The sequence below is a fragment of the Aegilops tauschii genome, chromosome 3 (assembly GCF_002575655.3).
Source record: "Aegilops tauschii subsp. strangulata cultivar AL8/78 chromosome 3, Aet v6.0, whole genome shotgun sequence".
Taxonomy (NCBI): Eukaryota; Viridiplantae; Streptophyta; class Magnoliopsida; order Poales; family Poaceae; genus Aegilops; species Aegilops tauschii.
This window is the reverse complement of record NC_053037.3, coordinates 220,870,807-220,942,895: the sequence shown is the minus strand read 5'-3', so window position 1 is coordinate 220,942,895 and position 72,089 is coordinate 220,870,807.

The window sequence follows — 72,089 nt, the reverse complement described above, 5'->3', positions numbered from 1 at the left end:
ATGAACTCTGCTAGTTCTCTGCTCTGAATAGTCGATGTCCTTTCAAACCTCAAACCAAAGCTGGATAACTCCAAAGCCCATTCCACAATTCTGCCAGTAGCCTCGGGGTTTCGGAGTATAGGTTGCAAGGGGAAGCGGGTGACAACCGTGATCTCGTGGTCTTGGAAGTAGTGGCGTAGTTTCCTTGAGGGAGCTGTGAAGTACACTGGGAGCTGCACCACCTTCTTCCTTGCCGCGATCTTGGGACTGCCTCTGCTGCCTTGCTCTTCCTTGTCTTGAACTGCGTCTGACCTTGCCGGGACGGGTTCACTTTCCTCTCCAGAGGGGACGGCGGTGGTCGCTGCTGCTTCATCTACCTCCCGTTGTGCCTAGTGCTGCACTAACCACTTGATTGGTTGCTACTAAATATAGCAGCAACAACTCCTACGGTTTAGGAGCGACTAAGGTGGGAACAGAGGAAAGGTAGGTCTTCAAATCTTGTAGCACAGCATTCGCCTCCGTGTCCACTCCATGGGCCCTGCCTTCTTCAAGATTTTGAAGAACGGCAAGGCGCGCTATGCAATCTTGGAAATCAACCTACTCAGCGCGGCAACACATCCAATCAAACGTCTTATGTCTTTAACTGTCTTGGGTGCTTGAATGTGCTCGATAGCCTTGATCTTGTCAGGGTTGGCCTCTATCCCCCGATGGGACACAAAGAAGCCAAGTAGCTTGCCGGAAGGAGCGCCAAACACACACTTCTCCGGGTTCAACTTCAAGTTGATCTTGCACAGATTCGCAAAGGTCTCTTCCAAGTCCTGAATGAGAATCGATCTGTCCTTGGTCTTGACCACTATATCATCCATGTAAGCTTCAATATTTCTGTGTAGCTGGGACTCAAAGCCAATATATACTGCTCTTTCAGAAGTGGATCCGGCGCTCTTTAACCCGAAGGGTATCCGTACGAAGCAGTACGTGCCGCATGGGGTTATGAACGCGGTCTTCTCTTCATCTTCTTTGGACATAAAGATTTGGTGGTATCCAGAGTAGGCATCCCGGAAGGAAAGCAGGTCACACCCGGAGGTGGAATCAACAATCTTGTCGATGCGCGGCAAGAGGAATGGGTCCTTTGGGCATGCTTTGTTCAGATCTCTGAAATCTATGCAAAGCATCCATTTCCATTAGCCTTGCACACCACCAATAGATTTGCTAACCACGTTGGATGCAATACCCTTTGACCAAACCAGTTGCCTCAAGTTTCTTGATCTGCTCGGCAATAAACTGCTGCCGCTCCAAAGCTTGCTTCCAGACCTTCTGCTTGATGGGTCGGGCATGTGGGTAGACAACAAGGTGGTGCTCGACTACCTCCCTGGGAACACCGGGGATGTCAGATGGTTGCAAGGCAAACACATCGACATTCACCCACAGGAAGGCAATGAGCGCACTTTCCTATTTTCCATCAAGGGTGGCACTTATAGTAAATGTACCATCAGCGCCAGCCAACCCTGTTGGGACCTTCTTCACAGCAGGTGCAACAGCCATGGATCTCTTGCTATTGGAACTCTCCGACAAGTCATCAACAGGCGTAGCGCACTCCAAAGAGGTATGCTTCCCGGATTCCTTGCTGACATCCTTGCTACCTGTCTTATTTTTCTTGCTTTCCTTGGCAGGAGCAGTGGCTTCCGCGGCCTCTGCCGCGACTACTTCCTGGCACATCTTGTCTATGCATACGATTGCGTCTTTCTTGTCCGATGGAATGGAAATGATGCCTATTGACCATGGCATCTTTAGAGTGTTGTAGGCTTAGTGGGATGCCGCCATGAATTTGGCGAGGGCTGGGCGACCAAGGATTCCATTGTACAGCAGGGGGTGGTTAAGCACATCAAACACGATCTTCTCAATCCGGTAGTTTAACTCCACCCGAACGTCACCGACAGTGTGATCTTCCCCTTAGGATGACTCCTGCCGGGGTTGATCCCTTGAAGCATACCAGTAACCTTGAGCTCTTCTTCTGCTATGTTGAGTTTGCTGATCACCTTTGGAGAAATCAAATTCAACCCGGCCCTGCCATCAACCAACATCTTTGTGACTTTGATGTTGCGGATTGTTGGTGAGACCAACAACGGCAAGCACCCTACCACGGTGGTGCGGTCAGGGTGATCCTCTTCATCTACCGCTGGCTCCACGACATTGACTTCACGCACCCACTGTTTAAGTTGGCGGTGAGAGGAGTGCAAATATGCACCCCCGTCAATGCATAGGGCATCAGTGGCTTTCGTGAACTCCTGCTTGCTGGTTTCCTCTTCATCTCCTTCATCACTCTCGTCATCACAATCCTTCTTATCACGGCCCCTCGAGGGTTTCCCTTGATACCGAGGAGCCTTGCCGGGGCAACCTGCTCCGCCGCCTCGGCCCTTCCCGCCAATGCCATCTTGGTATCTCTTCTTTTCTCGCTTCTCGTACTGAGCCCTCTGTTTCTTGACGAGTTGCTCAACCTGATGACACTCCTGAAGATCGTGGCCCTTGGTCTAATGGATCTTGTAGTACGGCCCATCATCCTTCCCAGCCTTCTCGGCAGCCGCGGCTTCCCAGCAATAGTGCACGCGGCAGCTTCCTTGCCGGGAACCTTGGTCTTGGCCTTCTTGCCGGTACTAGGTGCGCTCGACCCTTAGACCACTACTAGGAAAAGGCTAATTAGTGGCGCACCTGTTTTGGCCATTAATGGTGCACTATAGGTGTGCCACTATTATCACGCCATTAGTAACAAATAGTAATGGCGCACCTCTGGTGCACCATTAGTATCCCAGATAGTAATGGCGCACCTATAGTGTGCCATTACTATGCCTATCTGGTGCGCCATTACTATCTGACTTCGCACCACATAGAAGTGCGCCATTACTAAAAAAAAAATTCAAATTTTTTTCAGATTTTTTTTCCAATTTTTCTTTGAATTTTTTTCTTAATCTCGGTTCACTATGGCTTAATCTCGGGTCAATATGCTTAATCTCAAGTCAAATCGCACTTCGTGGTCAAACTTCCCGGAAGGTCACCCATCCTCACACTACTCCAGCTCGAGCATGCTTAACTTCGCAGTTCTATCCAACCCCAGCACCAGCTCACTTCACAGGCACTTGTTGATATATCTATCATATCAATCCTATTAAACCTTATTGATGTCTAGAACTTTGTTCATGTTCATGAGTGTGATGAAATTTTGAAAAAATATTTCAAACTTCCATGTCATATTACGTATCATATTTAAAAAAAAATCCAAAAAAAATTTCGAAACCAAATATTTTTTTCTGTTACTAGTGGCGCACCTAGCAAATGGTGCGCCACTAGTAAGTTTGAAACTTTTTCCATTTCCCCCCCTCTAGATCTTAAAAGCCCCGTATCTTTCGTTCTGTTAGGTTTTTGGGGATTCTGAAAATCTTGAGCGGGGTTCAATTCGGATGTAACTTTTCGAGTAGATGATTTTTCATATAAAAAACTTTTTAATCCGAGTTTGTATGCAAAAGTTATGCCCATTTTACTAAATTCCAGAGAGATTTTGCAAATAAAGTCGAAATTCATATTTGTAAATTGTCCCAACAACTGGACCACATATCACATGGGAAACTTATTTTCTTATATTTTTTTGACATTTCCATTTTCTTTAAAAAAATTTAAAACTGAAAAGGCGGTCCAGGGGGGGTGCAAAGAAAGTTAGTAATGGCGCACCAGGGGATAGTGCGCCATTACTAGTTGACATAGTAATGGAGCACCTTCAAAAATTGCGCCATTACTATGTGTATGACTTGGTCAAACCTTGGTCAAAGTTAGTAATGGCGCACTTTGTGTAGGTGCGCCATTACTAAGTTTGACATAGTAATGGCGCACCTATGCAAAGTGCGCCATTACTAAGTTTGACCAAGTCATACACATAGTAATGGCGCACTTTGGTGAAGGTGCGCCATTACTATGTCAACTAGTAATGGCGCACTATCCCCTGGTGCGCCATTACTAACAATTTTTTCCTAAACTAGTAATGGCGCACCACACATCAGGTGCGCCATTAGTAATATGTCAATAATGTCTAAGTCGATGTCGACGCCATCTTCTTCTCTAAGGAGTCGCCTCCCGTCTTCCACCTGAGCACACTTATCCACCAGAGTGTACATCTCATTCACAGTCTTGGGCAACCGAACGTTCATTTTAGAACATATCCGGCGGTTGCGCATCTTGGACTGGAATGCAGTTACAGCTGCGAGGGGTGGATGTCTGGGATGTTCCTGTGCACTCGGCTGAATCTCTGCATGTACTTCCGCAAACTTTCTCCTTCCATCAGTGGGAGGAGCTGCAAGTCACTGGGCCGCCCTGGTTCTTGATGGTCGCCCATGAAGGCGCCAACAAACTCATGGCCCAGGTCAGCCAAGGTCAAAATGAAGTTCTCCGGCAGGTGCATCAGCCAAGACCTCACATTTCGCTTGAGTGCCACAGGGAAGTAGTTGGCGAACACCTTCTCGTCACATCCCCCGGCAGCTTGAACAACGATGGTGTAGATGCTCAAGAACTCTGCTGGGTTGAGTCTCCCATCGTACTTATCTGGTATTTCTGTCTTGAACGTACAAGTAGATGGCCAATGGACTTGCCGCAACTTGCGAGTGAAGGCGGGGCACCCAACCTCGAAAGGTAGGTACCCACCTTCACCGGGCGTGGGCTCGTCGATGTCGGGGCCATTGCGCCTATCAGACTGGCGACGGGTGTCGCGGCGTCGTTCGATGGTGACGCGCGCGTCTTCCCTTCGCCTGTCTTCCAGGACTCCCCGCTGGTCTTGAAGTGCTCGAGGGTCGGATGAAGCCATCGATATGTCATCAGGTTCTGTGTCGCGTGGCTCTGGCTGTGGCCCCTGCGCTGGCTGCCGTGGAGGCGATTGCATCATGGGGGTGGCCCCTTCGGTATGGCCAGCAGCTCAGGCCATCGTCGCCGCCTGTTGAGGCCGTGACGGGCCTGCTCGCTGTGATCCTCCCACCTCGGTGAAGCCAAACAGGCTCTGAATGGTGGCTCTCCATTCATCCATCTGATCGGCCGCCGGCGGGAATCTCAAGAGCAGTTGGGCCCGTGCCATGGCCTCCGAAGCAGTGCTCGGCTTGGATGACGATGTAGACCGTAACCTCGCCAGGCTTCTGACAGTGCCGATAGTGGCAGCGACATGTTCTCGTCATCGTGAGCCAGTCGCCAGGGTGGCGTGGTGACGAGGTGGAGGCGCTTGGGGATCGGCGGCTCCGTTCGGTGCATCGGCTGGGTCAGCTCCTCCCGGTGGTGGCGCATGCCCCACGGCCACGCCCGCAGTGGGGGCGGCCGAAGAGTTGCGGTTCGCCCCATAGAGAGCGCCAGCGCCATGGCTGCGTCCTTTGGTGGGGAGGAGAGGTGCGGACAGAATGATCTCTCCACCCGCACCTTGTGGAGCGTGGCCGCTGGGATGCTGTTGGCGCTGTCCTTCTCCGGTGCCTCCTGCTCCCGTTTCGGCCGCAGGGGAGGTGGTGACGATGCCGCCTGCGCCGGCCATGTCCCTCGCGGCCTCCATGTCCCCGTGCGTCCCTTTAGCCCCCGCAGCATCAGCGGTCGCGTGCGTTGGGGCCTTCGAGGTGGATGGGTGAGCTACAACACCGGGCTTCTTCTTGGGCGCCATGGATGATGAAGCCATCGATGAAGAAAACGATGATGAAGATGATGCGCTGTGTCCGCTTCTCGGGTCACGCAAGCGCTCCCCCTACCTAGCGCGCCAAAGATGTCATGGGAAAATACGGCCATTTATGGGGCCATCAGGCTCTTGCGCTTCGGCAGGGGGGAAGAGCACATTGCACAAAGAGCGGAGGGTGCAGAGCAGCACGGCAGAGATCACACAAACAATTTTTACCCAGGTTCGGGTTGCCGCGAGGCGTAAAACCCTACTCCTCCTTTGGTGGATTGATGAGGGGACCGTAGTGGAGACGCAGCGCTCTAGCCCGGCAAGGTGGCCTCGGGGAGTGAGCGGCTACGCGCGTATGAGTGAACAAGGCTCCAAATCGTTTCTATGGTTGCCACGACACTCCTTTTATAGATGAAGGGGTCACCACAATGGCAAATAAATCATTGTGTACTGATTAGATAGCAAATCGTGCTATCATACCTAACTCTACAGGCAGGACAAGGCGCATTAAATTTGCCGCTTAGTGTCACATCATAGCACAGCCTGGCAAGCCTTGCCGGGCCGTTCGGCCACCTTCTTGCCTGCCTGCATGACACGTCTCTGGACGGGTGTCATTTGGAGGTGATTTCCTTAGGAAGTGGCTGCGACATGCCAAATAACAGCCACTTAGTCACTTAGGGGCTCGACATCGCACCGATCGGTGACTTGCGTTGCTGTGAGGTGGAGTGGTGGAGCCTTGGCGGGGTAGTACGCCGTCATCGTGCCCGGCAAGCCTGTCGGGACAGTCTTGAGAGTTGTCTTCGGGCCAACCTCGACCTCGCTAGGCTCGCTCGGCAAGGGAGGTTTTTCCATAGTGGTATCTTGCTCCTTTGGCTTGACTTGGTCTTCTTGATCCGCTCCTTGATTTCTCAAAGAGCTGATCTCTTCTGCTTGGTCTGGACTTGGACGTCGCAACCTTGCTCTTGAGCTTGTGTATAGTCCGGGCAACACCCATGGGGTTTGTTGCACCGACAAAATTGGAGAGAGTCTCACTGCAACCAACCTAACAAGCAAATACAGATAAACATGGCATATGCTTGAAAACTGGACAAATGCTCACTACAACCAACCTAACAAGCAAATGGAGATAAACAAGGCATCTGCTTGAAAACTGGACAAATGCTCACTGCAATAAACCTAACAACCAAATACAGATAAACAATGCATCTGCTTGATAACTGAACAAATGCTTGATACAACCAACCTAAGAACCAAATATATATAAACAAGGCATCTGCTCGATAACTGAAAAAATGCTCACTACAACCAACATAACAACCAAATACAGATAAACAAGGCATCTACTCACTATAAACAACCAAATATAGCCATTCGTGAAACTGAAGTGGACAATTCATACTTAAACATCACATAGCCCAATTGAACAATACATTTTTGCATAACTGAAATAATTAAACACGAAAAAGTTAAAACACCGCACGACAAATGCTACTAGAACAAAGGCTACGGGTTGGCAAGCTAGAAAAGGTAAGATTTGCTGATAGGATGTTGCCTCACATGTCATGGACGGGATCCCTGCAGTTGGAAGAGCACAGACCCATGGTGCGCTCTCTAATGTCACAGATGGGCTGTTTCACGTTAGGCCTCATCTAAAAACTTAGGGGAGTGCAGTGACGGCATGGGAATCGCTGGGTAACCAGAACTTTATTATCTAAGCTAGGAGGATTGGGCAGACCGGCAGGGCTTGGCGGTGGCGGCAGCGAGCTAGGGTTTGAGGGGGGAGGGGGTTAGGTGGGGGGACTGTGGAGGAGGGGTGGTGTTCGAGGATACGCCGCGGCTACTGAAAATTTTAGTAATGGTGGGTGGAGATGGTGGTGGACGAGGGAGGGCGACAGTTCAAATGCCTCGGCTGCTGCAATTTTACTATAAGGTCGGTGCTGGAGAAGTGTGGGCGACGGTTGAAGTATGATGGCTACTAAAATTTGGGTAAAGGAATTGATTCGGGGTGGGAGTACCCAAGATCGCGCACTGTCTAATATGATAGCGCACTTGCATCCCACACAATGAAGACATTATACCCGTGTCCGTTGAGTGTCATCAAAGTCTTTGTAGCAAAAAAAAACGTTAGAGAGGGTTAGAAGACAGCCACACCAGCATGTGGCCCAAATATATACGAGTGAAAAGGGTGGTCTGTGATGTTCTAAATTCCAATGCACAACTTTGACCGCGCGGGCCCACGGTTGGGCGTGGCGTCGAATATCGATGAGAGGGGCCAGAAGTCAGGAACCACCTAGAAGTGGCCAAATATATGTAGGAATATAGGGTGTGATGTTTAAAACTTTAAATACACAATGCACAAGTTTGGTGGCACCTACCTCACAAACCCGAAAGCACCCTTGGATATATCTATAATGACATAATGTCGTAGCTAGCTAGGGTGCTTGACCCACCTCCCACGTCGTGTCAGCGGGGCAGATGCACGTAATGATACTTTGGTCATACATGCATGTCGCCATGACCTACCATAAGACGGACCAGTGAATCTATCATTTGGTCAAACGACAAATACTGTTGTCGATAAACTGCTTGGGCCAATAGATTGAACCATCATAAAAAATTGCACGAGAGGGACCACAAAACCAACACCTCTTGCATGCGGCCCAAAATGATGTACGTTGTAAGGGGTGATGTGTGTTTTCGATAAAGAATAATGTACAATTTAGATGTGGTACTTGCCTCTCGATACAGACAAAAACCATGAAGGCCAGGTACTTAAGGACGAGATACACATGGTACAGTGTCAGTCGAACCCAGCAATCCGAGCATGTGGGAGGGAATCCTGACAACCATGAGCTCGAGCTTTGGTTGAACGACATGTGATGGTGACCGGCCCTAACACGAACTAGGAGGAATCCATTCACGGCCAAGACATACCCCTCGTTATCGGTCAAAGCGATGATATATATACACTCGGGGAGCCCAGAGATATGCGTGTTGTCACAAAAAGCCGCACAAGGGAGATGTGGTTGATCAGAAGACCCCGTATACACTGCATGTGGCTCAAAAATATGTATGGGTACGGTGGTGTGTGATGTGTTTAAATCCCGAACGCACAACTTCTATGGGCCACCAACTATATTACAAATCGAACACCATACCCGACCCCAAGCATGGTTAAATACGTACGATGTCGATTTCCCAACTTCGAGCAAGTAGGCGGGGGGGGGGGGGTGTCGTCCAACGCATGCGTTCAAACTTTATTTTGTCTAACATGGCACACATAGCAATAGGAAACCATCATGGTCAAACCCTTCTCGTATGTTGGGTCAAAGGGATAGATCATGTGGCCCCCCTCATTATCAGTCAAGGATAATATATATACCTCGGGGAGCCCACAGATATGTGCGCGTCTATAAACCGCACATGGGAGATATTCTTGATCAGAACACCCGGCCCCCTATTCCCTGCATGCGACCCGAAAAAAATGTATGTGTCTAGTGTGTGATTTGTTCAAATCCCGAAAGCACAAGTTCGATGGTGTACCAACTACATCAGTAATATTACAAACTGAAGATCGTACCCCGCGCGGCCAGGTTAAAGACGTACGATGTTGGGAACGCAACTTCGAGGCGGATGGGGTGGGGGGTAGGGGTCGGGTGCCGTCCAACGCATGTGATGAAACTTGATTTGCTCTAACATAGCACACGGAGCAAAGAGTAAACCCTTCTCGTGCATTGAGTCAAAGGGATAATTTGTGCAGGCCTACAGATGTCGATCATTCTTTGATATTTTAGAACAAAAAAATAACCAATAAAAACATAGTCTACTAATTAGCAAAACAAGGATCCCAGGTTTTATATAATCGCCATGACAGGTCACTATACAGTCAATCATTCTTTGGTTTTTTAGAACAAAAAATAACCAATAAAAACATAGTCTACAAATTAGCAAAACAAGGACCCCAAGGTTTATATAATCGCCATGATAGGTAACTATAGAGACATTTATCTCTATAATCACTGTGTCATAGTGTTTAAATGAAGCTTCAGATATGCCACTTCCCACCGGGTCACCCATCCCTAGACTACTCCAGAACGAGCATGCTTAACTTCTGCATTCTACTCGACTAGGCTAGCGGATGGGAAGCCAGCCCTTGCTGATAAGAATTGCCTCCTTTGCATTAAGGCGTTTCACGCTGGTCACCCTATGGGACCTACTCCCTCCTATCAAACACATTTGTGCTTTTAGAAACTGTGTGCGATATTTACATGGCCGGTGTGTCGCCGCCTAGCCTTCAATGAGCACTGACGTTGTCAGCGGAAAAACGATGCGTGAAGAGGCGGGAAACCGATGAGAGGAGTGGCGGGAAACAGTAGCGTGTTTGGATATATAACAACATTAATATAGAAAACTTAGTAGAGAAGGAAGCATGAGCTAGCACGACGCATGCGCATAGTGCTTACCCATATACTGCATGTGCTGTCGAAAGGGATGAGGATTTCCCTTCGATCTGGGAGCATCCAACGGTGCAGACATACGATCCATGGGGTTTGGGTTCTGGCCAATCAGAATGCATGATTCAGATTGCTTGCGCGGCAGGGGGGCATCGGCCATGGTTTGGTAGGAACACGGCTTTCATGAGTGAACCGTATGCTATTTGAAAACATTTCGTAAGAAGAATTAAAATCCCCGTAAATCCAAAACTCACCTGAAAATCGTGAAACTTGACATGGTGTCACAACATGACACATATATGTCAAGGAATTTTTTTGTCCATTTTGGCGCAAGTTTTATTACAAGCCTCTTACAAACCGAACCTTCTCTCAAAGAAGCCTCGTGGTTCCGATAGGGAAACGTGTCCCCCTTGTGGGTGAAATGATAATCACTGCCTCTTTTCGCCTGTTCTTTAATTCTATGGGCAACATGGAACGATAGGATATCCGTGCTGAAATTTAAACTTATTCAGGGTTCGTTTGGCCTTTTTATACACTAATTGAGTTTCCTAGGCATTTAATGTCCATATTTCAAATCTGAACTACAAATACATGCTCCAGTTCACCAAAATGTCTAGAAACATTATACCTGTGTCCTTGGGTGCATGTTTAGGTCCCATGCCAGGAATGGGAATGAATTACAACTGTGCCGGCGCCCTGGCTCGTCCTTAAACAGTTGGAATCTCGGTTTTTAAATCCCCATAAATCCAAAACTCACCAGAAAGTCATGAAAGTTGGCATGGTATCACGTCATGGCACATATATGTCGTGGTAAAAACATTGTCCAATTTGGGCCAAGCTTTATTACAAACCTCTTACAAACCGGAGCCTGTCGCAAGAACCCTCATGGTTTTGTCTCGGCGTCCCTCATTGTTTCCCTATCGAAACCATGAGGGTTATTGCGAAACCATGCCAAGTAAGTCGAAAGCTCACCTAAAAAACATGAAACTTGGCATGGTTTCATGGCATGGCACATACATGCCGTGGTAAAAAATCGTCCAGTTTGAGACAAGGCACACACATTAATAGCCAACGAAGTCCTTTTGAAACAAATAGCTGACATGTTAATATCGCAAACGGTTGTATTATATGAACCGTGTGTTCCCGTAAACATTTAAGTGCGGCCACACGTCCCCCTTTTCTTATGGGATAGTACTACCTCCATCCTCGTTCATTGGTCATCTTTGTATTTTGTGCCAAAATTTAACCATACTCGGTGACGAGCGTGCAGTTGTTTGATTAGACGGGACAAGCGTGAGAAGTCCGCCATGCATGCTCGACGGGACGCGTGCAAGCAGTCCGCCGTGCAGGCTTGACGGGAGGCATGCATCCTGTCCACCTCGCAGGCTCGACGGGACATGTGCGAGTAGCAAGGCCGCCCATGCTCACCGGGAAGCGAGCTCTTTGACCTCCATATACCAGCCGCCCGCCTCGCTCACAACTTCTCCATTAATGGCGGCTGAGCCGGTGTTTAAAACGCGGTTAATTAAAGCACCTGGACGGAGGGTGTTTGCTTGTGATCCCATGGGCTCGCTCAATGTTAGCATCTGCTTTGTTCGTGTTTTCAACTCATATTCCGGCCTAATTTAAAATGCCACATAGGGAAATGGATAATATGACGACAAATAAAATTACAACGATAATACGATGACAAATTTACAATGGCGCTGATTATAATTGTCTTAGATATTCCGGGTAATTTAAAATGCCACATGCGGAAAATCCCAGAAGACACGGGGGCTAGAGAATAAGGAAATTGCAGACAATGATCTGGGTCACTATTGTCTCTACTCCTCGATGGTTCGTCGGGCGACGACATCCTCCAGCTCCTTCTTCAATTCCTCATGACTCTGCCCACTATCACACACGGTCAAGATATCACCATCGTGTCCGATGGATGCACTATCGCGCCTCATACAGGGTGCGTGAAGGTTGACCACGTGGTTGCTCGCTGTTAAGGCAGCCGCGGCGCGCTCTGCTCGTTGTTGAGGCGGCCGCGGCACGCTTTGCTCGCGTCCGTCCATGCGTTTTGCATGCCATTGAGGCGGCCGTGGCGCGCTCCGCTCTGGTGTTCCTGCGCGCACTCTGCACGCTGTTGAGGCAAATTTACAATGGCAACGGTTAATAATTGTCTTACATATTCAGGATAATTTATAATGCCACATGCGGCAATGCCCAAAACACTCACGACCAACATATGCATACAATTATAATAAAATATAGGCTAAAAGGCTGAGTTGGCGGCCTTCCGACGATGGTCTTCTCGGACTCCATGATCAGCATAGCACCATTGCGGCCGTTCATTCCAAGTGTCCCAACCGCCTCCGCCTATGGAGCTACTGTCGCTGGGAGGCTCTTGGGGCTGCTGGGCCTCTTCCAGAATAGCTTGACAGCGTGCAATCGCGCGCATGATATCTCCGTGGAACCGCTCCATTTCCATGTCTCAGTCCATCACCTACATCCTCAAGATATCACGTTGGCGATGTCCTACTTCATCGGGGACGTCAACTCCGCTAAAGATGCGCTAGAGCCTGACCACCACATCATCGGGATCAAGGTTGACACGGCTGCCGCAGGCAATGATGAAGCCGCAGGCTGGCTGTGTCTTGACTGATTCGCAGAGGTCCTCTGCCCATTCCTTGCAGGGCATCAGGCTCTCGATGAGCATTGGTGATGGTGGCTCTTCGGGTGGGTCATCGAGCATGTCGTCGAGCAGCTCTGGATCATTTGCACGGTGAATGGCAAACTGCTCATCACACCTCCTCTGCAATATGTTGATTGTGCGCCCAAAGACTATCACGCCGATATCACCGTCGATGGGCCATGGTGCTTGGACCAGCCGATGAAGCTCTTGCTCGCTGACCTGCTCCGACTCGTTCTGCTCACCGAAGATGTAACGCAGGTAGGGTTCGACGCCGAAGCTTTGGTCATTGCCTGACATGCTTGGAATAACTAATGGTAGATGGGCGAGGACTAGATCTGCACAGAGTGTCACAACGGGGCGTTGTTGCCTGGGTTATATGTAGCAAGCCATTAGCTGGTGGCAGGAAACCAATGAGGGCAGAGGCGTGGATTTTACAATTCACCCATGTGGAGCGCGGGAAGCATTCGCTGGAGCGCGGGAAGACAAAGTGGAGCGCACACACAACCCGGATACCGTATCGGGTGCCACGTGTTATTTATCACACACGTGTTACCACAAGGAAACATATGTGTAACTTACTAATCATCGCACATGAGTACGCACAGATGCCTCGTGTGCGATACTCCTAGCCACCGCAAGCAACTAGTTTGCATTTTTCAAAGTTTTTTGTACAAACAGAATCGCAATTGAACTAATTAAAGTAACCGTCTGTGTTATAATTTCTCATTGCAAATAGTTCATCCGAGTGGGCTGTTTGCTGCGTATCACACACATCTTCTTTACACGAATCATTTGTGTTCTTTTGGCTGATCACAAATAGTTCATCTATGTGAACTGTATGCCGCATATCACACATATCTTGTAAAGTTGAACCATTTATGTTCTCTTCCCTAATTGAAAACAGTTCGTCCGAGTGAACCGTATGTTGTATATCACACACACCTTGATCTGGCTGACCGTTTCTGTTGCATTCAGTAATAGAAAGTAGTTCATCGGAGCGAACTGTATGCCGTATATCGCAGACACATTGATATGGCTACCCGTTTCTGTTGTTCTATCTAATCGCAAACAATTCGTACGGATCAACCGTATGCCCTGCATCGCACACGTAATTAAAATATGAACCGTGTTTGATGTCTCCGCCATCGGAAACGTTTTGCATCTTTTTTGACGATTGTTTTACATCCCCGTTTGTGTTTAATGCATCGCACATAGTTTCGTCAAAGGGTCTCTGATCGTAGTGTCGCATTAGCAGCATCCTGCAATAGTGTTGGTTCTCCACAAAATGATTTTTGTCCCATAATATTAGGTAGACCTTTCTTGAACACTATTAATACTAAGATTGATTGCGCTAAAGAAACTGTCAGTGTTAACTTTGGTGATATATCTCATGAGTTTAATTTCTCTAAGTTTCATAGACAACCTCATGATAAAGAATTGCCTAGTAAAGATGAAACTATTGGTCTTGCTTTTATTGCCATACCTCCTACTGATCCATTAGAATAATATTTGCTATACCATGAAAATGATATGAACTTGAATGAAAGAAATGAAACAGATAAGATGTTCTTTGATCAACAACCTATTCTTAAACACAATTTGCCGATTGAAACTCTTGGAGGTCCTCCTCCACCTAAAGGTGATCCTGTGTTTGAATTAAAACAATATCCTGATACACTAAAATATGCTTATCTTGGTGAAAAGAAGATATATCGTGTTATTGTTAGTGCTAACCTTTCAGAGCACGAAGAAAATGAGATTGTTAAAATCTCTAAGGAAGCACCATGCTGCTATTGGATATACTCTTGATGATCTTAAGGGCATTAGTCCCACTCTATGTCAGCACAAAATTAATATGGATCCTAATGCTAAACCAGTTGTTGATCATCAACGACGATTAAATCCTAAGATGAAGGAAGTGGTAAGAAGTAAAATATTAAAGCTTCTCGAAGCAGGTATAATTTATCATATAGCTCATAGTAGATGGGTAAGTCTTCTTCATTGTGTCCGTAAGAAAGGAGGTGTTACTGTTGTTCCTAATGATAAAAGTGAACTTAACCCACTAAGAATTGTGACTGGTTATAGGATGGTAATTGATTTTAGAAAAATAAATAAAACTATTAGAAAAGATTGTTACCCCTTACATTAATCAAATGTTAGAAAGATTTTGCAAGCATACACACTTTTGCTTTCTTGATGGATATTCCGGTTTCTCTCAAATACCTGTATCACGACCCGACCAAGAGAAAACCACTTTTACTTGTCCTTTTGGAACTTATGCTTATAGACATATGCCTTTCAGTTTATGCAATGCACCTGCTACCTTTCAAAGATGTATGAATGCTATATCCTCTTACTTTTGTTAAAAGACATTTGAGGTTTTCATGGATGATTTTTCCGTTTATGGAACCTTGATGATTTCTTCATCAACCGTGATCGAGTTTTGCAGAGATGTGAAGAAACAAATCTTGTCTTGAATTGGGAGAAGTGCCACCTTATGGTTAATGAAGGTATTGTCCTGGGACATAAAATTTCTGAGCGTGGCATTAAAGTGGATAATGCCAAATTTGATGCAATTGAGAAAAAGCCATGTTGCTAACCGACAACTATAGGGGATCGCAACAGTTTTCGAGGGTAGACTATTCAACCCAAATTTATTGATTCGACACAAGGGGAGCAAAAGAATATTTGCAAGTATTAGCAGATGAGTTTTGAATTCAACCACACATGGAGATTAATTATCTACAGCAAAGTGATCAGTAGCAAAAGTACTATGATAGTTTTGATAGTAGTAGCAACATCAATAGTGATGGTAACAATGATTTTGTAGCCAGTGAAACAATAACAGTAGCAATAGTAACTTAGCAAGATCAATATATAGGAAAATCATAGGCATTGGATCGGTGGATTCGTTGGATCATATCCATCATATAACAGGCAAAACCTGGGGCGATACAAAAACTAGCTCCAGTTCATAAATGTAATGTAGGCATGTATTCCGTAAGTAGTCATACGTGCTTATGGAAACAACTTGCATGACATCTTTTGTCGTACCCTCCCGTGGTAGCGGGGTCCATATGGAAACTAAGGGATATCAAGGCCTCCTTTTAATAGAGAATCAGAACAAAGCATTAACATGTAGTGAATATATGAATTCCTCAAACTACCACTACAAAAAAAAGACACTTCCGTGAGGATACGTGTTTGTCACAGTAAGTCACGTTTTCTGTCATGCATGTACATCCATGTCAAATTTATGACAGAATGAAGATAGTCATACCTGTGCTGTCGTAGAAGTGTTCCTTGACATTACCAAAATTATCATCACGGAAGTGTCCACTTCCATGACGATAAATCGCGCGTCATGGAAGTGCTTTCGTCAAGGGTGACCGACACGTGGCATCCACCATAACGGAATGCCATTAAACTATCGGGTCCGGTTTTGTATCCGATAACCCGCTAACATCCCGGACCAATGAGGATTTTCCACGTGTAAAATTCTCATTGGCCGGAGGAAACACGTGTTGGCTCACCGTTCGGACAGATGTCATCCATTCATTGGACAGGAGGTGCCTATGATACGTCGACACGTGGCATGGCCCAACAGAGGCCCATTCTAGTGAAAAGGCCGGCCCGTTTGACTTGGTCAAAAGGTAACGGGCCGGCCCGCGGAAAGCTTGTTAATGGCATGTTCGTACATAGCCCATTTACGGCCGGCTAACTCACGGCCCGTTATGGCCTATCCAAATTAAGCCCAGTAGCATCATCTGGGCCTTCCAATATGATTCCAGCCAGTTGTAACTTCCGGCCCATGTATGGCCCATGATGTCTTTCGGTCCAAACGAGACCATTTTTAACTCTTGGCCCATTAACGGCCCGTGGTTAATCTGGCCGGCAATGAATAGTGAACCCCTTTATACCCATTAACGGCCCATTATTCCATTGGGCCGTTTCCAACCCGTGTTATCTTTCGGCCTTCTCAGGGCCCATTTATTCTTGGGCTCATTTCCAGCATTCGGTTACTTACGGCCCGTCATTGGCCTTTTCTGCCTGTGGGCCAAATTCAGCCCGCGGTTACAATCAGCCCGCCTGCGGCCCGTTACTCCGTTGGGCCGTTTTCATAACGTCATCAAATACGGCCGATTAACGACGGCCTGTTATTGTCGGCCCATCAACGGACGATTCCAAATCTAGCCCGTTTACGGCCCATAATGCTGTCTGTTATTGGCCATGTTTGGCCTATCGATCATACGGCACGTAGAAGGCCCGTTGATGCTATGGCCCGTAGAAGGCCCACTGATGCTACGGCACGTAGAAGGCCAATTCTTTCTACAGCCCTAAGAAGGCCCATTGTTTCTACGGCCGGTAGGAGGCCCATGGTAACTAAAGTAAATATGTTGCCCATGGTTATTGTGGTCTAGTTTTAAAAAATAGGTTATTGCGGCCACTAGCAAACCGCGGAAAAAGAACAGCACTGACTACAAGCAAACAAATAAACAAGACAACAAGGAAATAAATAAGCAAGCAACTTACGCTAGGCTATCATGGCTATTACACATATTACATCCACTGGGCATCAAAGTTCGCCACCAGTGCAAATATAGGGATGCAGCATATCATATACACTGGTTGTCAAAGTTGGCGACCAGTGCAAATAAACACTGCAGCAAAACAAGTCCAGAACTGAAAAGATCTCAAGAAACAATATGCTGGGTACCCATAATGCTGGCAAGCTGTTTAGCAAGCTTATTAACTTTCTCTTGTTTGGCGCTTAAATCCTCCAGCGCTTGCTGCTGCACCAGAAAGTATGCATCTGAATTCTGCAGGGACTTCCTCAGTCCTTCAGCTTCCTGTCCCAGCACATCTGATCGATGTCTTTCAACTTGAAGTTGAGACTCAAGAAGATGAACTGATTCAGGCAGCGAGTTCAAAGAGCTTGTGCGAGCAGTAGTGGCCAGTAACTCGAACACTACATCAAGACAGGACTTTTGGGTTCTCTCACTGTGGTCAAGGTAGTTTTTATCAGCTTTCTTAGAGACCAACAGGGATGTCTCAGTATCTTGAACCTTATCTGCATTACTTCCTTTACCACTGCATAACGGGGTACTGTTCTCCAATATTTTGTCCGCATTCTAAAAGAGAAACAAGCACACACATCACAGGTTTACCATGTTGTATATGAAACTTATTTTGGTAAATCAGTTCAATAGTAAAGTGCACAGGATAACAGCATGAAACAAACATATATCTATGTACCATGGCCACTTTATGGTCTATATCATTCTAGTTTTTGTTGCCAAATCAAGATAGAGACACAGTTCAAATAATATTTGTTCAAGATAAAGCATAATAGACCGAATATAAGTGTGGGAAGCTATAGAGCAATAACAACACTTGTAATGTGCATGACATGAGAACATAACTGTTTATTCAATTGAAACTAAAATCAACATATAGCAAGTTACAACAGCAAACTAGTTAAAGAAATAGTCTTAAAACATACCTGTTGCGCCATTGGAGTTTCAGTTCCATCCTTCAAATTTGAAAATAGTTGGTCTGAGTAAATACAGTGATGCAAGAGCAAAGGAGTACGAACCATAGCTACAGAACCTGACCTGAGAACAATTCTTCTTCTCCTCGTGCTTTGGGCACTACAGTTCCCTTACTAACTGCTCGTGTTTGGGTGCTCTGTGGTGGAGACGGTGCTGTGTCAACTGGAACTGAGTTACTATCTGCCGGGGTTGGGGTTAGAAGGGGTGTAGCTGGTTCTCTGTCCAACTGAGTAGGGGTACAGTCTGCGAGAGTCTGGGTTATGTGTGGTGGGGCTGGTTCTTGAGCACGTACAACCGTGGTTCTATCTGCATCAACTGGTAGCACTATCTTTTCGGAAGACCGTGTTGTTACTCCCTTAGATACTGCCATCACCCTCTCCAATTCAAATGGCTGATAAACAAGAAAAGTAATTGAATGTACAAACATTGTATGATAGACAGGTGCAATGGATAGTGGGGAATAAAAGAGGGCATGAAATAATTCACATTTATGTTGTCTAACCAAACAAGGATAGCATGACACAATTTCACATATATGATGGCTAACTAAACAGGATAGCATGACACAATTTCACATTATGATGGCTAACTAAAAAAGATGGGAAGACATAGTTCAAAATATGATTACTATGTAAACAGGATGACAGGATATAACTATATAATGTGTTTATTAAATAGGTTGGCATGCCATAATTCACATACATGCCGCCTATGGAAACATGATAGCATGATATAATTCTCGGATAGAATGACATAATTCAAAATATGATGACTATAAACACTAAATAGGATGAGATGATATAACTATATGATGTCTTTATTAAATGGGTTGCCATGCCATAATTCAGATAGATGCTGTGTATGTAAACATGATGGCATGATATAATTCAAATATATGATTTATATAGTAAGCAAGTAAGTAGATGGAAATCCATATATGATGTAAAAACTAAGCAATGCAGGACAACATGCATGACATGGGTAATATAACCCTGCCAAGTTTGAGCATAGACCTCAGGGGGGAAATAGGACTGGTCATCAGTCTCTAAATCCTCCTCTGAGGAGTTCTCTATATCCAGCAAGATGTCTGCTTCAGCAGGTAGCATTGTCTGCTCTGAATACCTTGTTTTCACTCCAGATACTTCCATCACCGCTTCAAATGGCTGATGCACAGGAAGAGTAGTTGAATATACAATTGTTGTCCAAAAATGGAACACGTAATACAAAAAAATGATAGCATGGTATAATTCACATACATGATGATTGGCTCAACAGCATGGCATTGCATAATTCACATATATAATGCCTTTGCAAAAAGATAGCATTGCATAATTCACATATATAATGTCTTGCAACAAGATGGCAATGCATAATTCACATATATGGTAATTAGACACTAAACAGGTGGCTTTCACACAAAGAATGTCTAAACTAATAAAAGACATAGCAATGCAAGACACCATACGCACGATATGAGCAACATAACCCTACCAAGTTAGAGCATACACCTCGGGGGGGAATAGGACTGGTCATCTGTCTCTGAATCCTCCTGTGAGGAGCTATCCGTAACCAGCGAGATATGCGCTTCGTCAGATAGCATAATCTACTCTGAAGACCTTGTTTTTGCTCCAGAATTTTCAATCACTGTGTCAAATGGCTGATGCACACAAAGAGTAGTTGAATGTACTAACATTGTTTACAAATGTAATACATAACGAAAAAAGGATGGCCTGATATAATTCACATATAAGATGACTGGCTAAGCAGGATGGCATTGCAAAATTCACATATATGATGCCTGGGTAAACAAGATGGCGTTGCATAATTCACATAAACGATGAATAAACTTAACATAGAGCATTCACACAAAGCATGTCTAAACTGAGCAGTTAACATATTTGATGTATAAAGTAAGCAATGCAAGGCACCATACGCATGATATAAACAACATCAGCATGCCAAGTTAGAGCGAAGACCTCAGGGGGTAAATAGGAGTGGTCTTCTCCTTCTGAATCCCCCTCAGAACGGATATCTTCCTCTCGATTACAATCCGAAATGGGTGGAGGGGGGCTGCCTTTGCGCCTACCACGGAGTGACGTCTGCATGGATTTTTATTGCGATACAAGGCTCGTCTCTTTTGCTCTACATGTTCAGTTCCATTGTGTACAATAACTGACATGCATAGGAATAAAACATAGTGAGATTATGTAAGGAGTGCATGCAGAAATCCAGAGTGGTGGTAGCAACCTGTGGATAGACCCAAAACCAATGATAGCAGGCAGATAATGGCTTCAGTTAAAAAATACAAATAATGGCTTCTTTACTGTTTGTTTCCCACCCAACATGAAACTCATAGTAGACACCAGAGATTAACTAGATAGTAGATAGATACTATTGATAGCGGCCCCGATATGTACCCCACAACCATTTAAAAACTCAAGTTTGACCATTAGTTTGGAGCTGAGTCTAATCGGTGAACAGGACGATAAAGTAGCATGTAATATTAAGCGATGCATAACGTAAGCAGACACGAAAGAGTGTGACCTCTCTTGTGGACCCGTGTAGTCCTCGAGGTCATCTGCTCGGTTGATGATGGTAATGCAGTTGTCATGGCTGCTGGCGGCGGGGAAGAAGATATGAGGCGGCGAAAGACAGTCTGGAGGCCGGATCCCTGCTGTGCTAGACCCTTCTGTCGTTGGAGTAGCTGAGCTTGGGTGGACGACGGCGCAGCAGGAGCGGGACAAACCACCCAAGGTTTTCTTTGACAACTATCTGTAAGAGAGGTAATTCTGTAAGGGCTCATTTGAATTGGAGGATTCTAACAACGCAGGGATAGGAAATACACAGTAATAGGATAGGAATGCACGTGCAAAACAGAGAATTTAAAAACACATGATTTCTGCCAATCTGGGTGTTTGGTTCACAAGAATTGGAAGATCACATGATGCAAAGAAGCATGGTGAGCTTAAGTCAAACCACAAGAAAAATGTACGGTTATAATGCTATTATGCTACTATCTCTTAGTCTTGTCCTTCATGAATAGGAATTTGAAAAGGAGGACAAGTGGAAATTAAAATCCGTACGGTTTTTCTTTCAAGGAGACACTAAAGGAACAAATCCTACAGTTTTGCTTTGCTCCATTCCTTTGAACCAAATGTATGAATAGTAGTACCATAGGAAACTTTCCAATTCCTATGTTTTTCCTTCACTTTTCCTTTCAAGCACTGGCGATTCTAGTAGGCAGGATTGAGCAAGGAAAAGCTACACTCAAAAAATGTATTTTTGCTACTTGCCTACTTCTACTACTTTGGACCCAGGCCACTTCCGTACTAGCTCAACTCCCAGGCCCATCGACAAATGCACAGCTCAAACACGCAGAGATAAATAATGATGGCGTTCAAGAGAGGCCATCATGGATAGCTAAGTTGCCTGGTACCTCACTGCTTGTCATATAGTAGGAGAAACTAATCGTATTTCACGTTACTTCATGTGCTCAGTGGACAATATATATAACATGTCGAGTAAAAAAGAGATGCAACAAGTGTACAACCTCTTTGGCGAAGCCATGTCCATCTCAGCGTCATTGGCTTGGTCGGTGAGGACGATCCGGCTGACTTGGCTGTCGGAGGAGGGGAAGAAGATCTTAGGCATCTTGAGATGGTGCCCGGGGTACTACTCCACTGTGATGGAGGGTTTCGTCGTTGGAGCAGCTCTGGTGAGTTGTACGACGCCGAGGCTGAAGCAGGATAGGAGAGACAACGTTAACCTGAGTGGAATTCTAATAGCATATCCAATAGATGACGTAAAATACATAACCACAAAGTGCTAGATGTAAAATACATCAGCCGCTCATCTCTGAACTTAACTGTCGAAACTGAATTTAACTGTCGAAACTGAACTTAACTGTCGAAACTGAATGTTGCTGCCGAAACTGAATTTTACTATCGAAACTGAATTTTACTGTCGAAACTGAACGCACTAGCTAGTAGCAGAAAAGCAGTAGCAGTAGCAGCAGCGCGTGCGAGAGCCGGTCGACTGAATCTTTCATCTCTGGTCAGTCAATTTTCCAGCCGTTGGATACGAAATCAAGGGCCTGATGTTCAACTTCAACCTCCACCCCCCTGAGCCGCCGGCCACCACCGACCAAACCGCCGCCCTCTGCCGCCCCGCCCGCCCCGAAACCACTCCCCACCGCCGGTCCGCCGCTGCCCTGGCCATCCCTCTAGGCCCCCCCGTGCCGAGCTTTTTCTCCAGCGTTCCCCACACCACCGCCCCACCACCGCCGGCGACCACCGCCCCCAGCCTGAACCCTAAGATCGATAGTGAGGTACCTCTCCGGCGAGCCCACCTCCCCGCTGCGGCTGGTTCTTCCTTAACTCCGGCGAGCCCCCCACCCCCTGAAAATCGACTGACCCGAAAGTTAATTCAGTCGAATGAAGTGTAGCTAAATCGGAGCAGCATCGCAAGCAAGAGCGAGAGCAGCAGCGCGAGCAAGAGCAAGAGCAATAGCAAGAGCAGACCAATCAGGGGACCGAGAGCAAGAGCAGAGCAGCAGCGCGAGCGAGAGCTAAAGCAGCAGCAGCTCCTACTGATGTGGACGTCACCGCCGAGGGAGCGACGCCGTGGAGGAAGTGGCCGGTGACGCCGCCGTTGATGGAGCGCCGTGTCGGCTCGGGACCGAGCGCCGGCAGCACCATGAGATCGAATCAAGAAGAAAATGCGGTGATTAGGGTACAACCTCTTTGGTGGCGCCGATTAGGCCTCAGCTTCATCTGAGGAAACGGTGATGATGATGCTCTTCCGGTGATGCAGGTGAAGACAGCAGTGTGGGAATGGAGGTGGCCCGAAAGACGAGGGGAACGTCGGGGCAGCTCCTTGGAGGTTGAGGACGGGGTGGCTGAACCGGTGGGAGGACGAGATCGACGACGGATCCTCATCCAGTACGGTGGATGAGGGATGTGGAGGTGTTGCTGTGGACGACGTCGTCGGGGAAGAGGCTCCGGCTGGGTGGCGGACGGAGGAGGGTGTGGGGCTTCACGGGTTTTCGCGCCCTCGGTGTACGAATGGGTCGGCGAAAGGGATGGGAGTGAGGAACCATGGCTTAGGGACGCGCTTATCCGAAATGTGGGGTAAGTTACGAAATTACCGCCACCGTTTTGAGCTAGGCGGTTCTTTTGGTTCAGGGGTATCACGAGAATTTCACGTGTCGGGATTTCACAGGAGGTGGGAGTTTTCACGCGCGTTGTAATTTTGGAATAGCAAGGCACAGGTTGAGATGGAGGGAGTTGTCGGTGCACAACGAGACAAAGATATATCTTAAATATTTCAGGGTAACAAGGCGCTGGTTGAAAATTCCGGACAAGCCCAATGTCTACTATACCAAATCAATTTGCACTTCCGTCGACGAAAAAACAAAAAGAAATCAATTTGCAGCACACAAGAGAGTCTAGTCCCGTGTACTGTACCAAATCAATTCACACTACAAATGTCATTCGAAACTTTGAATTCATGTTATGTTCAATTAAAATATTTCGCTACGTGTATAACGCATGCAACCTGCTACTCAAATGAACATTTTAGTGCATTCCAAACGTATATAATACCGCTTCAATATGAACTAAATTTGAATTCGTTTCTCTATTTGAATAAGATCTACAATGATGATTGTTGTGAAGTCAAACCATTTGAATTTGTTTCTCTATTTTAAAAAGATCTACAATCATCATTATTGTCAAGTTAAACCATCGTTTGTGTATTATCTTCACAGCACACCACATGATTACTCTCGAGTTAGATATGAACTATGTGTACTATATGAACTCGAACTCAATTTTTTGAATCCACTTTATGTTGATTCCAAATCACAAAACATTTCAAGCTCTAGCTAGATCTTCATAATCTAAACCATGTCTCATATGTACAATGTGTTTATCACATAATGGTGCCCCGCCCCCTACACCTACAAGTATTTAGATGTGAGTTGCAAACACCACACATTACCACAAATTCAAATAAAATGTGAGATTGTTCGATATATAGTATTGTTTAGATTGTTCGATATTTAGTTGTAAGCTGCAAACGCCACACATTATCACAAATTCAAATAAAATGTGAGATTGTTCGATATATAGTATGGTTTAGATTGTTCGACATTTAGCCGTGAGTTGCAAACGCCATGCATTATCACATTATCGTATAACACGTGCAAAACCACAGCACACGTATCACCGCTGTATTCATGCGTGCATATGTTTATAACACTATGATCTCCTATTCAAATATATGAATCCACTTTCATATCAAATTATGATCTTTGTTAGTCTCTTACACCCACACAATCCTCTAACCTTTGTAGCTAGCACTAACTTTCTCTCGTGCATGCACACACCCTCCTTGCCCTCCCCCTCCCTCAGCATTCTATCCATCATGCACATTCATTTTTTTCTTTAGGTCGTTCTCCCACAGTCTCCACAACTCCTTCCCGACACACACCGATCGATAAACCTCTCCAGTGTCTACCTACAACATACGTACACACGCACCTTCCATCTCCTCCTTTCTATGTCCATGCCTCGTGTCTCTCATGCGGCCCCACACACGTGTAAACTCTCGCCCCTCTTTTCATCGATCTCACAACCGCACACTCCTCCCCCTATCTAGCTAGTAGCTCGGCCTCTCGCACGACCTCCTAGCTCCATTCTCTCTGTCTATCCATCTCGCTGGGCCTTATTTGCCTCTAACAAATGGATGTACACCGACCGATATCCCTCTATACATATAGCTAGCTAGGTCCTTAAGTATAACTCATTTTTTCCCACGCGTCGATCGATCTACCTCATTAGTTATGTCTCTCCCTTCCTCCGACAAACAACAATTGATCTACCGATCTAGTTAGGTTTGCTTAGCAAACACATGGTTCCCCTTCATCATCCATGCATGCGTCCCAAAAGATCTATCACGCACAGGCACACACAGAAACACATCCGCACTCTTATTGATAATACTGCAGTTCTACCCTCAGTTTGTCTAGTAGGCCTCTCCCACCATCTTCGAGAAGCAACTCCATCACCCATCCAGCACTCTACCCCTCTCCCTCCCTCTCTCTCCTCTCTCTCTCTCTCACTCTCTCTCTGTCCCAACCTATTTCCCGTCCTTCAGTTATGTATGGATGTCGACCCATCTCCCTCAAGACATAGCTGGGTCTTTCCTTCTCAACACATATACAAGTCGTTCTACCTCTTTAGTTAGGCCTCTGCCTTCCCCTCCCCCCACCCCCCACACACATTGATACATCGAGCGCTCTAGTCATGTCTCCCTGCCACACACAAACTTGCCCTGTGCCCTCTGACGTTTTGGTAGGTCAGTCGCCCTATATATTTGACTTGCACACACACAATTTCGATGGCTCTCTTCATCCATCTCGCACCCACCCACTTGATCCTCTCTTCGACTCTATCGGTATCTATGACCCCTCCCTCTCTTATCGTGGATCGCCCCCTCTGGCCTCTCTATATGATATGGATATGCCTCTATTTCACACACATTGCTTGCAAAATTTTGTTTGAGATGTCATCGACACATATTCCCACAAATACATTCATGAAATCACGACCCCCCCAAACAAAAAACACTCACGAACGCACACGCCATCTGTCTAGGTTTGTATCTCTCTTACACACACCCACGTAGTTTGGGGACGTGCATGACGAGAAGAGGTGCACGCACGGCGCATGTACTCCCGTCTCTTTCCCAACCACACTCGCGCGGCTACACGGTAGAGCTCATTTCTGTACAAAAAGGCGGCCCACGTGGTAATTTGACACGTGTACTGGTTGTCCACTTGATGGAGGATCGTCTACCACAGGTGAACAAACAAATTGCAACTTGACGCGTTATGTTAAAAAAGAGGCAAACCATGTGGGGCCTACCTTAGAGGCAAGGCTCTATACACTGGAGTACTTTTGATGTGTCCCGTCAACTCGCAGAGCAGGGAGAAGCTTGCTTAGTACGCCGTCTCCCCCGCCCACGGGCGCGGTGGCTCGCAGGATGAGGAGAAAATTTTACTACTCCCTCCGTTTACTCCTCGTCCCTACCTTGGTTAGAGAAATTATCATATTATTTGGAATATATGTCCTTTAGTAGATTTCAATATGAACTACTAGTACATACTCCAAACACTGATGTATATAGACGTATTTTAGAGTGTAGATTCACTCATTTTTGCTCCGTATGTAGTCCATATTGAAACGGACGTAATAGTACGCACTCTCCCTCGCCCCTCGACCCTCGCCCACGTGGTGGACGTGCAGCAATTCATTCGGTCTCATATAGCCAGAACGATATATACTGCAGTACCCTTATTGCTCGACTTCCCGAAGAGGCGAAGAGCCAATCGCAAGGTTAATATTTTGGAGATGCCAAGCGCAAGGTTTATAGGAGAATGTGTAGTTGGTGCCGTGTCATTTATAAATAAAGTTTTTTCTTCAGTGGAACGTACGCAATATAAATAGGTTCATATGGAGAGAAAAGGAAACCGCTCCACTATATACATAGGCAGGACGAGCCTACACGGTTGCTTGCTGGGGTTGCTCTCTTCAGTCTTCACACTCTCTCGCACAAAACGACTGTGGCCACATCTCTAACATCCCGGCGGATCATGTCCGCCGGGGGAAGTGGTGGATGCTTAGTGTAGATGCGGTCGCCGTCGCCGACGGCGAAAACCCACTGTCGGCACGTCCCGATCAGGGGTCCCCCCCGTTCTTTCTCACAAAGCCGGTGAGGTTACCTTCGTCCATTGCTCACTACCGCGACATGGGCAGTTGCCTCCTCCCGCCGCCCTCCTCTATATTGAGCTACGTCCCGACATCCCTCAGGTACAACTCCCTTTACAGCCGGCTTGCACCACTGCTCCAGCTGCCCACATCACTCCATGTGGATATTTCTCTACTTCTTTGCCCCGCACATACCTCTACTGGCTTCTACGTACTGTATTTGTGATGAGTTTATGTCTCATCAACTAGTCCCAGTAATCTAATTCTAATCACACTTCTTCAATTTCTTTGCCACAGGGATGCTGATCTCGATTTTGGTGAAACTGCACAAAATGATCCGATGGTCAAAGTGTTGCAAACTTCATTTCTTCAGAAGCTCCAACATTGCCAGCAAATTAAAGCCTGGTTAGGGTTTACGGTTCAAGGGCGAGGGACCGCATGGATCGTTTTTTTATTTAGCTGTCTCTATTCCAAAATAAGTGTCAACTTTAGTAGTAGTACAGCTTTGTACTAAATTTTGCATAAATTTGAGACACTTATTTTGGAACGGAGGGAGTACATATTGGCTATGATCTGTCAATCATTGAGATGCAATAGCATGCAAGTTAGTCTCCTTTGTATTTGATGAAATGTTGCAACGGGCAACCTTGGACGCAAGATACATGAAACAGAAGCTGGAAGCTTCATAGCATTGTACAAATTTATCTCGCTGATAAATTACAGTACATACTATACTAGTACTATGTAAAGAGTTAGGTGTCGCACAGTGTCCAGAAAATATGGTGATAGTGTGAGGTGGGCCATGTAATCACTGAGCCTACGTGTTTTCACTGCTCTCGCACTCCTCCGCTGAGAATGAAGAAAATTGTAATCTAGTAGTACCTCCTTTCGCCAAAAGCGTAGGACATCCAGCAGTCCTACCACCTCAGTAATAATGACCAATGAGCCGTCAAATCACATAGACCCAGCAGTATGTTGGACGGACGAAGCAACCATCACTCTTGAATCCGCTTCTCCCTTCAACGCAGGCGCGAGTGCGAGGTCGCGTCCGCTCTACCCGGGCATGAGTGCGACACCGATTCTTTGGAGCAGCGCTGACTGTTTCGGGCAGGAACCGCGCGCGGGCTATGTAGGGGCTTTGGGTGGGCCAGGCTGGTTAGGAGCGGGCGTGGCAGTTGTCCTGCCTATCCCGACGGACGCCCGGAAACGAGAGGATGCACCGACTCTTGCGGCTAAATCGTACACTACACACCATCTCTCTGTAGGAGTATGTCGATGTGTCGCTCTCTCGAACACACACATGCTGTTAAACAAACACACACACACACACACACACGCCGAGGTAAAATGAGTCTATATCTCAATTAATGAAGACTTGCATGTTACCATCCATATGTTACTACCTACTATGAAAGTAGTAACATAGACTAGTAACATATGCATGTTACTAGTCCAAGTTAATCACCACTATGACCAGCCTATCAATGTGACCAAACGCTCCTTACTCTGCCTTGTTATCTCCCCTGGAAACAGAATGCATGGAGCGCAACTACTCATTGATGCATGCGAGTTAATACTACGTGGCCCTGCATGGTAGCTAAAATGACATCTCTTAGTTGTTGTGATTAATTTTTGCGTTTAGAGACAGAAATCAGGGCTTTGATTGGAGGAAGGACCGGTCAAGTTTCTCCTTCTCCACCAATCTGCTTGCACCTCGTTTTGAAAAAAAAAATCTGCTTGCACCTTGGTCCCGCTGCACCTTCTAACGTGACTTATTACACCTAGACGGAGGGAGTGGTACGAGATACGGTGGCACACTGACTTAGGTCAAATACAAGTGCCCAAAATTGTGTGCATGTTATAATACGGATTCACTTAAAATAGTACGTGAGCGAACAGAGGGATCAATTGGACAGTATTCACGAGCAGTAGCGAGATGTATGAGGTAAGATACACCGCTGGCGCTTTTAATTTTTCTTATAAATTTGTTTGTTTCACCCTCTGACTGGTGGGACCCAATGTACTTCGTGGAGAAAAGTAAGGTGACTAAGGCTGCATTATTTCTGTACTACCAACACTGCTTTAAATCCCAAAAGACCTTACCACCAAAGCCACATGACACGATTATGATTTAAATCCCAATGACTCCCACGCACAAAAAAACACGGCATGCTTGTCACACGAATATACGAATGTATTAAAGGTTATTTTCCTCTCGTTAAACATAATGTGGGGGTGGTGTAGCTGGTTAGCCTATTCGCTCATCAAACTTGAGGTCTCGGGTTCGATAACTACACTTGAGCATAAGTTTGTTTTTGTTCGACTTCTTTTTGCCACCCAATGACAGTTAGGCCCCGCATGACAGAGAGAGAAAGTGATCTGGGGCAATGCCAGGAGGATTCTTTGACTGGTCAAAATGGATGGATACGGAGCTATACGATCTCGTAGTGACCGTATAATCACCTCATCACGTATACGCTGCAGCCTCGGTGCTTGTTTTCTAGGGTTTGCACTCTTCACACTCTCTCTCCAATATATATATATATACAAGCTGGAGCCTCATCGCTTGTAGTTGCTCTCTTCACACTCTCTCACCCTCTCCAGATCTAAACATGACTTTGTTGGCCTCTCTCTCTGCCCTCACTGCTGGTCAAAGAGCCGGCAGGATCCATCCATTGGGAAGGGAAGAAGGCTTAACGATATCCCTGTTGGCGAAGAAGGGAATCCACTAACGGTGCAGCTATTCTCTTTCACCCAGCGGCGGTGCGGGAGGGCCTTCCACCCCTTCTTCCTCGCCGCCATACATAGCATGGGCTGAATGGCCTCCGGTCGGCCACCGAACCCCACCCCAAGAACCTTAAGGTACAATTTACTTATTCCACATGCATTACTCTAGCTGCATGTGGGCTTTTTCCGCTTCTGCACTCGAATCTAGGTGTTGGATCAAACAGGAAAAGTAGTGGGGAAAGTTGTATAGCATGAATATAGGACGTGGTTCAAATAGGAAAGGAAGGGGGAAGTACTAGTACAGACTGGCTATCTAGCACCTACATTGGTCGAAAAGGGGAAACAATGACAAACGCAGTACACACATTTGTAACAAACTAATCTTTTGTTTTGGGGGACAAGGCTATAGAGTTTGAGCGGGACTAGATTTGCTGCGCTCACATAGGGAAAGGTGTCTAAAGATAACAAAACTGGGACCAACACAAATATGCTCCTTGGTTGTTTTTGTTCTTTGTTGCAACACACTGTGCATCACCCCTTCATACATCGGTAGAGGCACATGGTGCTGGTGTGTCCACTGTCCCGTGCAACTCTTTAGCTGTTGTTAATCTAAGGCCCTGTTTGGTTAAAAACTCCCTAGTCCCTACCTGCTTGGTTCCAAGGACTAAACATGGACTAGAGGTTACTAAATGACATGCTAAAAGACCATGTTACCCCTAGTAATGAAATAATAGAGACAAGTTGCGATGCGGGGTAGGGGCAACTGTTGGAAAAAGTCCCAAAAAGACTCTCCCTCGGGGTCTTCTTTCTTTAGTCCCTAAAAGTCCCTCCTATTTGGTTTTGATGGGACTGACATGGACTTTTTTTAGTCCCTACACCAAAATGTCCCTGTAAACAAACACCCTCTAATAATGTCGCTGGAAAATTTATGCAATGCCACACTTAAAAGAAAATTACATGTTTAACGAATTTTATTGTTAATATAATCTCTCTGTTAATATTAATCAATGCCACTGTTTGAGAAATGCTATTGTCTTGCTTTCTTTCCCATTTAGATAAGTTAGATGCTTATTTTTGTTGGCTTCTGTGTCATCCACCGTTATTGACCACTAGTTGTTTCATTTGCACCTCTGTGTAAACATGGTTATCTACTTCACCTCGTTGCTATTGTGACCTTTTCTTGCACTGCACAAAACACTTTTGTTTTAAGAGTGTTTTGTGCATTTCAACCAAAATGTCACACCGACAACGTTGCTTGATTGCTTGATCTTAGTGGAACTGCACAAGAGGAGATCTTACTTGCTATCCATGTTGGCAAATTTGGTTCAGATCTTCTTCTTGTGACTTGTTTGAATTCCGCGTCATGAGAGGTCAGTACTAGCCTTCTTTCACATGATTGTGAAGTGTTCTTTCATATGTTGTGCTACTTGTACGCTAATGTTGCTTGATTTTAGGGAACTGCACAAATGGAGACAAGACTTCCAATCTGTATGTGCATCGTAATATCCCATTGAGATAAGATAAGGATATTTCACAACTGTTGGCCTGTATTTTGCCACTTTCACGTCGTTGTTTAGTGCTATACTTGTGCTCCCTAATTGACATGCCAAATCTTACATTGAAGGCGAAGCTTGTCTGTTATTGAACCAAGTGATGTAGGGGAAGAACAAGCGGAAGAAAAACAAAAATTAACTCCCGGTGCTGTAATGAAGCACTGGAACTGCGATGACACAAGTAATGATATAGTTTTGCATCTTAATTTATTGCTATGGCTGGAACGAGTAATTGTTTTGCCACTGATTTGATGCCACTCTTAATGTAATATGTAATTATCTCTACTTGTGCAAACAGGGATCTTCTTTGAAGATACCATATATTTTAGTGGAACTGCACAAGAAGATGTTGGAAACATTAAACTAATCGAGGAGTATATAGTAAGCATGGCAACCAAAGTAGATAACGATAGATGGTTCCGGAGAAGTGCTTGATCTGTATGCTCTACACAATGAGCCTCCTGACAAAGGTTGGTACTCGCCCACGGATTTCATCCATATGATTGAGCTTTCTCATCTCTATTGGTGTTGTGCTACTGTTTAGATACTATCATGAGAAAGTGGTATTGTCCTTGAGAAGTGCTTCATCTGTGTTGTTTTAAATATTTACTTTCCTTTTTTTCGAGCAAACAGGGATGCTAGCATTTAGTTGTCATCTTGTCTTTGCACAATAGGATCATCCTCCTCCGAAGAAGAATATGGAGTACGCGAAGTGCCTAGTTCTGATTATGCCAGGATAAAGAAGCCAAGCCTCTCTTCTTAAGAAGGGAGGAATTGAAGGATGGTTACATTATTGCCCATAAGAACAAACTAACTTCAGCTTAGAAGGATCTGCATCTTGGTTGTTGTGATGGCCAGTACAATGTTGTTTTACGATTCCTTCCGGTGAGTTCCATTTTTTAAATGTGTGCTCTGCATGGATCATGTAGGTTGACTATTTAAACTTTCAATTCATAGTACAGTTTGCTTTATACTAATCACTTTATTGTATTTATGCAAACAGGGGTGCTCAGCTTGATTTCAATGGGAACTGCACAAAATGTTCACCAATACATCGAAAATTCTCGAATCATTCATTTCCACCACAAGAAAGGAGGTGCCGATATGTTCAAGGCGTTGCAACATATAAAGGCGAAATCATACAAGCTACGCACGAATTTGGTGGAACTGCACAAAAAGAACAACTGGTTTATTTAGCACGAGGTGCCATGTCAATGTCCGAACTGATGGAAAACCCTCCCATTCTACAATCGTAGCATTTGATATTTTGGAATGGGAAAACCTTGTTAAAGTTTTCTCATTGATGTACGCAAAACAACAAACATTTGACATTTTGGAATGGGACAACCTTGTCAAATTTTGCTCATTGATGTTAGCAAGAAGACATGTGTTTGATGTTTTCGAATGGGATGCCCTTTGCTGTTAGCAGCATCTATCGATTTTTCTTTGTTCTTTATAGTTGTGAAGTAAATATTGTCTCTGACATGTGAATCGCTGAGATGCATAATCATCGATTGTTTTGAATGTTCTCTATGAATTGCCAGGCCTGTGTGTTGATTGCAATGTACAAGAACGCTAAATTTTGTACTCCCTCCGTTCCTTTTTACTTCGCATATTAGATTTCTTTCAAGTCAGTTCATTTTACATTGTCAATGTTGATACTTTTTCTGTAAGATTGGTCAAAGTAGAGATACTTTGACTTCAGACAAAACTTATATGCAGACTAAAAAGTACCGGAGGGAGTACATGTGAAACTGCTGCAAACGAGGTGATCACCTTGGGAATAATGCTAGTACGTATTGTTTTGCATGTTCATCCAGTGCCAGTGATACAAGAATTCAAACAACTCGAACTAAATTCATTCATACACTGCTGGATTTCATATAAACATGCCGAATTTCATTACATTTCATACATTCTTCAACTAAAAAGGGGTGCGCTGGAGGTATAATTAATTAACCGTAGCACCCGTGACCGGCTGAGCTGAACAGAAGCTTCTTCTCCAGCGAACTGAGCTTCAGTGACATAACAGCAGGTGCAGTTGCGTCACTTACATGTGGGCCTGATGCCTCTTGGGCCCACATGCCAGTGACCCAACTGCACCTGCAGTTAAGTAACTGAAGCAGCGTCCTTCTCCAATATAGCTCTCCGACTCCACGTCGCCGCCAAGAAGCTAATCAGCCGTCAATGGTCAACCCGCCTAGCTTGGCTTCAACCGGAGGATAGCAGCGGTGGCCTTACTTGGACCCGAGCGGTGGCGACCTACCGTGTTCTACTTTTCCTCGTTTTCTATGTGGCGCGGCCTCGTTGGCAGCGAGGCAGGGCCTCGACGGAGCCGGCGATGTCCTCTGTCTCGTTGCCGGCGGGGCAGCGCCTCGGTGGAGCGGGGGAAATCCTCCCCCTCATTGCCGGCATGGTGGGGCCTTGGCTAAGCCGGCGATGTCCTCTGCCTCGTTGTTGGCGGTGCGGGGCCTCGGCGGAGCTGGCGGTGTCCTCTCTCCTCTACCTCGTTGTTGGCGTCGCGGGGCCTTGGCTGAGCCAGCGGTGTCCTCTGCCTCGTTGTTGGCGCCACGGGGCCTCGGCGGAGCAGGGCCTCGTCGATGCCAGCGGAGCGGGGACTCGTCGGAGCTGGCATCCTCCTCTGCCTCGTCCTTGGTCTCGCCAAGCAGTGCCTCGCCCGCTTCATCGCCCTCTTTGTAGGTGGCCGCAGCCTCGGCCACCCGCATGCGGTACCGCCAGCGCTCGAGGCGGCCCTCGCGGGCGAAGCGGTACAAGTCAAGCAGCGCCTCCTGCTCCACGGTGATCAGCTCCTCTGCCTACAGGTGCTCCTGGAGGAGATGGTGGTTTTAGGCGGCATTGGCCCGCGTCTCCCGGAACTGCTCCTGACGCTTTTGCCTCACCATGTCCATGTATTGGGCACGGGCCTCGCCGATGGTCATGGTGCAATGCACCGGCGAGGATGGCGCGCAGGAGGGGGTTGGCGCCGGATCGTCTACTACCATGTTCTCCATTGGGACGTCGCCATCCTCCGGCTGCCTGCCGGCCAGGCAGTCGGCAGCAATGGCTGCCATCTCCTTCTGCTCCGTCGTCCGCCCGTCCCGGAGAGCGCTGGAGCGCGAGGAAGCCATGGTGGGAGTAGTGGTGTGGACAGGAGAAAGGGAACGGAGGCGGATGACTGCGGCTATGGCCGGCGCAACAGTTTATATAGCAATGGTGGGCGGCGGAGGGATGGACGTGTGGCGCCGGAGTAGCCACCTCGGTAACCGCGTATCATTAATGTAGGCGGCAGACGGACGGACGACACTTGTGTCGTTTGAAGGCGGAGTAATCGCCTGCACCAGGAAGCGGGGCGGGCGTCGCTGACTGTTTCGGGCAGAAAGCACGCGCGGGCGAGGGAGGCGGTCTGGGTGGGCCAGGGCAGTTAGACTCGTGCTTGGCAGCTGGTTTGTCCAGCAGCCGGTACATGCTGGCTCGCCAGCGAGCTCGCCGAGCTGAGCTACGACAACCAGACGATGCACGTAGCTTCCGACCAGGAGCCGGGGCCACTGTACAAGCCGGTTCATGCCATGTTCACCATAGAGCAGGTGTGGCCCACTTCGACGCCCTAATGGCAGAAGAGCTACCAGCGCAGGAGGACCTGTGCTGCAACCTCCGTCTCCTCAACAAGAACCGGTGAACAAGCGAACGACAATGCCGTCGTGGACATGTGGCCCTATGATCCTGGCTTCCCGAATGAGCAGCGGACGCTCTATCAGACCATCCGTAGGGCCCACGAGGCCCTCTCCGTCGTCCTTCGAGTTGTTGCGCTCGCCGTGGCGCCGCCGTCTCGTGTTGTCCACATGGTCAACGGCATGAGGAATGAGGAGATGACTTTACTTGGAGAGGATGACAGTGGGGACCCACCAGGGCCATAGCCGCACGTACGCAAGTGCCTCCTTATTATATACAACTGTAATATTTTTTGCTTCCTCCTGGTTTCCTGACATCACGGTCCCACACCATTGTCAACCTATGTAGTCAATAAACGAGAGAATTGCACAAGGAGCGGCCTACAGCTGGGACCAAGCAACTCGAGCAGTATTTGTCTTTTTGGTGACAACTGCAGAGTTTTTCTTGAGCGATGTTTTCGTTGTTGTTCACAGGAGAGCAGGGTATTAACTGGGTGGGTTGTGGCCCGTCTATCCCAGGCCAGATATCCAGCCCAGATATTAATTTTTTTCAAGCTGAAAATGGCTTAGCCCAGCTATACTTATTTTGAGGAATACCCTTGCAAGGTCAACTTGTTATTCTCTGCCCCGCTGGGCTGCAAATCTTTCCTAGGAGGGATGCATTAGGCTTAACAAGAAAATGGGCTTTAATAAATAATAAATGGGATGTAATTATAAAAACTGGGCAGTAACTATAAAAAAATGCACCAAACACGTAATTATTTTATAAAGTAATATTTCTGGATTTTGAAAATTTTAATTTCATTAATTGTTGCGCGCGCAATGTTTCCTTCGATTTTTACGTAATACAAATTTATATTGAAATTTTATTTAATCTGACTAGAAATTTCGGGATAAAATTATTTTGGATCCCATCAAAATGTGGGAAATTTTATTGAATTCTGTTTGGAATGGTTGGTTGAAATTATTAATCGTTGTCCTAGCTAGAAAATGGGCTGTACTTTTAACAAACTGTAAATGGGCTGTAGTAAATTCCATTAGAATTCAAAAATGGGCTGTACATTCTTACAAATCACAAATGGGCTATAAGTTCTCTGCCACACACTTGTGGGCCTACTAAGTCGATACGTATGCAAGGCTTTGTCAACTTATAGTCAACACACGGTTCTAGCAGCAGTGTCCGTTGGATGGACTCTTCTTCAATGTCGGATATTCTAGCTTCAGCCGCCCAAAAAATGATTTCTCCCCCTGACATCTGGGGCGCACAGTTTCAGAGGCTGACCTGTGGGCCTACTAAGTTGACGCGTACCAAGGGCTTTGTCAACTTAGTCAATATAAACGATTCTAGCTGCAGTGACCGTACGATGTACATCCCACGGCCGTTGTGATTCTTCAACCTCTGGTCTTCTTGCTCCAGCCGCCCAAAGCACTGCCGGTCGTGCCGCCTGCTCCTGCCTCCCGTGGCCGGCTGTGCTGCCGCGGAGGCCTCACCACCCCCTACCACTCCCATCGCTGGCCAGGCCCTGCAGCGAACCAGTGAACCCTTGTACTCCTCTCCGCGTGGGCATCCTCACACCGCAGCCGAACCAGTGAACACTTGTACTCCTCTCCGCGTGGGCATCCACTGCTGTGTCTTCCCCGGATCCGCGTTGTCCCCTTCTTAGGCCTCGCCGTCGTCCACCGCCTTGGTGCTCTCGGCGCGGCGTGGTCAATGTGGTCAACAACTGACCTAAATCGGAAGAGTACTATACGTGGAGAGGCTGCAGCTTGGTCCACGGCTCCAGCAAGGAAGTGCCTTCTTTTTACGCGGAAAATAATTATTCCTCCACCTGACAGCAGGGACCCACCGGACGGGCCACCGTATTTCGCGAAAAACTATTTCCCCCTGACTGCTGGGACCCACCAGCTACATCTTCGCAAGCAAGGAAGTGCATCCATATTACTGGTAAAAAAAATGATTCGCCCCCTGACTGCTAGGACCCAGCAGCTACATCTTTGCACGTAAGGAAGTGCGTCCGTATTACGGCCCAAAAAAATTATTCGCCCCCTGACTGCTGGGACCCACCACCTACATCTTCGCACGCAAGGAAGTGCCTGACAGTCGGGACCCACCCAGTCGAAGCGTACGTAGCGTTGTCATTCTGGTCGCGAACATGTACGTACATACTGGTCGATCGGTCTGTCTGCAGGCTGCAGCGATGAACCATGGCCGTGTAAGGAAGGGCACGTGTCTTAGTAGAGGCGCGCACGTGTGGTAGTAGAGGCGCACGTGTGGTAGTAGAGGCGCGCACGTAGCATGTACACGTACGTACAACGGCCAGGGTGCAAGAAAGAAAATACGGCCACATACGTACATATCGGCGGGGTCTCGAACGCCTACTCGCGCATACGTACGGCCAGGGCTCGTGTACATGGCTGGGTCAGAACGGAGAAACCGCGTCATCGTCATGTTCATGGGGAGGCAACGGAATGCGTCGTGTTCATCGGGACACAACGGAATGTGTGTTGTTCATCGGGAGCCAACCGACTTGGATGGAACAGGCGATGGAAACAAGGCCTGGCGTACCACAGAACGGAGGAAACGGCCTTGTGTTCGACCGACCATGGTGGAAACGGGATCATGTTCATTGGGAGGGATCTGGCATACCACAAATCGGAGGAAACAGACCTCCTACGGTCGAAACGGGGTCCTGTTGATCGGGAGGGGTGTGGCGTACCACAAAACAGAGGAAACGTACTTGTGTTGGAGCGCTAGGTCGAAACGGGGGTCCTGTTCATCGGGAGGGGTGCGGCGTACTGCAAAACGGGACTCCACGGGATACTGTTCATTTCCACCGTCGACCTCCTCCAGCCTCCACGGGCTCCTGTTCATCCACCGTCGACCACCTCCAGCCTCCACCTGCGACTGTTCATCCACGGGCTCCTGTTCATCTAGCCTCCACCGCCCGCTCCTCCACCGGCTACTGTTCAACCAACCCTCTCCATGGGGGTCCTGTTCAACCACCCCTCCATAGGCTACTATTCATCCAGCCCTCCACCGGCTACTGTTCAACTAGCCGTCCACCGGCTACTTTTCAACCAGCCCTCCATGGGGTCCTATTCATCTAGCCCTCCACAGGGTCCTGTTCATCCACTGGCTCAATCGATCAGGGTACTGTTCATTCAGCGGCAAAGGCCTCTACTACCATGGGTTCCTGTTCATTCAACCCCCACCGGGAACTGTTCATCCAAACCCCACTGTTCATTCAGAGGCAGCATCGAACTGCTTCAGTTAGCAGCAGTAGCGAAGGAATCACTCGGGTTTAGTTAACAACAAGGGATCGATCGATCGCTCGGGTTCAGTGTAATGCGTAGCCTGCAATGCAATCGCTCGGGTTCAGTTAGAGCCCAACGCCTCGCTCGGGTTCAGTTAGATCCCAATGCCTCGCACACACGCGCGTACGTACGAGAAAAACACGCATCGCTCGGCCCCCGACCAGCCACCGTTACTAGGAACTCCCCGATATTTTCCTCGCCCTCGCTTCTACCGCGGTTTTTTCCATCATGGACGGCCCAAAGAATGTGATGCAGCTGCGTCTCCGCCCTGCCCAGGATGAAAAGCCCATTTTCTCTCATGATTTTTTGTCATAGAAGTAGGACCCTACCACATCTATGATGATACTGGGTTTAGTCACAATTATCGTCATAGAAGTGTCATAAGTATGACAGAAAAAAATTTCGTTCAGTCCTAAATGTCACGGATGTGTCTTTTTTTTTGTAGTGTACGGTCATCACCGAAAAGTATCCCGAACACTGTCACTCTGGGGTTTACGGATCATAACATGTAATAGGTGAATATAACTTGCAAGATCCGATCTAGAACATAGATACAATGGTGATAACATAAACGGTTCAGTTCTGAAATCATGGCACAAGAGCAGAATGAGCGAGCTGAGGGCGAGCGTTTCTTTTTTTATATATCTGTATTTGATAAGACCTACTCCCCATAATATAAGAGTGTTTTTTAACACTAGTGTAGTGTTAAAAACGTTTTTATATTATGGGACGGAGCTATATCTGTATTTGGTAAGAGCATCTACAGTCGGACCCATATCCATGCCAAACGCTTGGCAGACTGCCCGATCACTACATGGACGCAAAATTGTCATCTAGCAAATCAATCACAAACACCCAGGCTGACCAACGACCCCATAGCAAGCCCGCACAGCAGACACTGGCGAGGCAGAGTCGCACTCTCTAGCACCATACAAGTGACCGGCAACCCCTGCTGTCGCAACTATGTCGTGGTGAACGTATTGGGCTCCGACCACGACAGATGCATCGTCGACCTCACATCCACCGATGACGTGCATGCCATAAGCTCCAGCGAGGAAGAGTAGGGCATGGGAAACAGCGGCGACTCGAGTCTCGTGAGCCTGTCCGGGTCCCATGTCCTACTCTAACTCGCTGGGGAGTCGCTGCACTACCATCAAATCAAAATCACATGTGTTGTTCGATTACGTCTTGCCATAAAAGTCATGTCGTCGGCCATTTATGATGCCGCGGTCATCCCTTAGGTCACCCACGCACGTGTATTACCTGCACCACCGTGCCTGTCCTTGGCCCAGTGCAGATTAGTAGACCACCTAGCAATGACTAAAAGCACTAAAAGCACTGAAGCGAGCCGAAGGCGCGCCGCCGTCATCGCCCCTCCGCCGTCATCGCCTGAACAGAACACAAACCCTAACAAAACTTGAAACAATACGTAAAACGGGAGATCTCCCGCTGGCAAGGGCGGAAATCCACCGCACACCCATGGCCCTAAGGCCACAGGAGACGTGGTAGATCAGCGGTGCCGCCGATGGGAGGAAGAAACCCTGGCCGCCTTTTCTTGGAGGAGAGAGAAGGGAGGAGAGACACACTCCAGATCACATACTTAAGACCCCTCTTTACAACTTTAGACATACTTATTTACAATTCTCCCCAAGAAACCATTGAAAATACCACATTATCCCTTTGTGGCGATGGAAACAGACCTGATGGTTGCTCATGTTTGGCCCTCTGGTTGCTGTCAGCGGCATGATACTTGCCTGGTGTTGCCCTCCTTCTCAGGCCTTAGCTTGGTTAGTTGGTTTCGGCTTTGCGGCTGTTGATGGCAACAGCGCTTGCTATAGCCTTAGAGTCGTTCCTCGCAGCATTATGTATCTTTTTCGCGTTGCTTTCTTTCTCTGTTATATAATTCCTATGCATTTTTGGCCGGTCGATGGCTTTATTAATTCAAAGCCAGGCTAGGTTCGAGCCTATTCTCGAGCTCGGCCAATGCCTTTTCTCTAGAAAAAATACCACATCATAATGTTCATGTAATATTTACTTTTAAAATAATCATTTGCTACTTATTTCGAATTAAATGAATTACATAATGTTAAGTGGAAATTAATTTCTGAAAATAAACCATCTCCTCACAAAAACACTATTTTCCCTCCACCCACGTACTCTTTTCCCTCCACTTTTTTCATTTTTCCCCGCATCCACCCTGTGTCCCCACCTGTCAAAGACCCAACCAAAAATTATCCTTCTGTTTCACCCGCGAAGTGGCATCGCTAAAAGCCACCGCCCACCCCAGCATTTTTTCGCTAGATTCAATCGACTCTCCTATCCCACAACTGCGGCGATCAGGGCCGGCAGCTTGGGGGTGGCCGCCCCGCCAGCCGAGCATGGATCCACCACATCAACCATCCCCACGAGCACTCCGTTCTATTGCCCCACCCCCTGATTGCAGCGACCGGCGACGGCGGATTGGAGGAGGCCACCCGCCCGGCTGAGCTCGGATCTGCTGCATCAGCCGTCACCAGCGGATTTGAGGAGGCTGCCCACCCTGCTCTCTTTCTCCACCGATTGGAGCGACCGGCGGCTCACTGTAATTTTCTCATCCCGCCCTCCTCATACCCCAAGCTCTAGATGTAACAGATCATCAGGGAAGGGATTTGGGGGATAAAAGCACACACGGGCGTGAGATTTCTTTACATGTCTGAACACATCGCATGTGGTAAATCCAGTAACTCTGTAAGATTTACTTGGTCTTTATTCAGTTTTTGTGAGATTTCCTATAATACAATGACTCTGCACTTGTTGATAAAGACTGAATCTGCAGTTGTTCTTGTTCGAAACTGAATAAAGACCGACTCTGCACTTGTTTGAAACTGAATAAATACGAAGTCTCCACTTGTTCTTGTTTAACTGAATTCTGGACGCTCCATATTTCCAAGTATGTTATTTATTTTGATCTGTTCTACATCCCTCAAAAGCATCATACAGTAATGTATTTGCCATCTCAAATTAGACTAGCACCAATTCTAAGTTTATGTATAAAGGAACACATGAACTACTTGTTAGTAGAGCTGCGTGTTTAGAACTATTTTACACAATCTAGCTTTGTTGTCTACTAGCAATGATAACCAGGTTTCAAGAGATAATTTAATGTAATCATGTACGTTACAAGTACTCCTCCAAACAAGTTTCAGCAAATTTCAGTCATCTAGGGATGATAATGTAGGCTGGTAGGTCTTTTGGCAATTCATTAAGTTCACTCTCTGTCATATTTTCCAGCTTCAGTTATTAAAACATGCCACCAGTTCTGGAGAGTGATACGCATAGCACGGAATATCTTGCGGAACAGAAATTCAAGGGTGAGGCGTATTTGAAGGAAAGGGATGCAAGGATTGGGGAACCCAAGGCTGCAGAGCGGGAGCATCTTAAAGACATACAAAGCTTACCTCGTAGCCTTGTACACCCTAGTGCCTCTAATGCGCAACCGACAGAAAATGCACGAGGTGCTAATGATTGCAGCGACTCAGAGTATGAACCAGATGCTGAAGAGGAGGCCCATGGAGAGGAAGAGGATTTGATAGATGAAGAGGAGGTCGATGTTGCTAAGTCCAAAGTAATGGTAATATATCATGCAGACTTACATCTTAAATAATATGTACAATGTGGATTCACTAGCTTTAATTTCGCCTTGGTTGTATCATGTGTATGTCGCTGTGCACTATAAGTATCACAAATAGTTGATTCAAAAGATTTATTCACATTTTCTGTCAATATAGATGATGATATCTTTGTTCACTACATTCTTATTTGAAACTATGCTGACATTGCACAAGTTAGTGTGATTACCTGCCTTGTTTGACTCACTTGTTTGACCCAGGCACCTGAAGGTTCTACCATGCCAAAAACAAAAAAGCGTGTCAGATCCAAAAATAGTGCAGCTACTACCTCAAGAATAACAAGATCTAGAGCTACCACAACAACTGAGTCAGTTGAAGCTACAAACCATCAAGAACAGTCTGCACCAAATCCAACAAACACATCACCTCACCTAACTTCTAACGATAGCAACTCGGTTGACGCTGATTCAGGGGTACAAGGTTCTCAAGACATGATAGGCACATCTGAACAATCAGATAACATGATAACATTACGAGGCCAAGGTATATGCGACATCGTGGCTTCACCCCCTTCTATTTTCCAATTGAAACTGTAACCTTCTAATTTATCTGCCAGCTTGTAATGTAGATGCATTAGCATGCTCCACTGGTCCAACTGATCCACGGCCATCAAGGAGAGGTCGTAGACATAGACCAACCATGGGGCATGGGCTTCAGGAGTATGCAAGCAGAAATGGAGGGAGGAAAATGTGTATTGATTTTACAGCGGGGAAAGTGAGACCTACAGACCCAGTCCAAGCAGCAAATCTTTCTTCTGAGTGTGGTATCCAGATCAGGAGCAGAATGCATGTTGCTACGCACTGGAAGGACTATGCCAAAAGCCCACTCAAACATGTTATTCCCCATGCTATTAAAGATATCGCGGTGGGATAGTTTCCTTCAATTTTCATACACGTGTTCACATGTTTCATAGTCAATTTAGTGATATATCCTATATATGATTGTTATTTCAGCTTAACATTGAGATGGAAAAGGATGACAAGGTTGGGAATGATGTATGCACAAAAGTAATCCAGAAGGGTGTTCCACAACAACGCTATAGGCTAAAGAAGAAATACTTCAATGGTTATACTGCTCAGGAAGCATTATCAAATAAGCCAGCAAACATTACTCATGAGAATTGGACCAGCCTTGTCAATAAATGGTCCGATGAAGGAAACTAGGTTGGTAACAAGATATGCGACCAACAATAGTTTTTGCACTCACATCTACTGTACCATATGTAAATATTTATATTAATTTTCTTTAGGTAGCAATTATGTCAAATGAATAAGGAAAATCGAGAACCTGTGAAGCATCACCAGAAGACTGGATCTATGTATTATGTTGCCTATTTCAGCAAACTTGTAAGAATTCCAAATATCTTACTTGTAGTCCTATGTCTATTGCATCTGGCCAATACATATGTAGTATTAATGTTACAATTTCATATATCTTGTAGAAAAAAGACAATTACAATAATCAGGAACCAAGTCCCATTGAGTTTTTCAAAGACACCCATACAAACAGTAAGACTGGTAGCATGAGTGAGCCGGCACTTCTAGTTGTTTCTGACTTGAAATAGATTCTCATATTGATCAAGTGTAATCTAGCATATGAACTTTGCCTTAGCATCAATGTTTTTCTTTATACTATAGAATGTGATGGAAAAGAAAAGGAAAACACAATTAGAAGGTGAGCAACCAGTATCCGATACAACGATTGTGGCTGAAGTTCTAAAGGATGAAAGCACCCATAGCACCTTCCTTTCCAGCATGGGGTACGCATCAAGATCTGGGAGGTCTGGGAGCTCTACTTCATCAGGCCAGATCCGAGTTTTAGAAGAAAGAGTTGAACAGAAGGATAGAGAGGCAAGAGATGCAAATGACAGGTAATTATCTTATTTCCCTTCCTGTTCTTGTTGTCTCTTTTTGCTTGCTTCTATGTGCAGATTGCACTCACTGCAGTGAACGAAAGTTCAACTAAGGAGTGCTTCTTTTCACCTGGGTTGTTGACTTGATATCCTTTTGGTGATGCTTCCGATAAACAAGCTGTTGGTTTTCCGTATTTTAAAACATTATAAGTTATTCTTGGGTTTACCGTTTCATTGGCCCATGGGCATGCTTGCCTTGACATAGAATAGTGTACTTCTCTATTTCAAATTGGTACCCTTGTACCTTGTTATCTTGTCTATTTTAATCTCATTACGATGCAATGTTGTTGTGTTTTGTCATTTATAGGCATCGGGAGGAGTTAGCCGCAAGACTTGAAGCACAAGAGAACGCATTTGAAGAAATACAAAAGAAGCAGCAAGAAGAATTGGAAGCTCTAAAGAAGAGCCAGCAAGAGAAGAATGAAGCCTGGGCAAAGAAGCAAAAGGTGACGGATAATCTGCTTGATTTTCTCTTGAGGGCTCAAGCAACTCAGCAAGCCACTCAGCAGTCCTAGTCCAAACCAGATGGTTCATGAATGACATCCTTACATTGGAATCATCAGGAGAACATATGTGGTCTTTAGTAAATATTAGTTTTCATGTTGTCTATTGTCTGTGTCAAACTTGAGTCAGTTTTTTGACTGTCATTTTTGTTTACATAATGATTTGGCTGAGACAATTTCATATATAATATGATTTGACTTTCATATCAATTTATGATGTGATTTTTCTCTTTAATTTTTTTATATAATCTGATGTGATGTGAATTAAATACTTATATTCATCGCAATTTAGATTCAATAGAAAGTACATATATTTTGATGACGTCATTTTCATCCATAATAAAAGTAGTGGCACTAGTAGTGGGATAGCCGCTCGGGTGTACATGTGGCATAAAGTTAGTGATGTCGCCTCGTCATCAAAGATGGTACAATATGGCATATTTTCTCCAAACATGTGACATTAATTGACCGTCATGGAAATAGCAAGTTGATGACATTCTGTACAACGTCACCGAAGGTCCCAATTTCGATGACGTTTTTGCGTGTGCGCCGTCACTAGGAGTATTCTATGATGGGGAATTGTAGCGACCAGACCTCAAACAGTCTGTGCTGCAGTGCACTAGTGTCATCCCTGGATCAGTAATGCTGACACGCACATTACAAATGGAGGATTTATAACAGAGTAGCTATCACACACTTATTACAACGAATATTTCAAGAGAGAATAAGTATGATAAATATGGCTTAAGGCCATCTAATACGATAACAGCGGAAGGCTTGGAATATAAGTGAGTCCATCAACTCCAACGGCGTCACTGAGTATAAGACCACGACCTAAGGCACCTTACTCGTTGTCTGAAAAGTCTGCAACATGAAACGTTGCAGCCCGAAAATGGGTCAGCACATGGAATATGCTGGCAATGTAACACATAGAGAATGATGAACATAATAATGCTATACTACATGCATATATGGCTGGTGGACAGCTCTATGGTTACAGTTTTGCGAAAAGTCAATTTTTCCCTACTGCAAAGGAATAAATTTTATTTAACTATCATGGTGGTTGTGAAACATTGAGAAGGTACCTCCAACTCAATCCCAATTAAGTATCATCATTAACCCAACAATATTAATTAAAGTAACATGGTGATGAGATTCACATGATAATCCAAGTACTAGATACTCAAGTTGTCCATAACCGGGGACACGGCTAACCATGATTAGTTTATACACTCTATAGAGGTTTGTGCACTTTTCCCCACAAGACTCGATCGCCTCCACTTGATTCTCGCACTACATGATGTTTGAGAAACGGATGACCGAGACACAGTCTTTCAGAAGCGTAAACTCTCTACTCTGGGTAGACTGTACCACCTACATCCCCTACATCTGCTAGTCTACCTCTTCAAGAGCTCACACAACTTAATCAACTATGCTAGAGCCCATAATAGCTTGTGGATGCACACGGAAGTTTCTAGCATGAATAATCTCATGATCCCTTTGAGCCTGGGTGGCGGTCCATAGGATGATCACACGGGTACTCCGGGGTATCCAAAAATACAGGTAGCACTGGGTTCTCCAGGTGCCTCAATCCACCCAGATGTGAGTTTTAGTTGCCACCTTAAGTAAGCCATTAATTAACAATCTCACATCTGTCGTGAATATCTCTCAAACCCAATCCACGTCTACAAGCATAGCATAGCGATATAAGCAAACGTAGAAGTAACTCCCAAGGGTTTGATAATAAAACAGGTAATAGGTACTAACTCAACTACTTCTCGATACCCACAATTTAATTAGATCCTAACCATGCAATGTTCGAGGATTGATCTAATGCAATAAAAACTGGGTATGGAAGTGTATGATCACAGTGTTACTTGCCTTGCTGATGATCCGCGAAACCTAGAGATTCGAAGTAACAAGCGGCGCACTCCGGGTACTCTATCGCAAACAAACAAGCAAACAATAAGTACTCATCTAATGCGCAAGTAAAACTCAAATAAAAGATCCAACCAGAAAGTTCAACTTAAGAACTCCGGTTTGCAAAAATATTCAACTCGAACGAAGCAACGAAAGTCAAACGGCGAAAGAAACAAGCTTCGTTTACTAATCTGGATCTAGGTCAAATTTTACAGTAGCAAAAACTTGTTTGAGTATGTTGAACGGAAAGAGAATTTCGAGATGAAACTCTAGGCGCTTGAATCGCCTGATTGCGATAAACGAGCGAAAAGTTAAACGAAAACGAAGTTCTGATCGGAAATCACGATCTGGAATAATCGCGGAAAAATCCGACGACAAAGAAAAACTGACGAACAGTTAAATGAACGGACGTTCGTTAAGAGCGACAATCCAACGAACACGTTCGTTAAAACGAACGGGTCGGTGAACGTTTACTAAGTAATAAAGCCGAAAAAAATAAACCGATCTGAAAAAAAACGAAAACTAGGGTTTAGGAAAAAAATAAACCGAATCAGTTTAAAAAAAAACCGGACTCGGCGGCGGCGGCTTCGGCTACCTCGGCGGGCAGCTCCGGCGGGGCTCGGGCGGCGGCGCAAGCGGCGGCGGCGGCGGGTGTGGGTTGGGGGCGGCGGCGGGGTGGGGAGAGGAGGCGGGGTGGGGGGTATATAAGGAGGGGGAGGGGGTGGCGTGGAGGAGGGGGCAAGGCGGCGGCGGCGAGGCGTGCTCGAGGCGGACTCGGGCGACGGCGGCCGTGCGCGCGAGGGAGACGACGGGAGGACGGGCCGGCCTGGCTCGGCTGGGCCTCGGCCCAGTCGGGCGCGGGTTTTTTTTTAATTCGCCGAATCTAAAAAAATCGCAGAAAAATAAATAAAAATCCAAAAATGATAAAACGAGATGAACATTTTTCTGGCTCAAAAATGCAGTTTTGAAAACGTGCAATTTTTTTAATGCAATTAAAATTGCCAATAAAATCCGAATAAAATCCAATATTTGATTTTAATATTTTTCCTCCAATATTTCAATCATTTTGGAGAAGTCATATTTTCTCCTCTCATTTATTTTAATATGAAATACTTCTGGAGAGGAAAATAATTAAAACCAAAGATCCTCGTTTTATTATTTTATAAAAATCAAATATGAAAAACCAGGAAAATCCCCAAATCTCTCCGAGGGTCCTTGAGTTGCTTAGGATTTATCGAGGATTTGCCAAAATGCAATAAAATTTGCTATGCAATGATGATCTAATGTATAACATTCCAAATTGAAAATTTGGGATGTTACAAACCTACCCCCTTAAGATGAATCTCGCCCTCGAGATTCGGGTTGGCTAGAAAATAGGTGAGAGTGGTTCTTTCGTAGATCTTCCTCTCGCTCCCAGGTGGCTTCATCTTCCGTATGGTGGCTCCACTGGACTTTGCAAAACTTGATAACCTTACTGCGGGTGACTCGGCTGGCATACTCAAGAATCTTAACTGGTTTCTCCTCATAGGTCAAATCACTTTCAAGCTGAATCGCTTCCAGTGGCACTGTATCCCTCAGCGGTATCTCAGCCATCTCTGCGTGGCACTTCTTCAACTGGGAAACGTGAAATACATCATGAACTCCTGACAATCCTTCAGGCAATTCCAGCTTGTAGGCAACTTCTCCCATACGTTCCAAAACTCTGTATGGTCCTACAAATCGAGGCGCTAACTTTCCCTTAACTCCAAAGCGCTTCACTCCTCGAAGTGGTGATACTCGAAGATAAACTCTGTCTCCGACTTCGTGAACTGTCTCCTTAAGTTTTGAATCCGCATAACACTTCTGCCTGGACTGGGCTACCTTGAGCCTATCACGAACCAACCTCACTTTCTGTTCAGACTCCTTAATCAAATCTGGTCCAAACAACTGACGGTCTCCAACTTCGTCCCATAACAATAGTGTTCTACACCTCCTTCCGTACAAGGCTTCGAAAGGGGCCATCTTCAAACTGGTTTGATAACTGTTGTTGTAAGAAAACTCTGCATATGGCAAATTGTCGTCCCAACTCGATCCATAATCTAGTGCACAAGCTCTCAACATGTCTTCCAAAATCTGATTGACTCTCTCGGTCTGTCCATCTGTCTGTTGGTGAAAGGCTGTACTGAATTCAAGCCTGGTTCCCAAAGTTTCATGTAACTGATTCCAAAACTTCGTGGTAAACTGGGTTCCTCTGTCTGATACAATGGTCCTCGGAACTCCATGCAAACATACGATTCTGGTCATGTATATCTTTGCCAACTTAGCACTGGTGTAAGTGGTCTTCACTGGGATGAAATGAGCTACTTTCGTCAAACGGTCGACTACAACCCATATTGAGTCATAGCCTGAACGAGTCCTTGGCAATCCCGTGATAAAATCCATGCCTAGTTTATCCCACTTCCATTCGGGTATCGGCAATGGTTGTAGCAATCCCGCTGGCTTCTGATGTTCTGCCTTCACTCTCTGACATACATCACAAATTGCTACATACTCCGCAATATCCTTCTTCATTCCGGTCCACCAGAAAGTATCCTTCAAATCCAAATACATCTTGGTATTTCCTGGGTGAATCGAGTACGGCGAATCATGGGCCTCTTGCAAGATCAACTTCCTGATCTCCGGGTCATTGGGCACATAAACGCGGTCCTCAAACCATAAGGTATCGTGCTGATCCTCACGAAATCCCTTGGCTTTTCCTTTGCTCAACCTTTCCTTTATCTCGTCAACCTCCTTGTCTGTCTTCTGAGCTTCTCTGATCTTTTCCATCAAGGTAGACTGAATCTCCAATGTTGCTAAATAGCCTCTTGGAACTATCTCCAAACATAGCTCGCGAAGATCCTCGGCTAACTCCTGGGGTAACTCTCCTGTCATGAGCGTGTTGACATGGCTATTGCGGCTCAACGCATCTGCTACTACGTTAGCCTTCCCTGGGTGATAATGCAATCTCATATCATAGTACTTAATAAGCTCCAACCATCTCCTCTGCCTGAGATTCAACTCCTTCTGCGTGAAAATGTACTTCAAACTCTTGTGATCCGTGTACACCTCACAATGGTTTCCGATGAGAAAATGTCTCCAGGTCTTCAATGCATGCACTACGGCTGCTAACTCCAAATCATGCGTGGCATAATTCTTCTCATGGGGTTTAAGTTGTCGTGAGGCATAAGAAACAACTCTTCCTTCCTGCATAAGCACTGCTCCAAGTCCTCGACGAGAAGCGTCGCAATAAACTTCATAATCCTTGCGTTGATCTGGCAGAACCAACACTGGTGATGTAACCAATCGTTTCTTCAACTCTTGGAAACTAGCTTCACAATCCTCAGTCCAATTGAATTTGGTGTCCTTCTTCAATAGCTCAGTCATGGGCTTAGCAATCTTCGAGAAATTCTCGATGAATCTCTGGTAGTATCCTGCGAGTCCAAGAAAACTCCGGATCTCTCCAACTGACGTGGGTGATTCCCAACTTGTTACTGTGTCAACTTTGGCAGGGTCTACTGCTATTCCTTCTCCGGATATAACATGTCCGATGAATCCAACTTCCTTCAGCCAAAATTCACATCTGCTGAACTTGGCGTATAACTGGTGTTCTCTAAGCTTCTCAAGTACCGAACGCAAATGCTCCTTATGCTCTTCTTCATTCTTGGACTAGACTAAAATATCGTCAATGAACACCACGACGAACTTATCCAAAAACTCCATAAACACTTTGTTCATCAGGTTCATGAAATAGGCAGGTGCGTTAGTCAGACCAAATGACATAACGGTATACTCATATAGCCCATATCTGGTGCTAAAAGCCGTCTTAGGTATATCCTGCTCTCGAATCTTTAACTGATGGTATCCTGATCATAGATCGATCTTGGAAAATACCTTAGCTCCTTGTAAGCGGTCAAACAAATCATTGATCATCGGCAGTGGGTACTTGTTTTTGATGGTCACTTCATTCAATCCACGGTAATCAACAACCATCCTCAACGATCCATCTTTCTTCTCCACTAGAAGTACTGGTGATCCCCAAGGTGACGAACTTGGGCAAATATAGCCTTTATCCAGTAACTCCTTAATCTGCTTCTTAATCTCTTCCAAATCTTTTGCGGGCATCCTGTATGGTCTCTTAGATATTGGCCCTATGCCTAGCAAAAGTTCAATCAAGAACTCAATGTCTCTATCCGGTGGCATGTCTGGCAACTCTTCTGGAAATACATCCGGGTAATCCTTCACCACTGGTACTTCCTCCTGTACAACTCCTGATAAGGAATTCACTTGAGTCCTCTTCGGCACATGCCGGGATACATACTTAATCCTTCTTCCTTCTGGGGTGGTAAGCAAAATCGACTTACTGGCGCACTCAATGTTCCGTTCATACTTTGATAACCAATCCATGCCTAATATCACATCCAATCCTTGCGATTCCAATATTATTAGGTCTGAGGGAAACATGTAGTTACCAATCATTAATGGTAACCGTTCACACCATAAACTAGCCCTATACTCTGCTCCTGGCGAGGTTACTAACATGGGTGACCTAAGGGCTTGGGTTGGCAGTTTATACTTATCCACAAATCCCCTTGATATGTATGAATGCGATGCACCAGTATCAAAAAGAATGAGTGCAGTAAATGACTTAACCATAAACTTACCTATTACTTCATCAAGGTGTGCTTCAACCTCTTCCACGCTCACGTGGTTCACATGTCCTTTGTTGAAAGGGTTCGGCTTCTTCGCAGAGCTTCCATTGCCATTTCCATTCTGGGCTTCAGGACAATCAGTTGCATAATGTCCAGTCTTATGGCACTTGAAACAAGTAATGTGACTTAGATCCCTCTTGGCTGGGGTAGATGGGTTATTACGGTTCTGCCCGTTGCTTCCTCCGTTCCCATTGCCATTCTTGGAGCCATTATGGTTGTGCGAACTACCTCCTCCATGGGTATGCTGAAACTGTCCTCCCGGTTTTGGGGTAAAACGTGGCTTTTGCTGAGCTCCAGAGTTATACTTCCCTTGTCCATACTTCCTCTTACGGTTTTCAATCTGCTGCTGCTTCCCTTCAATCATGAGTGCTCTATCTACCAACTCCTGGTAGTTGTTGAAGGTTGCTACCATCAATTGCATGCTCAACTCATCATTCAATCCTTCGAGAAACTTCTCCTACTTGGCTGCATCTGTAGCAACGTCATCTGGTGCATAACGTGCTAATTTACTGAAATCCTCCACATACTGGCCTACGGTGCGTCCTCCTTGGCGTAGGTTGCGAAACTCACGCTTCTTCATGGCCATAGCTCTTGCTGAAACATGGGCTGTACGGAAAGCTTGCTGAAACTGGTCCCATGTGACAGTGTCAATAGGGTGTGTGGCTGTGTAATTCTCCCACCATGATGTTGTGGGTCCATCAAGCTGATATGCGGCAAAACGCACTCTTTTCGCATCTGTGCATCCTGCAGTGGCCAACTCTCTTCCAACTTTGCGGAGCCAATCATCTGCAACTATCGGCTAGGTGCTGCTGGAAAACACCGGCGGATTTAGCCTCAAGAAACGGGCTAGGTGATCAACAGGTGGTGGTGGTGGGTTGTTGTTGTTGTTGTTGCCTTGGTTCTGTACTAGCACTTGCATCAGGGCATTCTGTTGCTGAATCAACTGAGTGATCTCCGGTGGGAAAACAAATCCGGTGTCGCATCTTGGAGGCATCTGATAGGTTAGAAAAGATGAGAGTTTAAAATAGAATGAGGTATAGAGGGAAAACACTACCCATATGCTCATGAGACAAACACAATCAATATCACTCAATAAATTCAAACAAGGCATACAATTGGTCTAACTAGCGTTACAAAAGTGCTTGAACTATACTATATAAATGGGGGAAAACTACTACTGATATGGTGGTCTACTAGAAATTCTGATCAGTGGAAGACTCCATGATATCTGCTCCAGCTTCATCAACAAAGTCGTCTTCACTGGGGTCAGAGTCGGTGTCGTCGATGATGATGTAGTTATCCGTGCAAGCGCATTCATCATCTTCTGCCTTTGGCACTGGATTTCCCATGAATACTCCAATCTTCTTCTCCAGGTCGTCATTCTTCCCTACTAGTGCGACAATTTCCTCCAAATAATCCTCGCGTATAGCCTTGAGTTCTTCCTCCAGCTCCTTGATCTTCGTCAATGCCTTCTTCAGATCTATCTTGTCTGAGCACAACTGGTTCTCCTGGCGACGAATGTGTTGGTTTTGCTCCTGGATGAAAGCTGCAATGGATCCATCCTTCTTGGTGCTGATCATCTCCCACTGCTCGTCTCGGCGTCCACAAATCTGATAAATAGTATCCTTAAGCTCCCTGTGGTAGACTTCTCCAATGCGTCCCATAGCGATGTGGGCTGCCATGCTCTTCCCTAAACTCCAGGTTGGTGCTTCAAAAGCCAACTTTATAGGTTCAGTGACTGGCGTAAACGTCCTTCCTGGAACTTGAACTTGAATCTTCCAGCTCTCCTCTTCAGGTAATGTGGCGTTGTAGGTTCCGGTGATGCTTGGTATTCCTATGTTCAAGTACTTAGTGACTTCCTTCAAGTGTCGTCCAAAAGGCGTATCTTCATCTGGTTGCATGAACTTGCTCCTTGCATCCGCCATTCCTAAAAGAGTAGAAAGTGGAGAGGGGTCAGAAATGAGAAGAGAGAAGTGTTCTAGGGTTTAAGCTTAGTGGTCGTGTCCTACAGTCAGCGTGTGCTTTGATACCACCTTTGTAGCGACCAGACCTCAAACAGTCTGTGCTGCTGTGCACCAGTGTCATCCCTGGATCAGTAATGCTGACACGCACAGTACAAATGGAGGATTTATAACAGAGTAGCAATCACACACCTATTACAACGAATATCTCAAGAGAGAATAAGTATGATAAATATGGCTTAAGGCCATCTAATACGATAACAGCGGAAGGCTTGGAAGATAAGTGAGTCCATCAACTCCAACTGCATCACTGAGTATAAGACCACGACCTAAGGCACCTTACTCGTCGTCTGAAAAGTCTGCAACATGAAATGTTGCAGCCCAAAAACGGGTCAGCACATGGAATATGCTGGCAATGTAACACATAGAGATTGATGAACATAATAATGCTATACTACATGCATATATGGCTGGTGGAAAGCTCTATGGTTACAGTTTTGCGAAAAGCCAATTTTTCCCTACTGCAAAGGAATAAATTTTATTTAACTATCATGGTGGTTGTGAAACATTGAGAAGGTACCTCCAACTCAATCCCAATTAAGTACCATCATTAACCCAACAATATTAATTAAAGTAACATGGTGATGAGATTCACATGATAATCCAAGTACTAGATACTCAAGTTGTCCATAACCGGGGACACGGCTAACCATGATTAGTTTATACACTCTGCAGAGGTTTGTGCACTTTTCCCCACAAGACTCGATCGCCTCCGCTTGATTCTCGCACTACATGATGTTTGAGAAACAGATGACCGAGACACAGTCTTTCAGAAGCGTAAACTCTCTACTCTGGGTAGACCGTACCACCTACATCCCCTACATCTGCTAGTCTACCTCATCAAGAGCTCACACAACTTAATCAACTATGCTAGAGCCCATAATAGCTTGTGGCTGCACACGGAAGTTTCTAGCATGAATAATCTCATGATCCCTTTGAGCCTGGGTGGCGGTCCATAGGATGATCACACGGGTACTCCGGGATATCCAAAAATACAGGCAGCGCTGGGTTCTCCAGGTGCCTCAATCCACCCAGATGTGAGTTTTAGTTGCCACAATTAATTAACAATCTCACATCTGTCGTGAATATCTCTCAAACCCAATCCACGTCTACAAGCATAGCATAGCGATATAAGCAAACGTAGAAGTAATTCCTAAGGGTTTGATAATAAAACAGGTAATAGGTACTACCTCAACTACTTCCCTATACCCACAATTTAATTAGATCCTAACCATGCAATGTTCGAGGATTGATCTAATGCAATAAAAACTAGGTATGGAAGAGTATGATCAAAGTTTTACTTGCCTTGCTGATGATCCGCGAAACCTAGAGATTCGAAGTAACAAGCGGCGCACTCCGGGTACTCTATCGCAAACAAACAAGCAAAAAATAAGTACTCATCTAATGCACAAGTAAAACTCAAATAAAAGATCCAACCAGAACGTTCAACTTAAGAACTCCGGTTTGGAAAAAGATTCAACTCGAACGAAGCAACGAAAGTCAAACGACGAAAGAAACAAGCTTCGTTTACTAATATGGATCTAGGTCAAATTTTACAGTAGCAAAAACTTGTTTGAATAGGTTAAACGGAAAGAGAATTTCGAGACGAAACTCTAGGCGCTTGAATCGCCTGATTCCGATAAACGAGCGAAAAGTTAAACGAAAACGAAGTTCTGATCGGAAATCACGATCTGGAATAATCGCGGAAAAATCCGACGAAAAAGAAAAACTGACGAACAGTTAAACGAACGGACGTTCGTTAACAGCGACAATCCGACGAACACGTTCGTTAAAACGAACGGGTCGGTGAACGTTCATTAAGTAATAAAACCAAAAAAAATAAACCTATCTGAAAAAAATGAAAACTAGGGTTTAGGAAAAAAATAAACCGAATCGGTTTTTTTTTAAAACGGACTCGGCGGCGGCGGCTTCGGCTACCTCGGCGGGTAGCTCCGGCGGGGCTCTGGCGGGGCGGCCGGGCTCAGGCGAGGCTCGGGCGGCGGCAGGGCAACGGCGGCGCACGGCTGCAGGGCGGCGGCGCGGGCGATGCAGGCAGCGGCGGCGGGTGCGGGTTGGGGGCGGCGGCGGGGTGGGGAGAGGAGGCGGGGTGGGGGGTATATAAGGAGGGGGAGGGGGTGGCGTGGAGGAGGGGGCAAGGCGGCGGCGGCGAGGCGTGCTCGAGGCGGACTCGGGCGACGGCGGCCGTGCGCGCGAGGGAGACGACGGGAGGACGGGCCGGCCTGGCTCGGCTGGGCCTCGGCCCAGTCGGGCACGGTTTTTTTTTTAAAAAAATTCGCCGAATCTAAAAAAATGACAGAAAAATAAATAAAAATCCAAAAATGATAAAACGAATTTTCCCCGTCTAATTAAAATAATTAGAACGAGATGAACATTTTTCTGGCTCAAAAATGCATTTTTGAAAACATGCAATTTTTATAATGCAATTAAATTTGCAAATAAAATACGAATAAAATCCAATATTTGATTTTAATATTTTTCCTCCAATATTTCAATAATTTTTGAGAAGTCATATTTTCTCCTCTCATTTATTTTAATATGAAATATTTTTGGAGAGGAAAATAATTAAAACCAAAGATCCTCGTTTTATTATTTGATAAAAATGAAATATGAAAAACCGGGAAAATCCCCAACTCTCTCCGAGGGTCCTTGAGTTGCTTAGGATTTATCGAGGATTTGCCAAAATGCAATAAAATATGCTATGCAATGATGATCTAATGTATAACATTCCAAATTGAAAATTTGGGATGTTACAGGAATCCGTGACGATGCTTGTGACGCCCATAAAATGTCACCGAGGGGTAATTTTTGACGTTATTAGCTATTCGATGACATTTTTAGCTCGTCATAGTAGGCCCGGTCTCTTGTAGTGAGATTTCATCTGGTATTTTTCTCTTATTGGTGATAATGTCTTTCATATACTTCGCGTAAGGGGCCATCTTTAATAAATCAGTCAAGCAAGTGCGCAAAAAGACTGGCCTAAGCATTTCAACAAAGAGTTCAAATTCTTCATCATCTTTCTTCTTATTTGATTTAGGTGGAAAGGGCATGGGTTTTTGAACCCATGGTTCTCTTTATTTACCATGTTTTCTAGCCACAAAGTCTGTTTTATCATATCTTTTATTTTTAGGTTCTGGGTTATCAAGATCAACAGCCGGTTATATCTCAACATCATTTCTTTATCATTGTTTGGTTTAGTGTCTTCATGAACATCATCATTATCCTTTTCATTATGACTAGGTGAATGTTCATTACCAGATTCAGTATCAGCATCTGAGATAGAAACATCACTATTATCTTCAGGAGGTTTTTCTACTTCAGGTTCACTAGAGGTATGCAAAATCCTATCATTTTTATTTTTCTTTTTCTTTTTAGAAGGACTAGGTGCATTAGTGTTAATTCTCTGAGAGTCTTGTTCAATTCTTTTAGGGTATCCCTCAGGATAAAGTGATTCCTGAGTCATTTTACCTCCTCTAGTCATTACTCTTAACAATATGATCATTGATATTATTGTTCATTTCAGCAAGCAATTCTCTTTGAGATTTAGGAACTTGTTCTAACTGAGTATGAAACATAGAGGCATGTTTTCCTACACCTCTAACATCATTAGAGATTCTAAATAACAAGTCACTCAAACGAGCAATCATATCAAAGTTGTATTTTAATTGTTTCATGATATTTTCATTTAAGTGATCTTGGCTTCTAATGTAGATATCAAACTCATAAAGGCATTGACTAGGACGCATATTATAAGGGTTGTCCTTTTCATTAAATTTCATTAAAGAGTTTACCTCTACCACCTTGGGTAGTGGTGTATCAAGTCCATGTATCTCTTCAACAGGAGGTAAATTTTTAACATCCTCTGCTTTAATACCTTTTTTCCTTTATACATTTCTTTGCCTCTTGCATATCTTCAGGACTGAGATATAAGATACCTCTCTTCTTCAGAGTGAGTTTAGGAGGTGGTTCAAGAAGAGTCCAATCAACATATTTTTTCAAGAGTCTTATACCATATCTTAGCATCACCCTTTCATGAGAACAGAAATAATTTTAAGAGAAGTAGTAAATCATATCCTGGGTACTACGCACACAACCAGGAGCAAGAGTATTATACCATATCTTAGCATCACCCTATAATGAGAACAGAAATAATTTGTGGATATAATAAAATTGAATCTTCTCATCATGAGCAAATAGGTGGCTATATCATTTAATTTGGTAAGGTGTGCCACAACAGTTTTAGTTTCATAACCATCGAAAGGATCAGATTCAACCAAAGTAATTAACTCTTGGTCGACAGAGAATTCATAATCCTTATCATCAACGAAGATAGGTGAAGTAGAAAACTTAGGATCACATTTCATTCTAGCATTCAAAGATTTTTCCTTTAGTTTGCATAATAATTTCTTTAGATCATCTCTATCATTGCAAGCAAGAAAGTCTCTAGTTGTCTCCTCATCCATAACATAACCTTCGGGTATCTTAGGCATTTCATATCTAGGAGGGCTAGGTACAATAGGTGTTTCATGATTTTCAGTTTCAAGTACTTCATCAGTTTCAGAAATTTCATCGGTTTCAGTAATTTCAGTCTCTTTAGCTCTAGCAATTTGTTCATCAAGAAAATTACCTAGTGGCATACAATCATCAAGCAAGGTACTAGCATCATCATGAGTAGCATTCTTATAAGTAGCATCATCAATAACTTGCAAAATATCATGATTAATAGCATGTGGTGGTGTTGCAAGTCTACTCAAAACAGAAGGTGAATCAAGTGCAGAGTGTGATGGCAGTTCCTTACCTCCCCTCGTCCTAGAGGGAACGATCTTGGTTTTTGTATCCTTTAGATTCTTCATAATGATAAATAGATAATAATCCCAAGTGACTCAACAAATATAGCTATGCTCCCCGGTAACGGCGCCAGAAAAAGGTCTTGGTAACCCACAAGTATAGGGGATCGCAACAGTTTTCGAGGCTAGAGTATTCGACACAAATTTATTGATTCGACACAACGGGAGCCAAATAATATTTGCAAGTATTAGTAGCTGAGTTGTCAACTCAACCACACCTGGAGATTATTATCTGCAACAAAGTGATCAGTAGCAAAAGTAGTATGATAGTTTTGATAGTAGTAGCAACAGCAATAGTGACGGTAACAGTGGTAGCAATGATTTGGTAGCAAGTGAAACAGTAACAGCTGCAAGAGTAACTTAGCAAGTTCAATATATAGGAAAATCGCAGGCATTGGATCATTGGATTCGTTGGATGATATTCATCATATAACAATCATAACCTAGGGCGATACAAAAACTTGCTCCAGTTCATAAATGTAATGTAGGCATGTATTCCGTAAATAGTCATACATGCTTATGGAAAGAACTTGCATGACATCTTTTGTCGTACCCTCCCGTGGCAGCAGGGTCCATATGGAAACCAAGGGATATTAAGGCCTCCTTTTCATAGAGAATCGGAACAAAGCATTAACACATAGTGAATACATGAATTCCTCAAACTACGCTCATCACCGAAAAGTATCCCGAATACTGTCACTTCGGGGTTTACGGATCATAACACGTAATAGGTGAATATAACTTGCAAGATCGGATCTAGAACATAGATATAATGGTGATAACATGAACGGTTCAGTTCTGAAAACATGGCACCCGGGCCCAATGTGACAAGCATTAAGCATGGCAAAGTCGTATGAACATCAATCTCAGAACATAATGGATACTAGGGATCAAGCCCTAACAAAACTAACTCAATTACATGATGAATCTCATCCTACTCCTCACCGACCAGCAAGCCTACGATTTAATTACTCACTCCAGGTGGGGAGCATGCTGGAATTGGCGATGAGGAAGGGTTGGTGATGATGAAGATCGAAGATCCCCTCTTCGGGCCCCAAACGGACTCCAGATACGGCAGCCCGATGAAGAACATGAGGTGGTGGCGGCTTTGTATCGCGAAACGAGATAATTCTTCCTCCCTGATTTTTTCTGGAAAAATTGGTATTTATGGAGTTGGACTCAGAGTCTGCAGGGTCACCAGGTGGGCACAAACCACCTGGGCGCACCTGAGAGGGGGGGGCGCCCTGGTGGGTTGTGCTCGCCCAGGGCCCCCCCTCCGGCAGTTCTTTGCTCCAGTATTTTTCTTTTATTGCATAAAAATTATCGACAAAGTTTCGCTCTAATCCGAGAAATTTTATTTCTGCACAAAAACAACACCATAGTAGTTCTGCTGAAAACAGCGTCAGTCCGGGTTAGTTTGATTCAAATAATGCAAATTAGAGTCCAAAACAAGAGAAAATCATTAGCAAAAGTAGATAGGACGGAGACGTATCACATGTCCTCAAGATATTAAAGGTATAAGAAGTTTCCTTGGTCATGCTGGCTTCTGTAGAAGGTTTATTAAAGACTTCTCTAAAATTCTATTCCTCTTACTAATCTCTTTCTCAAAGATATTCCTTTTGTTTTTGCTAATGGTTGTGTAGAGCCTTTGAAACACTTAAGAAAGCCTTAACTTTTGCACCTATTGTTCAACCACCTGATTGGAACCTCCCTTTTGAAATTATGTGTGATGCTAGTTATTATGTTGTTGGTGTTGTTCTAGGACAAAGAGTTGATAAGAAATTAAATGTTATATACGATGCTAGCAAAACTATAGACAGTGCCCAAAGAAACTATGCTATTACTGAAAAGGGATTTTTAGCAGTTGTGCTTGCTTCTGATAAATTTAGATCTTACATTGTTGATTCTAAAGTAATTGTTCACACCGATCATGGTAAACCCAGACTCATTAGGTGGGTTCTTTTGCTACAAGAATTTTACTTGCATATTACTGATAGGAAGGGAGCTGAGAATCCCGTAGCTGATAACTTGTCTAAGTTAGAAAATATTCTTGATGACCCACTACCTATTGATGATAGCTTTCCCAATGAACAACTAGCTATCATAAATGCTTCTCGTAATACTCCTTGGTATGTAGACTATGCTAATTATATTGTTGCTAAATTGATACCACCTACTTTTACATACCAACAAAAGAAAAAATTATTCTTTAATTTAAAACATTACTTTTGGGATGACCCAGATCTTTATAAAGGAGTAGATGGTATTATTTGACGTTGTATACCTGAGCATGAATAGGAACAAATCCTATGGAAGTGTCACTTCGAGGCTTACAAAGGACACCATGTGGGAGACAGAACTGCACACAAGGTATTACAATCTGGTTTTTATTGGCCTACGCTATTCAAGGATGCTCGTAAGTTTGTCTTATCTTTTGATGAATGTCAAAGAATTGGAAATATTGGTAGATGTAAGGAAATGCCTATGAATTAATCACTTTTTATTGAACCATTCGATGTTTGGGGATTTGATTATATGGGACCTTTTCCTTCCTCTAATGTGTATACACATAGTTTGGTTGTTGTTGATTATGTCACTAAGTGGGTAGAAGCTATCCCCACTAGTAGTCCCTAGATATCTAATGACGGTTCACATTTTATTCATGGTGCTTTCCGTAAATTGCTTGCTAGATATGTTGTCAACCATAGAATTGCATCCCTTTATCACCCTTAATCTAGTGGTTGATGTCTACTACGCAAATTTATTCTTGTAGACTCGTGTTGGGCCTCCAAGCGCAGAGTTTTGTAGGACACTAGCAATTTTCCCTCAAGTGGATGACCTATGGTTTATCAATCCGTGGGAGGTGTAGGATGAAGATGGTCTCTCTCAAATAACCCTGCAACCAAATACAAGAAATCTCTTGTGTCCCCAACACTCCCAATACAATGGCAAATTGTATAGGTGCACTAGTTCAGCGAAGAGATCGTGATAACAGTGTAATATTGATGGTAGAAATATATATTTATAATCAGAATAAATAAAAATAGCAAGGTAGCAAATACTAAATAGGAACAAAAATGGTATTGCAATGCTCGAAAATGAGGCCTAGGGTCCGTACTTTCGCTAGTGCAATCTCTCAACAGTGCTAATATAATTGGATCATATAACCATCCCTCGACGTGCGATGAAGAATCACTCCAAACTTCCTATCTAGCGGAGAACATAAGAAGAAATCTTTTGTAGGGTACAAAACCACCTCGAAACTATTCATTCCGATCGATCTATCCAAGAGTTCGTACTAAAATAAGACCAAATAATTTCAGATTCATAATACTCAATCCAACACAACAAACCTCAAAGAGTGCCCCAAGATTTCTACCGAAGAAACAAAGAAAACAATATGCATCAACCCCTATGCGTAGATTACCCCAATGTCACCTCAGGAATCCGTGAGTTGAGTACCAAAACACATATCAAGTGAATCAATATGATACCCCATTGTCACCACGAGTATTCATATGCAAGACATATATCAAGTGCTCCCAAATGCATAAAAGTATTCAATCCGATAAAATGAAATCTCAAATGGAAAACTCAATTCATCACAACAAGATAGAGAGGGGAAAACACCATATGATCCGGATATATTAACAAAGCCCATGAGACATTAAGATCGTGACATCTTAAGAACCCGAGAGAGAGAGAGATTAAACACATAGCTACTGGTACAAACCCTCAGCCCCGAGGGTGGACTACTCCCTCCTCATCGTGGTGGCTGCCAGGATGATGAAGATGGACAACGGTGATGATTCTCCCCTCCGGCAGAGTGCTGGAACGGGGTCTAGATTAGTTTTTGATGGCTACAGAGGTCTGCAGCGTCGGAACTTCTGATCTAGGTTAACCCCTTGGGTTTTTGGAATATCTGAGAATTTATAGGGTAAAGAGGGGGTGCGGGAGGCCACCGAGGTGGGCACAACACACCTGGGCGTGCTTGGGCCCCCAGGCGCGCCCTGGTGGGTTGTGCCCCCCTCAGGGCACCCCCTCAGGTGCTTCTCTGGCCCATCGAGAGTCTTCTGGTCCATAAAAATTCCACAAAAAGTTTCGCGGTGTTTGGACTCCATTTGATAGTGATTTCCTATGATGTAAAAAACAAGCAACAAACAATAACTGGCACTAGGCACTGGGTCAATAGGTTAGTCCAAAAAATGATATAAATTTTCTATAAAATGATTGTAAAACATCCAAGAATGATAATATATAAGCATGAATACTTCATGAATTATAGATATGTTACAGACGTATTAGTGGTCAAGTTGAGTTGAGTAATATAGAAATAAAGTTAATTTTGCAAAAGATGGTCACGAAAGAATTGGTCCAAGAAACTTGATGATGCATTATGGGCCTATAGAATTGCTTACAATAATCCTATGGGTATGTCTCCATATAAAATGGTTTATGGAAAAGCATGTCATTTGCCTCTTGAGTTAGAACATAAAGCATATTGGGCAATTAAAGAACTCAATTATGATTTCAAACTTGCCGGTGAAAATAGGTTATTTGATATTAGCTCATTAGACGAATGGAGAACCCAAGCCTATGAAAATGCCAAATTATTTAAAGAAAAAGTTAAAAGATGGCATGAGAAAAGTATCCAAAAAAGTTAAATGATGTCACCTATTACAGGTAGGATCAAGGACCCATCATATGGAGCCACATGGGGTCCCACACCATTATGGGTAGTTTCCTGGACCATACCGGCATTCAGATGCATATATCAGGAAGTCCACCCGGACAACTCGACGGCACTCGGACAACCACCCGTCACTCGGCTGGACAACCACCACTCGGAATAAAGAGGTGAACGGATGGCGTGGGAGCTACAGCGGTCGAGGAATCCTAAGTCGCCCTTAAGGCGGAGTCAAGACTACTGTTACCTGTAACTGCGGTACTAGAGGCTCTTTACACCTGTAACTGACGCAATCAATGGCAATAAGTGTCGTGGCGATGTGGAGGGCATGTGGATGTGGCGCACTCTATATAAGCAACACTCAACCTCTGAAGCCAGGGTCGAGCTACCTTTGTAACTTTATCCATCAAAAGAAAACCAAGCCTCAGGGCATGAGATGTAGGCCTGTTACCTCCGCCGAGAGGGGCCTGAACTCGCTAAACACCGAGTGTTACACCTCCGCCGTAGCTATGCTCTGCCCCTTATTCGTATCCCTAGTACTCATTGTCAGGATCGTAACCGCGATAGTTCGCGCCCACCGTGGGGCTAGGTGTCTAGAAAAGTTTGATGGCGTAGGTGGATTTTTTTTTCATTATCATGTTAGTCGGTGGCAAAATCCATTTCGGGACGCTCTCCTTCATCGCCGATGACTCGGCGTGGCTTCGCGAGCCCCCACTGAACATGGAGGCACTGCCCGTCCGCGACGCGGTGCATTTCTGTGCATCCTCTTATGGAGTCCTTCTCTGGCATCCCTTGGCTCCGTACCAAGTTGCCGCTCACCCTCCCATCACGCGCCGGCGCAAGCGCTCCGGACGGTCACGGCTGCAGCGCTGGATTAAGCACGTTGTGGCCATCCAGGCCGTGTGGAGCATGTGGCGGCTCTCAAATTCGACGAGCTCACCCTTGACCTCTCCGACTGGTCACTAGATGATTCCTCCAAAGAGTCCGAGTGCAAAAGTGTTGAGTCGGCCACCGAAGTTCTCATGGTGCGTGCCCCCGGGCTAGATGGATGCCCAGGACGACCGTGCGGGTGCGTCACACGGTAAGACTAGTGGCGGTGGCATGGGCCACAAGCCGTACGTGCCCCAGGCTCTCACCCGAGAGCAGCGTGAGGAGCTTCACCGTAAGAACGAGCAGCTCTTGAACACCCCCATCACCGGAACGACCCCGAAAGCATTGGCCATGGAGTCGACCCGCCTAGTCACTCTGGCCGAGCGCGACCGCCTCGGACGGCTTTAGAGGGAGCTGGACGATCGTGCGTGCCGCCAACCCAACTCCAGTCGGCACAAATGTCGGCCTTACTCGAGTGACCAGCCTCGTAAGTATCAATTTCTCAGTACCCCGCTACAAAATCAGCGGCTACCACTCCGATCACGGATTCCATCCAGCCCTCTGGCTCCGCAGCCGGGGAGGGGATTTGGCAAATCCATGAGCTCCTAAAGACGGTGCTGTCTTCGAATGCGGCAGTGTCCTAGTCCAGGGATCGCACTCATAGCGCATCAGTGCACGCAGAGACCATTCAGTCAGCTCGCAGCCCACTCGGCTCCGGCAGGCGCCAAGTCACATCCTCCTTGAGGGATCACTACGAAGATCGAAGGCACGGTCGGCTTGTGTCCTAGCGGTTCCACGATGATTACTATCGTACCCTGATGCCTCCACTACGAGATGGTGCGTACGGGTGCTAGTACTATGAGGACAGACGGACACACGATGGTGATCATAGGCCGAGTCCATCTCCTCACATGAGGGACTCTCGAGACCCGCAGTTCAACACAAGATCCATTCTCACTTGGAACCGGGTCGATAGGGGTCGGGCCTTGCGTGAGGGCCAAGATGCTGATGTACCGAGTGCTTCCGTACCCTCGGGTCCCGAATGTTTCAGCCGGTACATACGGGTAGCAGATATTCCTAGAAACTTCAGGTTGGCCATGGGGATCAGCAAGTTCACTGGCGAGTCCAAGCCAGAAATCATGTTAGAAGATTACCGGGTGGCAGTCTAGATCGGCCGCGGCAGCGACAGCATGGCCATGAAACATCTACCACTGATGCTCGAGGGCTCCGCTCGAGCATGGCTCACCCAGCTCCTGCCAGGTAGCATATTGTGCTGGAATGATTTGGCGAGAGTGTTCGTCAAGACCTTTGAGGGCACTTACAAGCATCTGGGTGGGTTGGCCGAGTTGTAGCACTGCATGCAGAGATAAAATGAGACTCTCCGAGAGTGCATTCATTGGTGTACCACCCTACACAACATGATGGAGAATGTCACTGAGCACCAGGCGATCTGCGCCTTCAAGGCCGAAGTAAGATACCGAGAGCTAAACATGAACTTTGGCCAAACTAAGATCCCAACTCTCAGTCCGGCTATGAAGATAGCCAATCGGTACGCCAATGGTGAAGAGGAAGGCCGGCTGAGAAGTGGCAAAAGCTGACCGGGCGACGCTCATCAGTCGGATAACAAAAAAGGCAAGAAGCACAAGTGGAAAGCTGAGGCACGAGGGAGCGCTAAGGATGTGGCCCTGGTCAGCCAAGGAAAAGACAAAGGCTCCCAAAAGTAGAAGAAATACTGGAAGGGAAAGAAGCAAGTCGCCCCAAAGAATGACATCCTCGATCAACTTTGCCAAATCCATACGAAGAAAGACGAGGAGGGCAACCTGATTTTTCCCGAGCATACCACTCGGGAATGCCAACTCCTGAAGCAAGAGATCTAACAGGATTCCTCTGGAGACAAAGACGAGAGAAGGACGACGACAGAGGTAAGGGTGCTTCCGGGTACCCCCAACATGGAAAAAGTCTTGATGATCTTCCCTAACGTCGAAAGCAAGAGTCGCCTCAAGGTTATAAATCGAGAGGTCAACATGGCGGTTCCGACGGCCACCAACTACCTCGACTGGGCCAAGACGCATGTGACCATCGATCAGTCGGATTAGCCAACCCACATACCAACCCCCGGCCGGCAGGCTTCGGTGGTTGACCTGGCCATTGGAGGAGTTCGACCGCGCAAAGTCCTAATGGACGGTGGCATCGGGATCAACATTATTTGCGCTGACACTCTAGAGGCAATGGGCATTCTGATGTCCCTACTTTGCAAGAGCAACATGAAGTTCAACAGGGTTATCCCTGAGAAGAACGCCAAGTCACTCGGGCAAATTGTGCTGTAAATATTCCCTAGAGGCAATAATAAATTGGTTATTATCATATTTCCCATTCATGATAAATGTTTATTATTCATGCTAGAATTGTATTGACCGGAAACATAAATACATGTGTGAATACATAAACATATACCATGTCCCTAGTGAGCCTCTACTAGACTAGCTCATTCATCAAAGATGGTTAAGGTTTCCTAACCGTAGACATGAGTTGTCATTTGATAATGGGATCACATCATTAGGAGAATGATGTGATGGACAAGACCCAACTGTACGCTTAGCATCAGATCGTTGAGTTATTTGCTACATCTTTCATCATGTCAAGTATCTGTTACTTAGACCATGAGATCGTGCAACTCCCTGACACCGGAGGAATACTTAGTGTGTATCCAAACATCACTTCATAACTAGGTGATCATAAAGGTACTCTATAGGTATCTTTGAAGGTGTCTGTTGGGTTCCATAGATCGAGACTAGGATTTGTCGCTTCATGTGACGAAGAGATATCTTTAGGCCCTCTAGGTAATACAACATCATAACGAGCTTGCAAGCAATGTGCCTAATGAGTTAGTCAAGGGATCTGTCGGTGTACAAAGGTAGGGGCACTCCTTTGTACCCCTTTACTTGTGCACGGGCAGTCGGAGCCGCGCGCCATGGCCACACTTAACAGGGCAAAGGAGGGAAGCCGGAGAGAAGCCAAAGGCACAAGACGGTCAAGGCAACACCAAGACCAGAAACACCAAAGAGCAAGAGGGCGAGGTGGACCCCCCCGGCGAGGCCCTTGCCGGGGCGGCCTCCGCAGCCCCGGCAAGTGCCTTGCCAGGGCAACTTGCCCAACACCAACAGAGCGAGCCACCCATGAGCCCACGGGTTCCGACCCAACCAACTAAAACCAACTACATTGGAACCAGGGCTCAGGAGGCACCTCCATGGTGGCATGCAGATCTTCGTCAAGATCATAAATATGTGAGATTAGATGAGGACCAGAAGACGGCGACCCTCGGCGGGATCCTAGCCGAGGGAATCCACAAGACCCCCGGCAAGTGCCTTGCCAGGGACGACTGCAACGCCATGGCAAGACCCTTCCGGGGCCCCCGGTAAGGCCCTTGTCGAGGACATCAGCGGGAACACAGCCAGGCCCGCGTCGACCAAGACTCCGCCGCCGTTCGCATGGAGCTACCAGCCCAACCAGCTGGGCAGGCCGCACCTGCGTGGCAACATGCGGCTTCCAGGCCAACTCAGCAAGCACCTGCATGGTGGCATGCAGATCTTCGTGAAGGCTCCACCATCGTGCCACCTCAGCAGCCTGCCTGCCTACATGGCATCGCACGCATCGCTGACCTGGGCGCATGTCGAAGCGAGGTGGAGCGGCGACGGACGGGACGGGCCTCGTTCCCGTCCCCAATAAAGCTAATGGACACCTAAGTAGCGCACTCAATGCGTTTTGTCCCCTAACGCCGGGCGATAAGCTCACACACTGTAGACCTTTCCACCTCCTGGTGCCACTGTGGCGACCCCTTTTGCCTATAAAAGGAGGCTCGAGGCGACCAGGAGAGGGATTCGGCTCTTTTGGGCAAGTTGCACCCCGTAGCTAGCTCAAGAACACAAGAACACTCAATTCATCCACCAAAGCAGGAGTAGGGTATTACGCATCCTCGCGGCCCGAACTTGGGTAAACGATCTGTGTGCTTCCTGTTAGACCTCCTCTTCCCACAACCCCACGCCCGCCAACCATAGAAGGGATTCCAGTGATCCCATAGGTGTCGTTTCCACCGACATCTTTGGCGCGCCAGTTATTGGGTCGCAGTTGTGAGAATCTGGTTTAGCAGCCGGCCTAGCAGTTTCTCGTGGCCACGGCCACCGGAGAAGAAGACAGCTAAGATAACGGCGCTGCCTGCAAGCGCGAAGGGCGCCAGTGCGACGACAGAAAAGCTAAGTCATGTCGAACTTCAAATATTTCCTTTTTATATAAGGTTATTCCCCTCGGAGATCTTGTTCTTTGTATGGAAAACCTGTACGCAAAGGGGCCCTCCCGCAATTGGCAACGCCCTTGTTCTGTTTCGAGTCCGCTAAACCGCTCAAGCGGCCGCGTCGAGAGTGGTAGGGTAGCCTTCCGCAATTGGCAACGCTCTTGATTCTGACTTGAGTCAAGCTCGACAGTTCGAGTGGCCGCGTTAAGGGCGGTAAGGTAGTTCGCCCGGCAGCAAGCACACCCGGCAGGCCATTGGGGATCCGTCCTCAAGACGCCGCCCTGGGTTTACGCGCCGGCAAGCCTACCCGATTAGTGTAGGGTGTACATACAAAGGGGGATTGAACAGGAAAGTAACATGCATAATATCAAAAGTACTGCAGAGTTATATTACATACATTATTGTTGCGGTTCTAAGTAAAGATAAAAATTGTCTTGGTCATGAACCTGCAGTGATGATGAGAACCGGGGTGCCTAATCCTGGCACTGGCCCTCCACCCTCTCGATTCCGTCGATGCAGCTGATGATGGGCATGATACGCTCCTTGAGCACCGTGAGGTCAGCACCCTCCGGCAAGCTCTCCAGCACGGCGTCGAAGTCGAGGTCGGGGTTCCAGTACTCCACCTTGGTCAAGACCTTGGTCATGGCACCCCGGCAAATCCTTCGGGACTCGTCGGCGAGAGAGGCCGCCCGATCAGAGTCAAGCTACTCCAGGGCCCCATGGACATCCTCGAAGATAGGGTCAGCCTGGCATTGGAGGTCGTGCTGCAATCCGGGGCGTACCTCACATTTGGCATACCCATGGTGGCCACCTGCATGGTGATCCTACCGGCGACGTCCTCGAGGCGGCTGATCAAGTGATTCTCACCCTCCAAAAAATCCTTGTGGTTGGCGGCTTCGTTCTTCCGCAGCTGCTTCTCGGCCACCAGATTCTTGGCCAGGGTCCCTTCCCGGGCCTTGGCCTCCGAGAGCGTCTTCTCAAGACCCTCCAGCTTCAGCGTCAGATCTTTGATGGAGTTGTTGGCCTTGGAGAGCTGCTCAGCCTTGCCAAGGACTGCGCCCTGGGTCTCCACCAGGGCACCGTTGAGCGTGTTCTTCTCCTCGGCCAGCTTAAGGGTCTGGTCCTTCATCCCGTCCCGCTCCACCTCCAGCTCCTTCACCTTGTCGGTGTGAACCACAGCCTAGGCATCGAGCGCCTCCCTGTGCCTCTGCTCCAGCTCCTGGGTCTGCTGCACGACGAGCTTCTCCACCTCCTCATCCTTGCCGCGGAGCGTTGCGGCAAGCTTCTCCTCACGCGCGGCAAGGTCCTCCTCCTGGGAATTCTGCGTGGCCTCGTGCTGGGTCCGAGCGGCCTCGGCTGTGGCGGTCAAGATCTCCGCCGTCTCCTGGGCCTTCTCGATGTCGGCCCGCTTCATGGTGAGGTCCACGTCGTGCTTGGCCAGCTCACCCTCGGCGACCTTCGGCTCCTCACAAGGCTGGCGGAACCTAGTCTACGTCTCGGCGACGCGCACGTTGAGGTCCGCCTCCGCCTTGTCCACCGTTGCCATACTAGACTTGGCCTTGTCCAGGCGGGCGTGGTGGAGCGCCTGGAGCTTCCGAAAATTGGCACCCATGGCCTGGAGAAGCCGTCCTTCTGAGAACCGTCGCCACCGGTGCTCGGCTCATCAACAACCTCGAGCCCGGCGGCGGCAAGCACCTCCTCCTCGAACACCTCTCCCTCGACGGGCGCCCGGGAGCTCGATGACCCTGGGAGGTGGACGAAAAGGTCGTCGCTCACCCTCAGATACCTGCCGGAGCCAGAGGCAGCAGAGGAGGAGGGCTAGCCATCGACCACCTCCTCCTCGGCAGTGGCCTTGCCGGCCTCCCCGGCAGGCACCTTGCTGGCCTCCTCGGCAGTAGCCTTGCCGGGCTCCCCGGCAGGCCCCTTGGCGGCCTCCTCGGCGGGGATCTTCTTGGCCTCCGCCTCGACAGCCTTGGCGACATCCTCGATGACAGTGTCTATGTCCTCCGGGTCCGCCGACGGACGATCTGGACACCAAGAAGGGGATGAGGCGAAGCGAAGACCAAGAGTCAGAAAGGACAGAAAAGGAATAGGGATGGAAGGCGAGTGGCTTACCCGTGCCGGGTTGGGAAGTAGAGGTCCCCTCACCGCCAACATTTGGCGCCGAGGCGAAGCCACCAGCGCCCGGGTTCTCCTCCTCCTCCTCTGTGTGCATGGGCTCGATGCTTGGCGCCCTTGCCGGGGACGCCCCTCGGGGCGGCGTGGTCGATGGGGGCGGCGTGTTAGGGGTAGCCCTCTGTGGCTCCTCCTGCTGCTGTCCTCTTCTTGCAACCATGGCAAGGTCAGCACCGAAGGATCGTACCACCAACACACGTCGACGAGGAGTGAGTGATGAGCTTCCGCTGGGGGCTGTGCCGGGGGCTGCTGTCCAGGCTGCTCAACACCAACAGCGGTGTGTCGGAAGTACCTGCCGGGGGCTGTCCGCTCGCCGAAGCCCTGGCCCTCTTCACCCTCTGGGCCAGTGTCTCCGCATCCCTGCAGAGAAGAAGAACAGATCAAGACAAGCGGCACGGATTGAGGAAACGGAAAGGACAGAAAGGAGCAAGATGCTTACTCATCCTCCACCTCCTCTTCTACCGCCTTCCTCTACCTCCTTGGGCTGAGTGACCCGAAGTCGAAGAAGACCTCCACGTCGACATCTGCCAGAGGAGGGGAAGCCGATGGAGTCCGAGGGCACTTGGACGAAGAAGAGGCCGTTGCCTTCTTCGTCGCTGCCGCGGCCTTCACTGATTTCTTCACAGCCGTGGCCCTCGTTTGGCGCGCGGAGGCCTCCTGGGCTTGCCGGGGCTGCACGACCCTGCCGGGCCGGACCGGCTCGCCAGAGGAGGCCCGCCGCAGGACTCGCCCACTCCCCTTGGCCGGACGGTTGACGACCTCGGCCTCCTCCGACGACGACTCATCGACCACATCTTCGACAAGAGGGGCCCCGGTGCCGGCGCTGCTGGCCTCCCCAGCGGCCTCCGCCCACTCGGCGAGCTCCTTCTCCTCCGCTTCCGCCGCGGCCTTGTCCTCCACGCCGCCGGCGCTGCCGGCTTCCTTGGCGAGCTCTGCCTCCACCGCCCTGGCGGCGATGTAGTCCAGCTCCGCCTGGGTGGTGTCCTGGAGGAGCCGCGGCTCGGCGGTGACATACTTCTCCTCCAAGGTGTCGAAAAATTCCTGCACCTGATCCTCCGGCGGCTCGTCCCAATTTGGGACGAGGCCGTGCACGTTGAACTCCGGCATCATCACGATGATGTCACTTCGACGTGAGTTGTTGCTCAGCGGGACCACCCCCGCCGGCAACTTGAACAAGGCCCCCCTGGTGGGCTTGCCGGCCTTCACGGTAGCCCTCGCGGCCTTGCCGGACCGCTCGTCCTCGCTGTCGCGGTTCATGTCGAGCTGGAAGAGTCGATGGCAGAAGTGGGCATGCCCCATCACCGTGAGGTTGTGGTCCAAGCCGGGGCGGAGCCTCATGATGTCGGCGGCGTTCGTGAAGAGCCAGGCTGGCCTCCCCTTGTTGTGCAACGGAGCGATTCGGCGGCGGATGATATCTGCCCCGATCATCTCAAGGGTGAACCCGGCCTCGGTGAGACGAAGAATCCTGGTGGTGGCAACCGTGAGCTTCTTGTCGTTGACGTCGACGTCACTCCAGTCATTCCTATGGACCGGTGGTGTGTGGCGGACCCGGCAGAAGTCCGGCGGATCCTTCTCTTAATTCCAGCACCACCGGCCCCACCACTCTTCCCACCTCTCCTTTTGAGCGCCGTCCGGGTATGTCCCCTTGGACCTTTGGATCCAGGTGAAACAATCGGAAATGGCGCCCCTTTTGGATCCGAGGGAAGAAGTAATGGCGGAAGAGCGCCGTGTTGGGGTGCACTCCGGCGAAGCCCTCGCAGAGATGAGCGAAAAGGGCCATGCACGCCACGGCATTTGGAGTAAAATCCAAAAGGCGGAAGCCATAGGTGTGCATGATGTCGCTGAAGAAATCGGAGAAAGGGGGCAAAGGCCGCAAGAAAAGTAATCGACGAAGAACGGGTACCGATTCGGGGCGGCCTCGGCACAATTGGCGGGGATGACACGCGTGGCTGGATGCCCGTCGTCCCCCCCCCCCCCCCCCGTCTTGCACCCCCATAGGGGCTTGAAGCAGTCCTGGAGCTCAAACACGTCGACCGTCAAGGGGAACTAGGCGAGCTGCGTCCGCCGCACCGCCGACTCG